Genomic DNA, 72,089 nt, shown 5'->3' with positions numbered 1-72,089 from the left:
CAACATATTGGCACTGGGAATATTTGGAATATTTAAAATACGGAATATGTAATAGGTTTCTAAACTTAGACTCTTTAATACACTTCATTTTTATATATTCAAGGTATTTCCTCTGGAGAGAAGCTATTTCTTTAGTTATATGTATCAAGGGACTTTGACTTCTCACAATAATTAATTGAAGCTCCTCATTTTTTTTTTTTTTTGCAATATCACCAACCAATCATCTTAAGATAAAGAAATTAAAATATTTTGAAGTGATCATTTTCCCACAAAATGATCTCACTTTCAGCTGACTAAATAAACCACACAATACTATGCAGTGTTATGGTCCAAGTCAACTATGAATTAATTGAACTAAGATGATATGGGATTATCAACATTTGCCTAGTCTATGGTTCTTATGATAACTTTAGGGTAATTAACTTCAAATTATTTCTAATTTCTTCAACTTTCACACTTACTGCTGGCCTCTAAATTACCATGATGTTTTTGTTTCTCTTTGGAAAAAGAAGTTAAAGTGAATCTTGTTTGTTAATCAAGAAGCAAATTATAAGAAATTATGAAAAGCAACATACGCACATTGACATAAATGCACCCAAAGCAAATAACATTAGAAAATATATTACATAAAATTGACTACTAAAAAGTAACCATCAAGGAGTATCCATTTGTAAATACAAGTAAGTACTCTATTTTAATTTTTTTTCATGTACTATTAATGTAGTCTTTGTTTTTCTCAGCCACCTCACTCCCTATAATTTATCCAAAAAATACTCTTTAATGTACACCCAGTTTTACCTAAAAGTTATACAATCTAATATTAAGAATAAATAAAGAGCATTCAATTATTTTTTTGGAATTTGAGGAAATTTATAATTTAACACAATTTCAATATAATTTTCTAAGTGGAAATTCTAAAATGTTACCATAATACACACTTCACAAAGAACTCAAGACACAAAAACCTAAACATTTTCTAAGAATTTACTGAGTACTTTAGATTAAATTGAAGAATGACTCAAGCCCTCAAATATTACTTATGGTGGGAATTGGGGTTCTTCATCTGTTATCAGTGAAAAGCATTAGAATTCCATGACTCAACACAAAATCTGCAGTGCAAAAATGCCATGTGTGTTACTTTTAGAAAAAGCTAAAAATATACGTAAAAAGAATATCCTGTAAAAATTTTGTATGATTATCTCTGAATGATGAGTTATGGATGACTTTGTTTTCTTCTTTGAATTTATCTGGTTTATTTAAATTTTGCATTATATTGATAGCCTATAGTTACAGTATATTTATAATAGACTACATTTCTATTATAATTTGTAAAAAACTACCTGTTGTTAAAATAAATAATAGAATTATCTTCCCAATTTTTCCGTTTTTTTTTTTTTTTGCAAAGCAAAACTTAATTTTACCATATGATCCAGCAATTATGCTCCTAGGAATTCATCCCATAGATCTGAAATGTATATGTCCATACAGAAATCTGCATGCAAATGTTAGTAGTAGCTTTAGTCGTGATCTCCCAAAACTAGAAGCAACAAAGATGTCCTTCAATAGGTGAATAAATGACCATGATACAAAATACAATGGATTATAATTCATAAATAAAAAGAAATGAGCTATCAAACTCCAAAAAGTCAATAATATAGTCAATAATAATGTAATATCTTTGTATGGTGATTTTTTTTTCTTTTATTTTGTATCTATACGATGATGAATGTTCACTAAATTTATTGTGATAACCATTTCATGATATATGTAAGTAAAATCATTATGCTGTACACCTTAAACTTATACAGTGCTGGATGTCAATTATATCTCAGTAAAACTAGTGGGGGAAAGACATGGGTGAAGCTTAAATTCATATTGCTAAGTTAAAGAAGTCAGTCTAAGAGGCTGCAAACTCCATGATTTCAATGATCTGTCAGATCAGTTGTTGCCAAGGTTTCAGGGTGAGGGGAATTGAATAGGTAAAGAACAGGGGATTTTTAGGGTGGTGAAACTATTCTGTATAACCGTGTAATGATAAATGTAGCATACTGAGTGTTTGTTAAAATCTCACAGAACTTTACAAAATAAAGATCAACCTTAATGTATGCACACTTTATTATTTTTTTTTTGTATGCACACTTTTTAAAAGTCATTTAGGAGGTCAGGGATCCCAGGATGGATTTCAGAATCTGTTAAAAAAATAAACTAAACATATTACAAATGTATGAAACAACCTCACTGAAGGGTGAGGGGGAGCAGGTGCTGACTTAAGTATCTTTGGAAATTAACAGAGTCTGTAAGATTGCATGCAAAGGAATTATACACAACACTGTACTTTAGTTGATAAAGTTGTTTCCCACAATGTACAGGTTAACAGTTCTGAAGCCATTGCACGTGTACCCTGGAACTGAACAAGTCAATGGATGAGAGATGGAGCTGGTGATTACAGGTAATGTAGGAGAGGACACTACAGTGATTCACATGGTAGTAGACTAGAGTTAAGACATCTGTATGGGGCTTCCCTGGTGGCGCAGTGGTTGAGAGTCTGCCTGCCGATGCAGGAGACACGGGTTCGTGCTCCGGTCCGGGAAGATCCCACATGCCGTGTAGTGGCTGGGCCCGTGAGCCATGGCCGCTGGGCCTGCGCGTCCGGAGCCTGTGCTCCGCAACGGGAGAGGCCACAACAGTGAGAGGCCTGCGTACCGCAAAAAAAGAAAAAAAAAAGACATCTGTATGAACACATGTTTAGCTTAATATAGATACATATGGTTATCTCTAGAAGTATTATAGATATAGGTATACACATGGGTCAGTATGCATACATTTTGCTCTATCAGCCAGAGGACCTAGAAGCAATAACACTAGTAGCATCACTAGCACCCAGATTTGGTTTCTATGTCATTCTTCAATCAAAGAAACCAGGGCTCCTTGGAGAAATGGCTGGTTATAGGACTGGAGCAGAAAATATACACAATGAGCCTGCAGAATCTTACTGTGCCAGAAAGTAAAGGAGTGATTTTTTTAAAAAACTGTCAAAGATGGAGGCATGTCAAAGGGACACAGAAACCAACTGAAAGAGCTCCCAATGCTCAAATCAAGATATATACAAATGATTGAATACATACATAAATTGGAGACAATAGGCAGACCTCATGTGTTTTGTTTTTTTTCAAAAAAAAATTGAAAATAATTGACTGTATACACTACTCCTGCTTCAATGATGTAGAGCAGGACTCTCCACTCCTGGGGTATGGGCCACACGTTATGACTTTCCTCCATGGAGCACAGTGTGGAAGGAGAGGGAAAATATTTCAATGGAGAAACCCGAGAAACATACCTCAGCCAGGTGATCAGAATTAACATCGACAGTGATATCGTGTATTAGTATGTGCCCTTGACACACAATGTGATGAAAATGATACTTTATCTCTGATCTTCACCCCAAAACACATAAACACAGTCCAGCCATGAGATAAACAGTGGATAAATCCCAACAGAAGGGCATTCTATAAAATACCTAGTCAGTACTCGTAAAACTGTCGAGGACATCAGAAACAAGGATAGTCAGAGAAACTGTCACAGTTGAGAGAAGCCAAAGGGGTATGACTACCAAATATAACGTGGTATCTTGGATGGGATTCTGGAACAGAAAAAAAAAAAATAGCACTTTATGTAAAAACGAGGATAATCTGAATAAAGTATGACCTTTAATTAACATTGCATCAATATTTGTTCTTAACTGTAACACATGTACCTATTAATGTAAGACGTTAATACAGAGGGAAATGTGTGTCAGTTATATTGGAATTCTATGTAACATCTTCACAATTTTTCTGTAAATCTACAATTATATTTTAAAAAATGTTTGGAGGAGCTTCAAGATGGCGGAAGAGTAAGACGTGGAGATCACCTTCCTCCCCACAGATACACCAGAAATACATCTACACATGGAACAACTCCTACAGAACACCTACTGAACGCTGGCAGAAGACTTCAGACCTCCCAAAACGCAAGAAACTCCCCACATACCTGGGTAGGGCAAAAGAAAAAAGAATAAACAGAGACAAAGAATAGGGACAGGATCTGCACCAGTGGGAGGGAGCTGTGAAGGAGGAAAGGTTTCCACACGCTAGGAAGCCCCTTCGCGGATGGAGACTGCAGGTGGCGGAGGGGGGAAGCTTCGGTACCTCGGAGGAGAGCACAGCCACAGGGTTGCGGAGGGCAAAGCGGAGAGATTCCCGCACAGAGGATTGGTGCCAACCGGCACTAACCAGCCCGAGAGGCTTGTCTGCTCACCCTCCGGTGTGGGTGGGGCTGGGAGCTGAGGCTCGGGCTTCGGTCGGAGTGCAGGGAGAGGACTGGGGTTGGCGGCGTGAACACAACCTGCAGGGTGTTAGTGCACCACAGCTCGCAGGGAGGGAGTCCGGGAAAAGTCTGGACCTGCCGAAGAGACAAGAGACTTTTTCTTGCCGCTTTGTTTCCTGGTGCGCGAGGAGAGGGGATTAAGAGCTCAGCTTAAAGGAGCTCCAGAGACGGGCGCGAGCTGCGGAGCACCCGCATGCACCCCAGAGACGGGCATGGGACTCTAAGGCTGCTGCTGCCACCACCAAGAAGCCTGTGTGCGAGCACAGGTCACTCTCCACACCTCCCTTCCGGGGAGCCTGTGCAGCCCACCACTGCCAGGGTCCTGAGATCCAGGGACAACTTTCCCGGGAGAACGCACGGTGCGCCTAAGGCTGGTGCAACGTCACACTGGCCTCTGCTGCTGCAGGCTCGCCCTGCACTCAATACCCCTCCTTCCCCCCGCCTGAGTGAGCCAGAGCCCCCGAATCAGCTTCTTCTTTAACCTCATCCTGTCTGAGCAAAGAACAGATGGTCTCCGGTGACCTACACACAGAGGTGGGTCCAAATCCAAAGCTGAAACCCGGGAGCTGTGTTAAAAAAGAAGAGAAAGGGAAACCTCTCTTAGCAGCCTCAGGAGCAGTGGATTAAATCTCCACAATCAACGTGATGTACCCTGCATCTGTGGAATACCTGAATAGACAACGAATCATCCCAAATTGAGGAGGTGGACTTAGGGAGCAATGATATATGTATATTTTTTTCCCTTTTTCTCTTTCTGTGAGTGTGTATGTGTATGCTTCTATGTGTGATTTTGTCTGTAAAGCTTTGCTTTTAGCATTCATCCTAGGGTTCTGTCTGTCCATTTTTTATTATTATTATTTAAAAGTTTTTTTTCTTCATAATTAATTTTTATTTTAATAACTTTATTTTATTTTACTTTATATTATTTTATCTTCTTTCTTTCTTTCTTTTTTTCTGCCTTTTATTCTGAGCCACGTGGAGGATAGGTTCTTGGTGCTCCAGCCAGGCATCAAAGTTGTGCCACTGAGGTGGGAGAACCAAGTTCAGGACACTGGTCCACCAGAGACCTCCCAGCTCCACGTAATATCAAATGGTGAAAATCTCCCAGAAACCTCCATATCAATGCCAAGACCCAGCTCCACTCAACAACCAGCAATCTACAGTGCTCGACACTTTATGCCAAAAAACTAGCAAGACAGGAACAGAACCCCATCCATTAGCACAGAGGCTGCCTAAAATCATAATAAGGCCACAGATACCCCAAAACACACCACCAGATGTGCACCTGCCCATCAGAAAGACAAGATCCAGCCTCATCCACCAGAACACAGGCACTAGTCCACTCCACCAGAAAGCCTACAGAACCCACTGAACCAACCTTAACCACTGGAGACAGACAACAAAATCAACGGAAACTACGAACCTGCAGCCTGTGAAAAGGAGACCCCCAAACACAGTAAGTTAACCAAAATGAGAAGACAAAGAAACACAGAGCAGTTGAAGAAGCAAGGCAAAAACCCACCAGATCTAATAAATGAAGATGAAATAGGCAGTCTACCTGAAAAATAATTCAGAATAATGATAGTAAAGATGATCAAAAATCTTGGAAATAGAATGGAGAAAATAAAAGAAACGTTTAACAAGGACCTAGAAGAACCAAAGAGCAAACAAACAGAGATGAACAACACAATAAATGAATTTGAAAATTCTCTAGAAGGGATCAATAGCAGAATAACTGAGGCAGAAGAACGGATAAGTGACCTGGAAGACAAAATAGTGGAAATAACTACTGCAGAGCAGAATAAACAAAAAAGTATGAAAATAATTGAGGACAGTCTCAGAGACCTCTGGGACAACATTAAACACACCAACATTTGAATTGTTGGGGTTCCAGAAGAAGAAGAGAAAAAGAAAGGGGCTGAGAAAATATTTGAAGATATTAGAGTTGAAAACTTCCCTAATATGGGAAAGGAAATAGTTAAACAAGACCAAGAAACACAGAGAGTCCAATACAGGATAAAACCAAGGAGAAACACACCAAGGCACATATTAACCAAACTATCAAAAATTAAATACAAAGAATAAATATTAAAAGCAGCAAGGGGAAAACAACAAGTAACACATAAGGGAATCCCCATAAGGTTAATAGCTGATCTTTCAGGAAAAACTCTGCAAGCTAGAAGGGAGTGGCAGGACATATTTGAATTGATGAAAGAGAAAAACCTACAACCAAGATTACCCTACCCATCAAGGATCTCATTCAGATTTGATGGAGAAATGAAAAGCTTTACACACAAGCAAAAGCTAAAAGAAAGGCTTCCCTGGTGGCACAGTTTTTGAGAGTCCACCTGCCAATGCAAGGGACACGTATTTGTTCCCTGGTCCAGAAAGATCCCACATGCCACAGAGCAGCTGGGCCCGTGAACCATGGCCGCTGAGCCTGAGCATCCGGAGCCTGTGCTCCACAATGGAAGAGACCACAACAGTGAGGGGCCTGTGTACCGCAAAAAAAAAAAAAAAAGCCAGAAGAATTCAGCATCACCAAACCAGCTTTACAACAAATGCTAAAGGAACTTCTCTAGGCAAGAAACACAAGAGAAGGAAAAGACCTACAATAATAAACTCCCCCAAATTAAGAAAATGGTAATAGGAACATACATATCAATAATTACTTTAAATTTAAATGGACTAAATTCTCCAACCAAAAGACATAGACTGGCTGAATGGATACATAACCAACACCCGTATATATGCTGTCTACAATAGACCCACTTCAGACCTAGGGACACATACAGACTGAAAGTGAGGGGATGGAAAAAGATATTCCATGCAAATGGATATCAAAAGAAAACTGGAGTAACAATTCTCATATCAGACAAAATAGACTTTAAAATAAAGACTATTCGAAGAGACAAAGAAGGACACTACATAATGATCAAGGGATCAATCCAAGAAGAAGACATAACAATTGTAAATATTTATGCACCCAACATAGGAGCACCTCAATACATGAGGCAAATACTAACAGCCATAAAAGGGGAAATCGACAGTAACACTATCATAGTAGGGGACATTAACACCCCACTTTCACCAATGGACAGAGCATCCAAATGAAAATAAATAAGGAAACACACGCTTTAAATGATACATTTAACAAGATGGACTTAATTGACATTTATAGGACATTCCATACAAAAACAACAGAATACACATTCTTCTCAAGTGCTCATGGAATATTCTCCAGGATACATTATATCTTGGGTCACAAATCAAGCCTTGGTAAATTTAAGAAAATTGAAATTGTATCAAGTATCTTTTCTAACCACAGTGCTATGAGACTAGATATCAATTACAGGAAAAAATTGAAAGAAATACAAACACATGGAAGCTAAACAGCACACTACTTAATAACCAAGAGATCACTGAAGAAATCAAAGAGGAAATCAAAAAATACCTAGAAACAAATGACAATGAAAACACAACAACCCAAAACCTATGGGATGCAGCAAAAGCAGTTCTAAGAGGGAAGTTTATAGCTATACAAGCCTACCTTAAGAAATAAGAAACATCTCAAATAAACCTAACCTTACACCTAAAGCAATTAGAGAAAGAAGAACAAAAAAAACCCAAAGTTAGCAGAAGGAACAAAATCATAAAGATAAGATCAAAAATAAATGAAAAAGAAACAAAGGCAATGATAGCAAAGATCAATAAAACTAAAAGCTGGTTATTTGAGAAGATAAACAAAATTGATAAACCATTAGCCAGACTTATCAAGAAAAAAAGGGAGAAGATTCAAATCAATAGAATTAGAAATGATAAAGGAGAAATAACAAGAGACACTGCAGAAACACAAAGGATCATGAGAGATTACTACATGCAACTATATGCCAATAAAATGGGCAACATGGAAGAAATGGACAAGTTCTTAGAAATGCACAACCTGCCAAGACTGAATCAGGAAGAAATAGAAAATATGAACAGACCAGTCACAAGCTTTGAAATTGAAACTGTGATAAAAAATCTTCCAACAGGGCTTCCCTGGTGGTGCAGTGGTTGAGAGTCCGCCTGCCACTGCAGGGGACACAGGTTTGTGCCCCAATTCGGGAGGATCCCACATGCCGCAGAGTGGCTGGGCCCATTATCCATGGCCGCAGGGCCTGCGCTTCCAGAGCCTGGGCTCCGCAGTAGGAGAGGCCACAACAGTGAGAGGCCGCGTACCGAAAAAAAAAAATCTTCCAACAAACAAAAGCCCAGGACCAGATGGCTTCACAGGCGAATTCTAACAAACATTTAGAGAAGAGCTAACACCTATCCTTCTCAAACTCTTCCAAAGTATAGCAGAGGGAGGAACTACAGGCCAATATCACCGATAAACATAGATGCAAAAATCCTCAACAAAGTACTAGCAAACAGAATCCAACAGCACAGTAAAAGGATCATACTCTATGATCAAGTGAGATTTATCCCAGGAATGCAGGATTCTTCAATATAGGCAAATCAATCAATGTGATACACCATATTAACAAGCTGAAGGATAATAATTATATGATCATCTCAATAGATACAGAGAAAGCTTTCAACAAAATTCAAAACCCACTTATTATAAAAACCCTGCAGAAAATAGGCATAGAGGGAACGTTCCTCAATACAATAAAGACCATATATGAAAAACCCACAGGCAATATCATCCTCAGTTCTGAAAAACTGAAACCGTTTCCACTAAGATCAGGAACAAGACAAGGTTGCCCACTCTCAACACTATTATTCAACATAGTTTTGGAAGTTTTAGCCACAGCAATCAGAGAAGAAAAAGAAATAAAAGGAATCCAAATTGGAAAAGAAGAAGTAAAGCTGTCACTCTTTGCAGATGACATGATACTATACATAGAGAATACTAAAGATGCTACCAGAAAACTACTAGAGCCAATCAATGAATTTGGTAAAGTAGCAGGATACAAAATTAATGCACAATAATCTCTTGCATTCCTATACACTAATGATGAAAAATGTGAAAGTGAAATTAAGAAAACACTCCCATTTACCATTGCAACAAAAAGAATAAAATATCTAGGAATAAACCTACGTAAGGAGACAAAAGACCTGTATGCAGAAAATTATAAGACACTGATGAAAGAAATTAAAGATGATACAAATAGATGGAGAGATATACCATGTTCTTGGATTGGAAGAATCAACATTGGGAAAATGACTCTACTACCCAAAGCAATCTACAGATTCAATGCAATCCCTATCAAACTACCACTGACATTTTTCACAGAACTAGAACAAAAAATTTCACAATTTGTACGGAAACACAAAAGACACAAAATATCCAAAGCAATCTTGAGAAAGAAAAATGGAGCTGGAGAAATCAGGCTCCCTGACTTCAGACTATACTAGAAAGCTACAGTAATCAAGATAGTATGGTACTGGCACAAAAACAGAACTATAGAACAATGGAACAGGATAGAAATCTCAGAGATAAGCCCACGCACATATGGTCACCTTATCTTTGATGAAAGAGGCAAGAATATACAGTGGAAAAAAGACAGCCTCTTCAATAAGTGTTGCTCAGAAAATTGGACAGCAAAATGTAAAAGAATGAAATTAGAACACTCCCTAACACCATACACAAAAATAAACTCAAAATGCATTAAAGACCTAAATGTAAGGCTAGACACTATCAAACTCTTAGAGGAAAACATAGGCAGAACACTCGATGACATAAATCACAGCAAGATCCTTTTTGACCCACCTCCTAGGGAAATGGAAATAAAAACAAAAATAAACAAATGGGACCTAATGAAACTTCAAAGATTTTGCACAGCAAAGGAAATCATAAACAAGACAAAAAGACAACCCTCAGAATGGGAGAAAATATTTGCAAATGAAGCAACTGACAAAGAATTAATCTCCAAAACATACCACCAACTCATGCAGCTCAATATCAAAAAAACAAACAACCCAATCCAAAAATGGGCAGAAGATCTAAATAGACATTTCTCCAAAGAAGATATACAGATTGCCAACAAACACATGAAGGAATGCTCAACATCATTATTCATTAGAGAACTGCAAATAAAAACTACAATGAGATCATCTCACACCGGTCAGAATGGCCATCATCAAAAAATCTACAAACAATAAATGCTGGAGAGGGTGTGAAGAAAAGGGAACCCTCTCGCACTGTTGGTGGAAATGTAAATTGATACAGCCACTATGGAGAACAGTATGGAGGTTCCTTAAAAAACTAAAAATAGAACTACCATATGACCCAGCAAGGCCACTACTGGGCATATACCCTGAGAAAACCATAATTCAAAAAGAGTCACGTACCAAAATATTCATTGCAGCTCTATTTACAATAGCTAGGACATGGAAGCAACTGAAGTGTCCATCAACAGATGAATGGATAAAGAAGATGTGGCACATATATACAACGGACTATTACTCCACCATAAAAAGGAATGAAACTGAGTTATTTGTAGTGAGGTGGATGGACCTAGAGACTGTCATACAGAGTGAAGTAAGTCAGAAAGGGAAGTGCAAATACCATATGCTAACAGATATATATGGAATCTAAAAAAAAAAAAAAAAGCAAATGGTTAGAAGAACCTAGGGGCAAGATGAGAATAAAGACGCAGACTTACTAGAGAATGGACTTGAGGACCCTGGGATGGGGAAGGGTAAGCTGGGACAAATGAGAGAGTGGCATGGACATATATACACTACCAAATGTAAAAGCGATAGCTAGCGGGAAGGAGTCACATAGCACAGGGAGATCAGCTTGGTGCTTTTGACCACCTAGAGGGGTGGGATATAGAGGGTGGGAGTGAGGGAGATGCAAGAGGGAAGAGATATGGGGACATATGTATATGTATAACTGATTCACTTTGTTATAAAGCAGAAACTGACACACCATTGTGAAGCAATTATACTCTAATAAAGATGTTAAAAAGTAAAAAATAAATTAAAATAAAATGTTTATTTGAACAATATTATTTCTAACACAACATTGTAAGTCAGCTACATTTTAATTAAAAATTGTAATATGTATTCCTATGAATAAAATTTCTTTCATAAAATTTTGTAAGCTTATGTTTAAGTTATGGTTTAAGGTTATTAATATAGAACACCAAATATTCACAATTATTTATTAAGGACTAATATAAAAGACACAGTGCTAGGTACTTGGTGAAAATATATGAATAACACACAAACTTACTTTCTCTGAACTTGCTTGCATTCCAGTGGAGATAGAAGTGAATATATTATTTAAGTGCTATGCTGGGCATGAAGAGCATTATAATTTAATTAAAATGAAAAGAAAGCCGTTATCCAATAGATGAATTAAAAAGGCATCCCAGAGAATGGATAATTAAAATACGTCTTGAAATATTAGTGTTCTTTCAACTGACAGAGTGCGAATGAAATGTGTTCTTGGCTTAGATGAGAGCATTCATTCTTCCATTCCTTCATTCTTTCAAAGAATATTTATTTAATAGACACTAAGTCAAGACCCAGTTTTGTAGATTCTGTAGCAAATATATTTTACCGCTATTCTAATCAATAGGTAGAGACTACTTTCATCCCGTCCTTGAATCTGTGCCAGTCCAGTGACTTGTTTTAACTAGGAAAAGGCAGGGAGTAATGCAATGTAGCTTCCAAGTCAGAGACTTAAGGAGATCATTTCTTCGAAGGCTGCCTTTTGGAACCCAGTCATTAAATGAGAAAGAAGCCCAAGCAACATGGCTTGTTCAGGTGGATGGAAACCCAGGTGCCCTGGCCAACAGCCTTCGGGAGTCCCCAGTGGATACGAGCAGCGGCCGCCTGCAGTGTGAGTCAGCCCTTTCATAATTTCAGCCTCAGACACCAACTATAGCCTGCACCTGACACTTAGTGGAACGAGAACCTCGGGAAGTCGGTGACAGCTGTGTGCACTTTTACATGAACGAATGTAAATAATCTACAGTCAACCCATAGAATTGTGAAAAATCATAAATATTTTACACCATTAACTTTGAGGGCTTTTGTTATTCATCAATATATAATTGAAACAGAAGATGGTACTTGTGAAGGTGGCTTTGGAATCAGGCAGAAGATCAATTTTAGAGCAGGCTGTGAAGGCTGAGAAGGCAGCGAGAAATTTGCCTACAAAATTACTATTTAAGTCTTCAGAAAAGAGATCCCAGCTTATACACAGTATAAATGATAGCTGAATATCCCATCAGTAAGATGGAAGCAAGAAAATGTATAAAATGAACTTGTGAATCTGATAAGGGAGATTTCCAAGAAGAATGAATACCAACTGGCTTCCTTTAACTGACTGTGAAAAACTACAAAACCAAAAGAAAAAAAGAAAGAAAGAAACTTTCAGTAAAAGTGGCTGATAATTTAGAGAATTTCCAACCTAGGACTTACTGAGTTGAAAAACAAAATGGTTCCCTCAGTTTCACCAGGGATCCAAAGTTTGGCCAGTAAGAAATGGCTCCAGGACAAAGACCAAATCTAGGGGGCTGCCAGTGTAAATATTAAGTCAAGGGTATGTTTGTCAGACCCTCTGTTGAAACTTTAGAAAGCTTTAGGACGTTACCCACCGTTCTTCCACTAAGCAAAAGGGCTTCTAAGAAATTGAGGGCAATGTCGCACAGTACTGTGAAGGGCTTCCCAAAGCTGAGAGGGGCCCATCTGTGAGAATTCATGGGTATTGTTTTAATATCATAGAGTGGATTATAATTTTATACCTAGAATTTAATCCACAGTATTAAAAGGAGGTATTTTACTTGTACTGAGAGTGGCAGAAACACTTCAAAGTGAAAAAGATGCCTTTGAGCCCCCAAACTTCTATGGTCAGGAAGCAGGCTTAGAAAATTACTCAGCTGCAAACACAGGCCATTTCTTATGGAACAGGAACACCAGGAACCCAGATGATGGAGCCAAAAGCCATGAGGAAGCATCTCTGTTAAACAGAACTGATTCCTAACCAAGGACCACTCTCTGTCCCAGGAACAGGGAGAATGTGCAGCATGGGCTTGGCTGGATTCAGAAGACTGTAGTCCAGTGAGTGTTATGAGGCTCTTGTCCTTCCCTTGTGTATTAGTAGGTGGATTAGGTCCCACCCGGATGGCCCCAATTTACCTCGATCTTGTCTTTTTAAAAGTCTTATCTCCAAATACAGTCAACGTATGAATTGGGGGAACACAATTTAGCCCTTAACACCTCCTTTTTGCACAGGAGTGTTCTGTTGCAGTTACCCTGTTTCTTTTGCCCCATTTCACACTGGGCATGAGGCATGGTAAGGTAGGTAGATCTCCACACCTGAAGAGACACACAAAGAACCTCATCTACAACTGAACCTGATTTAAATGATGAAATCCTTTATGTGTATCCTGTATCTTAATCCTGAGCATGATAAGAATTCATTCATATAGGATGAGAATTCAGGATGTTTTAAGAGGGGTACATGTACTTTACAGGTGGGAGAAATGTAAGTAATTTTGATCAGGGAGCTGACCCTGGGGATTAGAGATGCTGCAAATGCTTTCCCACTCCTATTGAAAGGTAGAGTCAATTTCCACTCCCCTTCATCCTGGCTGGCCCTGTGGCTTGTTGCAGCCCATACGGTGAGGCACAGGTGACCCCACTTAGCATCTGTGACATCTGCCTGTGGTGCTAAGGAGGCTCTGTCTGGACCCTAGTGGCTGGGCTGAGAGAAGCATAAGTCATGTGGAGAAGCCACGTGCAGGAGAATCAGGGTGTCCCAGCTGACGAACCTAGCTGAGCCCTCAGCTAAAAGCTGGCATCTACTGCCAGCCATGTGACTGAGCCACCTGGAACATGTCCACCCCAGTCAAACCTCCAGGTGATGGCAACTCCAGCCAACATTAAAGGGAGCAGAGGAACCACCTACCTGAGCTGCATCAACCCACACTTGAGGATAGTCAAGGTGGGCTTCAGCCTCTATGATTCTGGGTGGGTGTAATGTAACCATAAAGAACTGAAACTGTCCTCCTATATATTACCATATATCGTGGAAACTTTAAAAATCAAATAATCTAAAAAATTTTTATGAGCTATGAAATAACAAAGAGGTTTCCAGATACAGAAAAGTAGGTGTTCTGGTGAAACTACTTTAGATAAGGCCTCTGTGAATTTAGAGATAGATTTTGGTTTTGGACATATTAATTTTGGCATACCTTTTACATAACCAAGTGGAATTTCATATTAATTTTGACATACTTTTTACATAAACAAGTGGAATTTTTAATTAGTAGTTGGATAGGAAAGTCTAGAATTTAGTTCCAGTTGGAAATAAACATTTTGGAAACTGTCTAAAGAAGGTTTTTAAAGTCATATGATATTTATCACATGGAGAGAGAATTCCAAGAAAGAATGGAAGAGGAAGCTGCAAAGGGGTCAAGAAAGAAATTCCTGACACCAGGAAGACCGTCTACCTTTGCAGATAGAACGAGGTGCCTAGGGTGTGATCCGGCGGGGGCAGGGGTGACCCTTGTCAGAGCACCTAGGAACACAGTGATTCACCTCCCAGCAAGAGTGTCCCCCCGTGTGCCCACTCCACATGGCAGACTAGTGATGGATCTGGGGCAGACAGGTCCTGGGAGAACACTGCCACAGAGACAGCCCAGATTTCAGGCAGCTATGCAGCCACCTCAATTCCCGAAGCCCAGACGCCTCAACCTCTGGCCACCTCCATGCCACATCCTTGCACCAGATCTGGGACAGCATACAGCAGAGGAAGGAACACAGCCTTGGACTTCTTCTGAGTGGAACCACGAATGCCTACACAGGCGATGCATAGATCCTCTCTGACCACAGGGGCCTCACTTGCTTCAGCAATCACCTCCTTTGGGGCAGGGCACTTACTCAAGGGTAAAGGAGAACGATTTAATGCAACCTTCAGGGCTTGTACTCCAAAAGCTGGGGAACAGACCCCACCACTGACAGGGTGGCAACAACCACAAGTAGAGAGGAAGCCCCACCTGACACTCTGCACAGACTTTAGATACTCCAAAGCCAACAGCATCCGCTATTCAGGGGATAATGACCAGCACACTCATAATAAAGACCTGGTACCAAAATCATCCCTCGCAGCAAAGACATTGGACACACACAGTCTACACAGGGATGTTCCCACATAGAAACACCCTTTCAAGATCACAGTAGATAAATATCTGTCTATGAATTTAGGAGAAACAGTTAAGAAAAAAAAAAGAAAGAAAGAAAAGAGAGAAGAAAGAAAGAAAGAAAGAAAGAAAGAAAGAAAGAAAGAAGGAAAGAAAGAAAGTGCTTTGTCACTTTGCCCATGACGTGATGGGTCATCTTCATATTTTGTATAAGTTCTGTGTCTCAACATCTTTCCAAGAAAGAGATTAAACTTTGTGTGTTTGCATATATTAATGTGATATGATACCCTGTGATATAATAGTGCATCAAAATCTCATTTTCGAGAAAATCAAAATCTCATTTTTGAGAAAAATTTCCATTTCTCATTAGAGAGTAGAGAGAGGAGACCTAGTTTTCAATTATTTAATCTTTAAAATGCACTATATTTTAAGAAAGGTCCAATTATTTCTGAGAAAATGAGAACTTACACTCGCTCTTTAACTAATCTACAATTTCACAAGCAATTCTAGGCTCTTGAACAGAGACCCTCATCTTCCCAACCTCATCCTCACCTCACATCACTTGTACCTAGACTAAAGTTAACAACCTGCTCTTTCCTTTAGGTTGCCCACCCTGTGCTTTTCGTCTTGTCTATGTGATAAACCATCTCCTACAACTCCCTTCTGATAACACCCTGAACACTCTTCAGGCCCACATCAAATTTCATTTCCTGCTCAAACAGTCTCAAAGTAACTGAAAGGATTATTCTCTTTCTCTGCAACTACCTAGGACATTGAATTATGTGTTTCTTATATAAAAACAAGAACTAGTTACAAATTATAATAGAGGAAGGGATTCCAGTAATGATAGTAACAACAACAAATAAGTTACTGGGAGTATACATAGGAAATGTGAAGTGACACAATAAAAGTACTAAAATTCTCCTGTGGAATGGCCTGATTCCCCTAATGGGTAAAACAGTCCAGTAGTAGAACTGAGTGGGAAGGAGAGTGCAAAAGAATCAGATCAGGATAAAGAAGAAAATGGGACCCAAATACTCCTCCATGTTTGAAATGGGAGGTCTCATTTTAAGGTCAAACCAGTGAAGATTTTTAAGACTGTAGTTACATAATTAGATTTTCATTTATGGAAGAGCATTATTTTAAAAGACAGTAGAGCAGACTGAATGGTGATGAATATGAGATATGAAGAGAGACCTTCTAGAGGATTGTGAGGTATACTGGTGACACTTAACAAGCCCTAAAGTCATCGGTTCAAATTTCATAGGATTTTCTGAAACAGGATACACTCAGCAGGTGCAGGCTTGGTGTTGAAGATGATGAGATATGATCAGTGAAATTTAAAGTGACTGCCATTCACCTCTGTATGTATGAGGATACATAGTCCTAGACTCAGGAATGATGTTTGGTCTGGCCCATCATAGGCTTTCAGTAGCATAACTTGAATAACCAGATAAATGAGCCATTGGCATATATCTGTAATTGAGGTCACTTATGGGATAAATTCAGGGCACTTGTGTAATGTGGGATGAGAAGCCTTATGACAGAGGCATAAGGAGCTTGAACTTTAAGAATGAGATGAAAGGAGAGATCCCAAAAGAGAATGAGAGAGAATAGCTTTTGTTGTATCAGGCACACCTGGAAGACCAAATGCTTTAAAGTCTGAATGGCTCACAGTGGTGAGTGCCATAGAGAAGCCAGGCACAAAGACCTTTAAAATGTCATATTTATTTAAAGGCACTGAGGTAACAGATGCCTTTAGCAAAGCTTTCCAGTGATGTGAGAGGTGAAGAGTGACAGTCAATGATGCCAAGTATTGGTCAATGGCTGACATTGACAATGTAGTCCATAGGAGTTACATTGATTAAATTTTAAACTGGAGGATCTTATGCAGGTTTACTTGATGATGCGAGGGATTCAGCAGTGAAGGAAAGTACTGGAGTGATAGCAGTTGATCCCAGAGAAGCCAAGATTTTGAAGGACCAGAGGTCAGATGCTTGGCCTTAATCTGGAACCTGAATTTGTTGTTTCTTTCTCGACGTGTTTGAATTCCCATTCTGAGAATTTCTCAAATCATACACTATATCACTAATTTCATTTCCATGGTTTGAAATTTGTTATTCACACTTGCCTTATGAGACATAATTTCAAAAGTAAGCTGTTCTTCCTCAGTCCCAATTCCTCCTTCCCTTAAATTGCAGCATCTTTTCATAGACCACCACCTCCTAAAATGGGGCAACATCAACTTTTGTCAAAAGAAGTAAGATATAAGAGGATAAGTATTTATTACAGGGTTACGGAATTTTCCTACTATATTTGTGAAAGTCAAAGATATTAGTACTTCTTATTTCTATAAATCACCCTGCAATTTTATCAGCTAATTCACAAAGCAAAATTAAATGATAAAAGTGTAAATTATTTGATTCCGTAGATCCCTTCCTTGACATTCTGTGCACTGATAACTTATTTAGTATATAGAAGGCATACTCTGAAGGAAATAAAGACCATCTTGCTGGGAAGCAGCATGTAGAGTTGAGGACAACTCATGAAATTTACATTTAATAGACTAGGCTTAAGCCCTGGATCTTCCACTCATTAGTTGTTTATCTTTGCACAGATTGTTAACTTGATTGTCAGCTTTCTCACTGACAACTAGGTAGATTAATTCGCAAGTAGTTTGAGAGATTTAAATGGGATAATCTGGTGCTATCAAGCTCTGAAAAAGCATTGGAAATAGAACACAGTGATTATAAAATGGAATTTATGTACAGAAACAAAAATTAGTCAGAACATTTCCACATGAACCTGAGTCAGATAGCCAAAAGATCAGAATGTCACATGTATGTGAGATGGAAATTATGGACAAATATCACTATGGGGAGGTAACAGGATACAAGTCAATCATATATTTCACTATAAGAACATCAACAAAACTTCTTAGAGAAATTTTAGAAGTTAAAGTATAATTTGTTCTTTATGAATTGAAAGTTTTATAAAACAGTGTCTTTATCCCTAAAGCTTGTAGTATTGTCATCTAGTTCTCTTGCTAGGACTTGGCTCACAATTATTGCTGTGTTTTCTGAGTAAGTGCTGTAGATCTGACAGGAACCCCGTCTTCAGTTCAGCTGTGTTATAACTGTAGACAGTGTTGTCATTATGTAACAGGCAGAGCTCTTATCTTGGAACTGACAGTTTTCTCCCTACTCAGTTATTGCAAGCCAGAATTTCTCTGCTCTCTTTAGTCATTTATCTGTGAGTTACTTAATAATAAAGTTTATTGAATTATTAGTAACAACAGTGGATGATATGCATGTTAGCTTTGATGTTGCCCTGTCAGTTCTCATTGCCAACATCAGTAGAATTTGACAGTAGATTCAGTTCTATGCAGTTTCTTTCACAAAGTCATGCCTTCAGATATAATTAGGAACTTGGCAATAGTACCATGATAAATGTTCAGTATTCTGAAATGATCTTTTTTCCCCCACATCAATAAGCTTTATACTGCATCTAAAGGCAGTCATTCAAAATTGCTTAATGATGGTGATTGCAGCATTTTGCTGACTATTCTGCAGTCACTATAGCTGTAAGAGCTGACAATTAACTTCAAAGAAACTGAATTCATGTCAGTCTACACTAAGCATAATCCACAGGCTGTCCAAATTGCATATGGGCAATTCAGACCTGCAAATTACTTTGAATTTTGCTGTGTTGGCAGCAGTTCTAATAAACAAGGCATTCAAATACCAAATAAGAAAATCAGATTTGACAACATCTGGTGTTAATAACATATGCATAGAGGAAGGTATAGAGGATCCGAGAAAAAGCTGAAAAAAAAAAAGAGAAAGAAAGAAAGAAAAAAGAGAGTGAGAGAACCCTGACAGCAGCTTCTGTGTGTTCATGGCAGCAGGTGAGCCAGAGTGCCCATGACCAGTCCATATTAGCAGATCATGCCAACCTCCCTCTCATTTTCCCCTTCTATTCTGATAAAATACATGATGACAGGAATCATTAAATATATGACAACAGTCTATTTCAGAGGGCAATGTTGGAACTGTCTATGACACCTGCCTCACAACCCACTAGATACTAAAATAGAAGCAGATTTTTCACAGTTGGAAAGAAATCAGGAGATCATTGATGAAAGGCTCACTCCTATGCAGCCCTGATATATGTTTGTTCAGGAGTGCTCAAATATTCCTAGTTTCAGGGAACTCATTATACAGCAAGTAAAGTGATATATTTGGGGTTTCATAGACATAAATTTGAATCCTTGATCTACTTTTCTAGTAAATTACCTTGAGAGAGTTAAATAAATTATCTAATGCTCAATTTCCTCATTTTAGAATAGGGATGTAATCTCAAGCCAAAGACCATATTCATTATTTTTCAAAGATTATGTTGGGTTTTTTCTCTCTCTCTCTTTTTTTCTCAGCTGTCCAGAACCTTAATTCTGAGCCAATCTTGAATTACATACCATTAGTATATCAGTAGTTCATGTGTATTTTCTCCACTCACCTCCAGGACAAAGACAGGGGTGAAGGTCACTAAAAACCACCCCAATAGATACAGATATCAGTGACTGAGTAATCAATTTGTTATCTCTTAGTATTGTTACTCCAAGCTAGACCCAGAATCCACCAACCTCTAGGTTAGCTATAGCACCTGGAAAACTGCTTTGGCAGGGTACCTTTGATCTTAAGTAACAAGACACCAGTTTAAACCTAAAAGGATTAAGTTCTGACTCCTGCAGTTTTAGAGATATATGGGATTTGATACATCAGGTCAGTGACATCCCTGAGGGACTACCTCCTTTATGTCTTTCTGTTCTGCCTTCTAAAAGATCGGTTTCATTTTAAGATTAGTGACCTCACATGGCTACAAAGTGAATGCTAACAGTTCTTAGGATTATATGTTTGGCACTTGTACAAAAGCCCCGAGCTTTACTCCAGACCAAAATAAGGTATATGCTAACCCTGAAACATTCAGGACTTTCAGACTACATGCTGATGGTCTTAGATGGGTGTTGGGCACTCAGACCTAATACAGTCACTGTGACTTGGGGAAAGAGGGTTAGAAATGGGGTTAGTCCTGTACATTACACTGCTGCTAGTCAGATGGTATTGAATGAATGTAAGAAAGGCAATTACACTGTCCACCGTATCTGGATTGCCACTAAGACTTCCATGTTCTCCTAATGTCCCACTATGTTTCTGGATACTCAGTCCAATATCATATACTTACCTCAAGACTAATGATTTACGGTAAATCTTCTTTCATGTTTAGGTAGCCTAATACCTATATTTCTGCTATTGGCCTTCATCCTATCTGTGGAATATTTCACAAAATATCTTTATTATTAAATTTTAATTTTAAGAGCACCAAACCAAACCAAAGTGTATAGGTATAACAAACCAAAGTGAGTTATGAGACAGACCATCTTTGGGGATTTGCTGAAAGAAGACAAATAAAAATCAGTTACAATCCTGGTAACTCATAAGCCCCTCCTTCTCATTAAGGATGAAAAGAGATTGCAGGAGGGCTCTATGAGGAAGACTTTTCTACGATGATCTTTAGTTGTACTTCAAATCCCACCTCTTCCCCTCAAAAACGAGAGTAGTAAAGATATTTCTCACTATCCTAAGTCAAAGAGAAGGGCTCATAAAGACTTATCTAAGGAATTACTGTGTGCCTTACCCACGCAGCTTGAGGAAGAGTGGAAGACAAGCATGCACTTGTGTCAGCCCTCCCACCTCAAAGATCTAAGGGGTGAGAGTTGGACTCGCCAGCTCCTGCTGTCAGCAGTGAGGAAGCGACTGGCATGGGGGAGAGGGGGGACTGCGTTCTAAGATTTTGTAGTTACAAAACATGTTAGATTTTCCTGTGGCCACGCCCACTCAGTGCAAAAGGGTCAGTTGGCATAGGGATGGATGCAGACCTGCCCCATAGAGTAGGGCAGCTGTGCAGGTTTGCAGCGTAAATCCTCAGTGCTTCCACTTGGCCACAGCGACTGATGGGCTTTTGCAAATATGACTTGTCTGGGAGTCATTTAGCTCCACCACCTCTACTTTTTGGAACCAGACTGGGACCAGGGAGGCTTCTGCTGCCAGCTTTTAGACCCCACTTTGTTATTGTAAGCAGGTGTGGACCTTGCCTCCAAGAAGCACTATTTACTGGCTGTTCTGAAAGCAGTACCATGGTGTTGTCTCCTGGCAGCTTTTACAGGTCTTCCTTCTCAGTTCCCACTGCTTTTGACAGCTCTGAACATTTTGGGTTTAGAACAATAGTTGCCTAATTTCAACCATAATGACATTTATATTTTTGTTTCACATTATCATTATTGCTTTTACATACGTCCCAGGAAAAAAAGGTGGAAACTAACAGTTTTATGTCATTGACATTTTACCAGAATTCTCTCAAAGTTTTCTTAGCAGGGGAATTCGAGGCACATAAATCAATATAACTCTTTTCAGTTATTCTTTGTACTCTCTCCACAGATCATGCCACTCCTATACGATCAGTCTTCAGACTTATATCTTTTGTTATTCAGTGATTTCACTGGCTTTGAGGGGCAATCATATGTATTTTTTCCTAGATTGATGATTCTTGTGTATAGCAGCCCACTCTTGTTTTATAGATGTGGTATCCTCTTCATTCTATTTTTTTGGTTGTTGTTCTCTCTTTCTCTAGATATGAATTCTACTGATTTTATCCTTCTGTTTCCTCATTTAGTTCATTTTGTATGTGTTTACAGACATACCACATTTTATTGTGCTTCATTTTACTGTATTTCACAGATACTGTTTTTTTTACAAATCGGAGTTTTCTGTTGTCAGATAATGCTTAACATTTTTTAGCAATAAATTATTCTTAAATTAAGGTAAGTACTTGTGGGGTTTTTTAGACATAATGCAACTGCACACTTAATAGACTACAGTATTGTATAAACATAACTTTTATGTACACTCAGATATCAAAAAGTCCATGTGACTCATTTTATTGTGATATTCACTTGACTGCAGTGGTCTGGATCCAAACCCACAATATCTGTGAGGTATGGCTGTAATCTCTTCCCTAGTTTTCATACAACTTGTTCTTATCAACTAGCTGTGATTCTTTGATATCTGTTCACACTCACAAATGAAAGACTTGATGGATAAGTGTTAATAGCTTGTGTGAGTACCCCACTCATTAATATAAAAAACTTCCTCCTTTTCGTCAGTGGTGCTCATACTGTTTCAGGCCCTGTGTGATCTTCAGCCTTCTCGCTCATCTTTTCCGCTGGGTCTTTCCCCAGTCTCAAGGGTGGTTTCCTCACACATTAATCAGTACTTAGCTGAATAATACTCAAGTGGGCCCCTTCATAGGTCTCCAGAGAACCTTCTAAGCAGCTCTCTCTTTCTAGTACTGCTGTCTTATAAACTCTAGCAACTTGGCCTTCCTGGACTCTTAGCTCCATCTCCTCAGTGAAGGAAGTCTTTCAGCATCTCCAGCTTTCCCACTCAGGGGTTTTAGATGGAAGGAAAGCTACATGTATGTTCTCATTCAGTCTGGGTATTCTTCCATTTAGTCAAGTCACCTGATTCAAGTTTAAAAAATGTTAAGACATGAGAAATATGTATTACATTTACAACTAGATGTGAAGAATTCTCATATTATTAATAGCTTATACTTCCAGACTAATAAGAAAAGATTTTTGGACTTGACACCCTCCTCATTTGAGACAAACTCACGAGTCATAATATCAAACATATATTAGAAAATCATCTAAATAGTGGAAAGTGAATTGTCAATTTTTTTTCTTTTCAGTGTTTACATTATAATATAGATCAAATGAGTTTTTTCTTTAAAGTATTAACTTGCAGTGGGAAATAACATTTTAATTTCCTAAACTATATTTCAGGTTAAAGAAATTGCTGAGAGTCACTATATGGAATTAGCTATATTAAGAATAATAATTTTGTTTATTTTGTTTCGTGAACAGCCCAAACATTCAAATATGACTTATTAGATTATAAAAATTGTCCAAGACTAAAGATTTAGTGCGTATGCAGTAAGCCTCAGTTAAAGGGGATCTTTTTCGCTTGAGCCTCACTACAAAGTAAAATCCTGAGTTATTTTGTCTGACAAATATGCAGATACGTCCACCATGTGTATCACCTATAGTCCTTTTGCAAGAATAGAAAGAGGGACATATGAACAATCTAATTCGTATGTTATATTTGTTTCAAAAACGTATAGGAAGCTTAAATCAAACATTTGTTTATAAATAAATATCTAAGGAATATAACACAGTTTCCACACCACTTGATTTTTGTTTTAAGTTGTGGTATACATAATAGTCATTTTGACTTAAAAGTATGCGGTGAGGAGGTCGGCGGGAAGATGGCGGAAGAGTAAGACGTGGAGATCGCCTTCCTCCTCACGGATACACCAGAAATACATCTACGCGTGGAACAACTCCTACAGAACACCTACTGAAGGCTGGCAGAAGACCTCAGAGCTCCCAAAAGGCAAGAAACTCCCCACGTACCTGGGTAGGGCAAAAGAAAAAAGAAAAAACAGAGACAAAAGAATAAGGACGGCACCTGCACCAGTGGGAGGGAGCTGTGAAGGAGGAAAAGTTTCCACACACTAGGAAGCCCCTCCGCGGGCGGAGACTGCGGGAGGCGGAGGGGGGAGCTTCGGGACTGCGGAGTGGTGCACAGCGACGGGTGTGGAGGGCAAAGCGGGGAGATTCCTGCACAGACGATCGGTGCCGACCGGCACTCACCAACCCGAGAGGCTTGTCTGCTCACCCGCCGGGGCGGGCGGGGCTGCGAGCTGAGGCTCGGGTTTCGGTTTTGGACGGAGCGCAGGGAGAGGACTGGAGTTGGCGGCTTGAGCATAGCCTGAAGGGGTTGGTGCGCCACGACTAGCCGGGAGGGAGTTCGGGGAAAAGCCTGCACCGGCCGAAGAGGCAAGAGACTTTTTCTTCCCTCTTTGTTTCCTGGTGCGCGAGGAGAGGGGTTTAAGAGCGCTGCTTAAAGGATCTCCAGAGACGGGCGCGAGCCGCGGCTAAAAGCGCGAGCCCCAGAGACGGGCGCGAGCCGCGGCTGAAACCGCGGACCCCAGAGACGGGCGGGAGACGCTGGGGCTGCTGCTGCCGCCACCAGGGGGGCTGTGTGCGAGCACAGGTCACTCTCCGCGCCCCTCTTCCGCGGAGCCTGTGCAGGCCGCCACTGCCAGGCTCCCGGGATCCAGGGACAACTTCCCCGGGAGTACGCACGGCGGGTCTCAGGCTGGTGCAGCGTCACGCCGGCCTCTGCCGCAGCGTCACGCCGCCTCTGCCGCCACAGGCCCGCCCCGCACGCAGTGCCCCGCCTTCCCCCATCCCCCAACCCCCGGCCTGAGTGAGCCGGAGCTCCCGAATCAGCGGCTCCTTTAACCCCGTCCTGTCTGAGCAAAAAAACAGACGCCCTCCAGCGATCTGCACGCAGGGGCAGGGCCGGGTACAAAGCTGAGCTCCTGTGAGCTGTGAGAGCAGGGAGGAGAGGGGGAGGTCACTCCCGGCAGCCGCGGAGGCGGCGGATTGAAGCTCCACAATCAACTTGATGTGCCCTGCATTGTGGAATACCTGAATAGACAGGGAGTGATCCCAAATTGAAGAGGGGGAATTTAGGAGCGAGATCTGTGATTTTTTTCCCTTTTCCTCTTTTTGTGAATGTGTGCGTGTATGCTTCTGTGTGAGATCTTGTCTGTATACTCTTGCTTCCACCATTTGTCCTAGGGCTCTATCCGTCCATGGTTTTTTTTTTTTTTTTTTTTTTTTTTTAATTTTTTTTTAATAATTAATTTTAATTGTAATAACTTTATTGAACTTTACCTTCGTTCTTTCTTTCTTTCTTTCCTTCCCGCCTTTAGACAGCGAATCACCCCAGGTTGAGGGGGTGGTCTCTGGGAGCAGGATTTATGATTTTTCCCCCTTTGCCTCTCTTTGTGAACATGTATGTGTATGCTTCTGTGTAAGATTTTCTCTGTATAGCTTTGCTTCCAACATTTGTCCTAGGGCTCTATCCGTCCATGGTTTTTTTTAAAAAAAAATTTTTTTTTCTTAATAATTAATTTTAATTGTAATAACTTTATTGTACTTTACCTTTGTTCTTTCTTTCTTTCTTTCCTTCCTTCCTTCCCTCCTTTAGACAGCGAATCACCCCAGGTTGAGGAGGTGGTCTCTGGGAGCAGGATTTATGATTTTTCCCCCTTTGCCTCTCTTTGTGAACGTGTATGTGTATGCTTCTGTGTAAGATTTTCTCTGTATAGCTTTGCTTCCAACATTTGTCCTAGGGCTCTATCCGTCCATGGTTTTTTTTAAAAAAAAATTTTTTTTTCTTAATAATTAATTTTAATTGTAATAACTTTATTGTACTTTACCTTCGTTCTTTCTTTCTTTCTTTCCTTCCTTCCTTCCCTCCTTTAGACAGCGAATCACCCCAGGTTGAAGAGGTGGTCTCTGGGAGCAGGATTTATGATTTTTCCCCCTTTGCCTCTCTTTGTGAACGTGTATGTGTATGCTTCTGTGTAAGATTTTCTCTGTATAGCTTTGCTTCCAACATTTGTCCTAGGGCTCTATCCGTCCATGTTTTTTTTTTTTTAAAAATTTTTTTTTCTTAATAATTAATTTTAATTGTAATAACATTATTGCACTTTACCTTCGTTCTTTCTTTCTTTCCTTCCTTCCTTCCCTCCTTTAGACAGCGAATCACCCCAGGTTGAGGAGGTGGTCTCTGGGAGCAGGATTTATGATTTTTCCCCCTTTGCCTCTCTTTGTGAACACGTATGTGTATGCTTCTGTGTAAGATTTTCTCTGTATAGCTTTGTTTCCAACATTTGTCCTAGGGTTCTATCTGTTCTTTTTTTTTTTCTTTCTAAATATTTTTTAGTACAATAACTATATTATACTTTATTTTATTTTTACTGTATCTTCTTTCTTTCTGTCTTTTTTCCTTCTTTCCCTCCTTCCTTCCTCCCTTCCTCCCTCCCTCCCTCCCTCCTTTCTTTCCTTCTTTACTTCTTTCTTCCTTCCTTCCTTTCCTCCTTTCCTCCTTTCCTTCTTTCTTTCCTCAAACTTCTACTAATTCTCTCTACATTTTCTCCTTCTTTCCCTCCTTCCTTCCTTCCTTCCCCCCTCCCTCCCTTTCTTTCCTTCTTTGCTTCTTTCTTCCTTCCTTCCTTTCCTCCTTTCCTTCTTTCTTTCCTCATACTTCTACTAATTCTCTCTACATTTTCTCCTTCTTTCCCTCCTACCTTCCTTCCTTCCTCCCTCCCTCCCTCCTTTCTTTCCTTCTTTGCTTCTTTCTTCCTTCCTTCCTTTCCTCCTTTCCCTCTTTCTTTCCTCATACTTCTACTAATTCTCTCTACATTTTCTCCTTCTTTCCCTCCTTCCTTCCTTCCTTCCTCCCTCCCTCCCTCCTTTCTTTCCTTCTTTGCTTCTTTCTTCCTTCCTTCCTTTCCTCCTTTCCTTCTTTCTTTCCTCATACTTCTAATAATTCTCTCTACTTTTCCTCCCTTTTATTCTGAGCCGTGTGGATGAAAGGCTCTTGGTGCTCCAGCCCAGGAGGCAGGGCTCTGCCTCTGAGGTAGGAGAGCCAACTTCAGGACACTGATCAACAAGAGACCTCCCAGCTCCACATAATATTAAACGGTGGAAATCTCCCAGAGACCTCCATCTTAACACCAGCACCCACCTTCACTCAACGACCAGCAAGCCACAGTGCTGGACAACCTATGCCAAACAACTAGCAAAACAGGAACACAACCCCACCCATTAGCAGAGAGGCTGCCTAAAATCATAACAAGGCCACAGACACCCCAAAACACACCACCAGACGTGAACCTGCCCACTAGAGAGACAAGATCCAGCCTCATCCAGCACAACACAGGCACTAGTCCCCTCCACCAGGAAGCCTACACAGCCCGCTGAAACAACCTTAGCCACTGGAGACAGACATCAAAAACAATGGGAACTACGAACGTGCAGCCTGCAAAAAGGAGACCCCAAACACAGTAAGATAAGCAAAATGAGAAGACAGAAAAACACACAGCAGATGAAGGAGCAAGATAAAAACCCACCAGACCGAACAAATGAAGAGGAAATAGGCAATCTACCTGAAAAAGAATTCAGAATAATGATAGTAAGGATGATCCGAAATCTTGGAAGTAGAATGGACAAAATGCAAGAAACAGTTAACAAGGACCTACAAGAACTAAAGATGAAACAAGCAACGATGAACAACGCAATAAATGAAATTAAAAGTACTCTAGATACGATCAATAGCAGAATAACTGAGGCAGAAGAACGGATAAGTGACCTGGAAGATAAAGTAGTAGAAATAACTACTGCAGAGCAGAATAAAGAAAAAAGAATGAAAAGAACTGAGGACAGTCTCAGAGAGCTCTGGGACAACATTAAACGCACCAACATTCGAATTATAGGGGTTCCAGAAGAAGAAGAAAAAAAGAAAGGGACTGAGAAAATATTTGAAGAGATTATAGTTGAAAACTTCCCTAATATGGGAAAGGAAATAGTTAATCAAGTCCAGGAAGCACAGAGAGTCCCATACAGGATAAATACAAGGAGAAATACGCCAAGACACATACTAATCAAACTATCAAAAATTAAATACAAAGAAAGCATATTAAAAGCAGCAAGGGAAAAACAACAAATAACACACAAGGGAATCCCCATAAGGTTAACAGCTGATCTCTCAGCAGAAACCCTACAAGCCAGAAGGGAGTGGCAGGACATACTGAAAGTGATGAAGGAGAAAAACCTGCAACCAAGACTACTCTACCCAGCAAGGATCTCATTCAGATTTGATGGAGAAATTAAAACCTTTACAGACAAGCAAAAGCTGAGAGAGTTCAGCACCACCAAACCAGCTTTACAACAAATGCTAAAGGAACTTCTCTAGATAAGAAATGCAAAAGAAGGAAACGACCTATAATAACGAACCCAAAACAATATAGAAAATGGGAATAGGAACATACATATCGATAATTACCTTAAATGTAAATGGACTAAATGCTCCCACCAAAAGACACAGATTGGCTGAATGGATACAAAAACAAGACCCTTATATATGCTGTCTACAAGAGACCCACCTCAGACCTAGAGACACATACAGACTGAAAGTAAGGGGATGGAAAAAGATATTCCATGCAAATGGAAACCAAAAGAAAGCTGGAGTAGCAATTCTCATATCAGACAAAATAGACTTTAAAATAAGGACTATTAAAAGGGATAAAGAAGGACACTACATAATGATCAAGGGATCGATCCAAGAAGAAGATATAACAATTGTAAATATTTATGCACCCAACATAGGAGCACCTCAATACGTAAGGCAAATACTAACAGCCATAAAAGGGGAAATTGACAGTAACACATTCATAGTAGGGGACTTTAACACCCCACTTTCACCCATGGACAGATCATCCAAAATGAAAATAAATAAGGAAACACAAGCTTTAAATGATACATTAAACAAGATGGACTTAATTGATATTTATAGGACACTCCATCCAAAAACAACAGAATACACATTTTTCTCAAGTGCTCATGGAACATTCTCCAGGATAGATCATATCTTGGGTCACAAATCAAGCCTTGGTAAATTTAAGAAAATTGAAATTGTATCAAGTATCTTTTCTGACCACAACGCCATGAGACTAGATATCAATTACAGGAAAAGATCTGTAAAATATACAAACACATGGAGGCTAAACAATACACTACTTAATAATGAAGTGATCACTGAAGAAATCAAAGAGGAAATAAAAAAATACCTAGAAACAAATGACAATGGAGACACAACGACCCAAAACCTATGGGATGCAGCAAAAGCAGTTCTAAGGGGGAAGTTTATAGCAATACAAGCCCACCTTAAGAAGCAGGAAACATCTCGAATAAACAACCTAACCTTGCACCTCAAGCAATTAGAGAAAGAAGAACAAAAAAGCCCCAAAGCTAGCAGAAGGAAAGAAATCATAAAAATCAGATCAGAAATAAATGAAAAAGAAATGAAGGAAACGATAGCAAAGATCAATAAAACTAAAAGCTGGTTCTTTGAGAAGATAAACAAAATAGATAAACCACTAGCCAGACTCATCAAGAATAAAAGGGAGAAGACTCAAATCAATAGAATTAGAAATGAGAAAGGAGAAATAACAACTGACACTGCAGAAATAAAAAAAATCATGAGAGATTACTACAAGCAACTCTATGCCAATAAAATGGACAATCTGGAAGAAATGGACAAATTCTTAGAAATACACAACGTGCCAAGACTGAATCAGGAAGAAATAGAAAATATGAACAGACCAATCACAAGCACTGAAATTGAAACTGTGATTAAAAATCTTCCAACAAACAAAAGCCCAGGACCAGATGGCTTCACAGGTGAATTCTATCAAACGTTTAGAGAAGAGCTAACACCTATCCTTCTCAAACTCTTCCAAAATATAGCAGAGGGAGGAACACTCCCAAATTCCTTCTATGAGGCCACCATCACCTTGATACCAAAACCAGACAAGGATGTCACAAAGAAAGAAAACTACAGGCCAATATCACTGATGAACATAGATGCAAAAATCCTCAACAAAATACTAGCAAACAGAATCCAACAGCACATTAAAAGGATCATACACCATGATCAAGTGGGGTTTATTCCAGGAATGCAGGGATTCTTCAATATACGCAAATCTATCAATGTGATAAACCAGATTAACAAATTGAAGGAGAAAAACCATATGATCATCTCAATAGATGCAGAGAAAGCTTTCGACAAAATTCAACACCCATTTATGATAAAAACCCTCCAGAAAGTAGGCATAGAGGGAACTTTCCTAAACATAATAAAAGCCATATATGACAAGCCCACAGCAAACATCATCCTCAATGGTGAAAAACTGAAAGCATTTCCACTAAGATCAGGAACAAGACAACGTTGCCCACTCTCACCACTCTTATTCAACATAGTTTTGGAAGTTTTAGCCACAGCAATCAGAGAAGGAAAGGAAATAAAAGGAATCCACATCGGAAAAGAAGAAGTAAAGCTGTCACTGTTTGCAGATGACATGATACTATACATAGAGAATCCTAAAGATGCTACCAGAAAACTACTAGAGCTAATCAATGAATTTGGTAAAGTAGCAGGATACAAAATTAATGCACAGAAATCTCTGGCATTCCTATATACTAATGATGAAAAATCTGAAAGTGAAATCAAGAAAACACTCCCATTTACCATTGCAACAAAAAGAATAAAATATCTAGGAATAAACCTACCTAAGGATACGAAAGACCTGTATGCAGAAAATTATAAGACACTGATGAAAGAAATTAAAGATGATACAAATAGATGGAGAGATATACCATGTTCTTGGATGGGAAGAATCAACATTGTGAAAATGACTCTACTACCCAAAGCAATCTACAGATTCAATGCAATCCCTATCAAACTACCACTGGCATTTTTCACAGAACTAGAACAAAAAATTTCGCAATTTGTATGGAAACACAAAAGACTCTGAATAGCCAAAGCAATCTTGAGAACGAAAAAAGGAGCTGGAGGAATTAGGCTCCCTGACTTCAGACTATACTACAAAGCAACAGTAATTAAGACAGTATGGTACTGGCACAAAAACAGAAAGATAGATCAGTGGAACAGGATAGAAAGCCCAGAGATAAACCCACGCACATATGGACACCTTATCTTTGATAAAGGAGGCAGGAATGTACAGTGGAGAAAGGACAGCCTCTTCAATAAATGGTGCTGGGAAAACTGGACAGGTACATGTAAAAGTATGAGATTAGATCACTCCCTAACACCATACACAAAAATAAGCTCAAAATGGATTAAAGACCTAAATGTAAGGCCAGAAACTATCAAACTCTTAGAGGAAAACATAGGAAGAACACTCTATGACATAAATCACAGCAAGATCCTTTCTGACCCACCTCCTAGAGTAATGGAAATAAAAACAAAAATAAACAAATGGGACCTAATGAAACTTCAAAGCTTTTGCACAGCAAAGGAAACCATAATCAAGACCAAAAGACAACCCTCAGAATGGGAGAAAACATTTGCAAATGAAGCAACTGACAAAGGATTAATCTCCAAAATTTACAAGCAGCTCATGCAGCTCAATAACAAAAAAACAAACAACCCCATCCAAAAATGGGCAGAAGACCTAAACAGACATTTCTCCAAAGAAGATATACAGAATGCCAACAAACACATGAAAGAATGCTCAACATCATTAATCATTAGAGAAATGCAAATCAAAACTACAATGAGATATCATCTCACACCAGTCAGAATGGCCATCATCAAAAAATCTAGAAACAATAAATGCTGGAGAGGGTGTGGAGAAAAGGGGACACTCTTGCACTGCTGGTGGGAATGTGAATTGGTTCAGCCACTATGGAGAACAGTATGGAGGTTCCTTAAAAAACTACAAATAGAATTACCATATGACCCAGCAATCCCACTACTGGGCATATACCCTGAGAAAACCAAAATTCAAAAAGAGTCATGTACCAAAATGTTCATTGCAGCTCTATTTACAATAGCCCGGAGATGGAAAGAACCTAAGCACCCATCATCGGACGAATGGATAAAGAAGATGTGGCACATATACACAATGGAATATTACTCAGCCTTAAAAAGAAATGAAATTGAGTTATTTGTAATGAGATGGATAGACCTAGAGTCTGTCATACAGAGTGAAGTAAGTCAGAAAGACAAAGACAAATACCGTATGCTAACACATATATATGGAATTTAAGGGGAAAAAATGTCATGAAGAACCTAGGGATAAGACAGGAATAGAGGCGCAGACCTACTGGAGAACGGACTTGAGGATATGGGGAGGGGGAAGGGTGAGTTTTGACAGGGCGAGAGTCATGGACATATACACACTAACAAACGTAGTAAGGTAGATAGCTAGGGGGAAGCAGCCACAAGGCACAGGGATATTAGCTCGGGGCTTTGGGACAGCCTGGAGGGGTGGGGGGGGGAGAGTGGGAGGGAGCGAGATGCAAGAGGGAAGACACATGGGAGCACATGTATATGTATGGCTGATTCACTTTGTTATAAATCAGAAACTAACACACCATTGTAAAGCAATTATACCCCAATAAAGATGTTAAAAAATAAATAAATAAAAAAAAAAAAAAAAAAAAAAAAAAAAAAAAAGTATGCGGTGACATTTGTACTGATATTTGTCCTGAAAATGGGAAGAGGGCATAACCTCGGGGCGGGGGTGGGGGGAGGAAATGTACAAATCCTCCTTCTGAGCATTTTAAAGATGTCCATCTTCAGTATGTGAAAAAACAGAATCTCATTCCTTCTTCAAGAAATGCTTCTTCCTTAGAATTACCCAACTCTCTCTGTTTAGAGTTGGTATGAGATCCCTTCCATAACAAGGTAGAACTGTGTTCAACAGAAACTAACGCATTTACATCTTTGGAAGTGAATGTTTCTAACTATCGAGTTCATATTTTGTGTGTCCCACAGTTATGTGTGATTACATGAGCTCTCATCACTGGTGGTCTTTGTGGGCTCCAAGCCAAGTTTCTTCAGTGATAATATCTTTCTGAGCTCTTTCTCCTTTTTTCTACTACTTTATCTCTTTTTTTTTTCACTCTCCAAGATTAACATATGGGTATTCAAATATGCCAGCTCCATAAATTTGGAAGTTTCTTTCAAATTACCTATGCTTTATTCAACCTTACTAATAACCATAAAACTAAAGGAAGTGCTCCACCTAGGGAATGGGATGTATTTAATAAGTATATCAATAGAGTAGAAAATGATTCTTCATGAAGAGACATTGACAGGTAGAATAAGAGGCAAACCTGCATGATATACACAAATAATTATCTGTGACAGTAAATTACAAAACTCAGAAGTTGACTGTAGCTGTTTTCAGTTGTTAACTTTTTTCTAACAACTTAGTTTAAGAACATTTATGTATTATGGTAGAACTATCTGAGCTTATGTTGATGGATCCTACTGAGTCTTACAGGTACAATACAAAATTGACATGCTGACAGAGATAGTTAACAGAATTGGATTCCTGCCCAGAAAATTATTACCTTTAGGACAACTGTGGCTGTGACAGAGAAAAAAATCACAACCCCTAAGAAATAACCAATATCACAAGCTTTGAAGTTAAATTGGTCCGAAGTTGAGGCCATCCTTCATGAGTGATCTTGTACCTGAACCCCTGAGAGATTTATTGCCTACAGAAAAACAAAGATTATTGTGATGATATGACTTTATAATTTTAACATCTTAATTTCTCTCTGCGATAGAATATTTGTTAATATTACTTGTTAAGTATTTATTATTAGTTATTTTAGGTACTTAAAATATATGTAAATCAGGTTTCTCTGTGTGTATTAAAGAGAGCGTTTGTAAGGATATTGAAGATTTCTTTTTAATGCCTGACAAAATGGAACTTGGCAGGGCAGACAAGCTAAAGTAATAGATTGTTGTGCTGATATAATAAACAGAGGTACACAGAATGACCCATGGAACACAGGAGGGGCTCAAAAACAGCTGTGTCTTCAGAGATGGCTATTGTGGTGAAATCAAAGTTCAGCTGAGTATTGAAGGACAAGTAGAAATACTGAGAGGGGAAAACAATTCAATGTGGTGGACAGAGAGAATATGGACATTCCTCTACTTTTTGTAACATTCACACACCAGCCACATAGATATTTGGTGTAAAATGCAATAACATATATTTCCAGACCACTGCAATAGAGCAAATACCACAATAAAGACAGTAACACAAATTTTTAGTTTCCCAGTGCATACAAGATATGTTTACATTATACTACAGTCTATTAAGTGTGCAATAGCATTATGTCTTTAAAAATTTATGTAACTTAATTAAAAAATACTTTTTTGCTAAAAAATATTAACCATCATTTAAGCCTTCAGAGAGTTATAATCTTTTTGCAATGATGACATCAAAGATCGCCACTCACAGATCACTACACAAAATATAAAATTAGTGGAAAAGTTTGAAATATTGTAAGAATTACCAAAATGTGAAACAGAGACGTGAAGTAAACAAATGCTGTTGGAAATAGGCCTCCAAAAGACTTTTTCAACATGGGATTGCCACAAAACTGCAATTCATTAAAAAACAGATACCTGGGAAAGGCAAAAAATGTAAGGCACAATAAATCAAGGTATACCATATTTTCTTTGTCACTCACTCATTGATGGACACTTAGAATGTTTCCATGTCTTGACTATTATAAATAACGCTGCAATGACCATAGGAATGCATTTATCTTTTCAAGTTAGTGTTTTTGTTTTGGTCAGATGAATACCAGGAGTAGAACTGCTAGATCATATGGTAGCTCTATGTTTAATTATTTGAGAAATCTCCATACTTTTTTCCATAGTGGCTGCACAAAATTATTAATATATTCCCACCAATGGTGTACAAGGTCTCCCTTTTCTCCACATCCTCACCAACACTTGTTATTTTTTGTCTTTTTGGTAATAACATTTAACGGGTGTGAGGTGATATCTCATCGTGGTTTCAGATTTGCATTTCCCTGATGATTAGTGATGTTGAACACCTTTTCAAGTACCTGATGACCATCCACTGTTTTGGGACGCAATGTTCTATAGGTATCTATTAAGTCCATCTTCTCTACTGTATTGTTCAAGGATAATATTTCCTTATTGATTTTCTGTCTAGATGATCTCTCCATTGATGTAAGTGAGGTATTAAAGTTCCCTACTGTTACTGTATGACTGTCAATTTCTCCCTTTAAGCCTGTTAATATTTGCTTTATATATTTAGGTGCTGCCATGTTAGGTACTTATATGTTTAGAAATGATATATCTTCTTTTTTGATTGACTTTTCCACCATCATATAATGTCCTTCTTTGTTTTGTTGTTGTTGTTGTTACAGTCTCTGTTTTAAAGTCTGTTTTGTCTGATATTAGTATAGCTACCCCAGCTTTCTTTTTGTTTCCACTTGTAAGGAATCTTTTTTCCATCCTCTCACTTTCAGTCTGTGTGTGCCTTTAGCTCTGAAGCAGGTCTCTTGTAGGCAGCATACAGATGGGTATTGTTGTTGTTTTCTTTTTAATCCAGTCAGCCACCCTATGTCTTTTGGTTGGCATATTTAGTCCAGTGACATTTAAAGTGATTATTGATAAGTATGCACTTATTACTTGTTTTCTGTTTGTTTTGTAGTTCTTCTCTGTTCTTTTCTTCTTTTAGTCTCATCCCTTGTGGTTTGGTGATTTTCTTTAGTGTTATGTTTGGATTCCTTTTTCCTTTTGTGTGTATTGTAGGTTTTTGGTTTTTAGACACCATAAGGTTTATAGATACAGATATTGATGCTGATTGGTTTTAAACTGATAGTCATTTAAGTTCAAGTACATTTGAAAAGCTCTACATTTTTTACTCCCCTCCCCATGGTATGTGTTTTTGATGTCATATTTTACATATTTATCCCTTAATGATTTATTGTAATTATAGTTGATTTTACAATTTTAACCTTTGTGCTGGCTTTTCTAAGTGGTTGATCCACTGCCTTCGTTATATATTTATTTTTACCAGTGAGATAGTTTTTCTAAATATATTATTTCATATTATGGCCTTTTCTTTTTCACTTAAAGGACACCCTTTAACATTTCATGTAAGGCCAGTTTAATGGTCTTGAATTCTTTTAGCTTTTGCTTACTTGGGAAACTCTTTTTCTCTCCTTCAATTTGAATGATAATCTTGCCAGGTAGAATACCCTTGTTTGTAGGATTTTTTTTTTTTCCTTTCAGCACTTAAATATGTTATACCATTCCCTTCTAGTCTGCAAAATTCTGCTAAAAATCAGCTGATAGCCTTATGAGGGTTCCCTTGTATGTGACTCTTTGTTTTTCTCTTGCTGACTTTAAAGTTCTCTCTTTAACGTTTGCCATTTTAGTTATCATATGATTTGGTTCATCTTATTTGGGACTCTCTGTGTTTCCTGGAACTGAAAATCTGTTTTCTTCTTCAAGTTAGGGACATTTTCAGCCAGTATATCATCAAATGCATTTTCTGCCCATTTCTCTCTCTCTTCTTCTTCTGGGACCCTTATTATGTGAATGCTAGTAGACTTAATGTTGTTCCAGAGGTCACTTAAACTATCCTCATTTTTTAAAATTCTTTTTGCTTTTGCTGCTCTGATTGGGTGATTTCCACTGTTCTGTTTTTCCAGGCTGCTTATACATTCTTCCATGTCATCTAATCTGCTGTTGATTCTCTCCAGTGTATTTTTCACTTCAGTTATTGTATTCTTCATCTGTGATTAGTTCTTTTTTATATCTTCTAGTTTGATGGTGTTGTTGTTGAAGTTATCACTGTGTTGCTCTATTCCTTGCCCTAGTTCAATGAGCATTTATACGACAATTGCTTTGAACTCTTTATCAGGTAAATTACTTACCTCTATTTAATTACAGCTTTTTTTCTGGAGTTTTATCTTGTTCTCTCATTTGGAGCATATTTCTCTGCCTTCTCATTTTGTTTGATTTTCTTGGTTTGTCTGTATGAAATTAAATAAAGCAGTTACCTATCCCAGTCTTGAAGGTATGTCCATATATGGGAGCATTTCTATGCCTCTGCCTGTGCCCAGTGGCCTTGTTGGGAGAGCTGGATCTGAAGTGAGCACAGGTCATGGCTTTTTTGGGGGCATGTCAGGGCTGTTGCCTTGGCAGAGATGGACTAGAGCTGGGGATGCTAGAGGTGGAGACTGGTGGAGGCTAGGCTTCTTCCAGGGTGTGCTGGTGTCCTCTGCCTTGGTGGGGGTAGATGGTGATAAGTGGGCTATGGCTGAATTCTGGTGTGAACCAAGGCTTCTCCCAGGCCATGCTGGTGATCGTGATGTTGATGAGGGGTATGGTCAGCATTGGAGGGTCTGGAGCCATAATATGACATAAGACATGGCTTCTCCTGCAGTGTGATGGCAGCCACCACCTTGATGAGAAGCAGGGCTGGAGCTGGAAGGGTTGGAGCTGGAGCCCACTGCAGGCTGAGAGGCTCCCTGGGATGGTCTTCAGAGTCCAGCCAGAGTATAAAACACTTTTCAATCTGCTGTCTCTGTTCTGGGACCAGGAGTGAGCAGGTCTGTGTGCATGACCTTTAACAGCAGAGCCTTAGCTTCCTACAGACCTCCAGCAATCCCACTGGATCATCTTCCTGGTGCCAGTCTCCAGGGCTGGAGTGCCCAACATAGGGCTCTAACTCCTTGCTCCTTAGGGAGTATTCCCGAGCTTGTGATCTCTTCCTCCTCTTTTATGTCACCCACCCTGGGTGTGAGTCTCAGCTAGATTGCTTCTCTTCCCCTCAAACCAGTCTGGGTGTGGCTTTTTTTTCACACCCTTAGTTGTAGAAGAGCCGTTCTGCTGGTCTTCAGGCTCTTCACAGAGAGTGCTCTATATGTAGTTGTGGTTTTTGTGTTTGTAGGGGAGGTAAGCTGAGGGTCTTCCTACTCCACTATCTTTATCAGAAAAGCTATTATTTCTTGATAAGGGCTTGAATTACTGTCTAGTGTCTTTTCATTTCAACTTGAAAGACTCCATTTATTATTTCTTGACACCCAGTTTTCTAGAGACATATTCTCTCAGTTATTGTTGTTGTTTTTAATCAGAGAACGTCTTAATTTCTGCTTCACTTTTTAAGCAAGATTTTGCTGCATATTGAATGTGTGGTTGATGATCATTTTCCTTCTGCACTTTAAATATGCCATCCAATTGTTTCTGCTCTCTATATTTTCTTATGAGAAAGCAGATGTTAATCTTATTGAAGATCCCTTTTATATGATGATTCTTGTCTCTCTTGTCACTTACAAGATTCTCTATTTGATCTTGTTTTTTTACAGTTTGATTATGTGTTTAGGTGTGAATATCTTTGAATTTGTTCTATCTGGAGGGTTTTTTTTTTTTTTTTAGCATTTCTGTATGTGTAGACTCAGTTTTCACCATATGTGGAAAGTTTGGTCACTACTTTCTCAAGTATTCTTTCTCTATCTCCTCTTCTTCTGGAACTCCCAAATTTTGTACATGGGTATGTTCAATGGTATCTCACAGATTTCTGAGACTTTTTGGATTTTTCTTCATTTTTTTTTTCTTTCTTATCCTCAGACTGGATAATAATAACTTATTTTCAAGTTCACTAAATCTTCTGTATTCAAGTCTCCTGTTGACTCATTGTGTTAAGCATTTATTTCATTTATTGTACTTTTTAACTCTAGAATATCTATTTGGTTTATTTTTATAATTTGTATCTCTGTATTGATATTCTCTATTTGTTGTGACATTGTTCAGATATTTCCTTTAGTTCTTTAGTTATGCATTCCATTAGTCAGTTTAAAATAGCTAATCTAAAATTTTGTCTAGTCAGGTCAATGTCTGGGTTACTTAAGGACAGTTTCCATTGACTCATTTTTTCCCTGGGTATTGGCCATACTTTCCTATTTCATTCCTTTTTTTTTTTCTTGAATACTGGACACTTCTCGTAATATAATGTGACAACTCTGGAAATCAGATCCCTCCCTACCCAGAGTTTATCATTGTTATTTTTTGTTCTTTGTTTGTTTGTTTTGTTTTTAGTGACTTTCCAAAACTAATTTGGCAAAGTCCGTATTTTTTGTCATGTGAGGCCACTGAAATCTCTGTTCAGTTAGGTCAGTGGTCAGCTCATGACTGGATATTGATTTTCTTAAAACAGTAAGAGTCCCAACCCTTCATGTGGATGTGTGTGTTATGGGGCATGCTATCAATGCTCTGGTGGTCAGTTTACATCCTGCCTTATTCTCCATTTCCTACTTGACACAAGCCTCAAAATCAGCCAGAGGAGAGAGGTTAGAACCTTCTCAGACCTTTATTCAACATGCATTGGCCCTGCACAGGAATGTGAGCCTCTAGATTCCCAGAAATGTGTTAGAGCTTTTCAAAGCTCTTTATGGTTATCTCATGTATTGATTTTCCTTTTAAGTCTTCCAATCAGTTTCTTGTTAGCCTGAGCTACATTACTGCCAAGGCAGATGCAGTGTTAAACCAGTTGACACTGATTTTTCCTAACAAACATTCCAGGAAAAAGGGATTGAGCAAACTCTGAGTCACTTGCCGTAAAAACAAGCTCTGTGTGTGGAGTTTTCAGGGAACTGCCAGACAAGTACAATAATAGCAATTATTGGGGTTGTTGAAAAAGCACCAAATCCATTCTTCTCTCTCCAGTAGATGCTTGGTTGCTGGTTTTCATGGCCACCATCATTATAAGACTGTTAATTTTTAGAGCTTCCTCGGAGCTAGAGATAGCAGAAGGGAAAAGGGGCAATTTAATAGGCCACAAAGTTCAGGCTTATGGACATCCAGCTACTTTTCTTGAGTAAACACAACTCAGATTATTGCAAGTTTTCACAATTTTCAGAATTCAGTAAGACTTGTTTTTGAAAATTTTTACCACTGTTCTCATTGCTTTTATGGAGGAGTAAATTTGGGGCAGGTTCTAACCCCATCATTCTGGAAGTGCTCTCTTATATGTTGCTTTTAAATTTCAGTACTGGTTAAAAAATCTTTATTGAAGCCAAAGACCTAAGCCTCTAATAACCTCAGTGTAAAAATATCCTTTAAATCCAACATTAATGCCAAAATTTATTTATTCAGCTGAAGTTTTTGGCAAGATTCTAAGCAATATAATGATATAAAATACTTTATGATAAAACTGATGACAAAGATAATTAAAATTAAATAAGTTTAGTTCAAAAAACCCCAAAAGAGGAAAAAATCAAAATAAAGGTAATAATGAGTAATAATAATAAAGGTAAAAGGAGAAATTAACAAAAGAAGAAAAAGAACTATAGAGGTAATGAAAAAATTAAATTATATACATATTATACACATAGATAGAGAGATTGATTTTTATTTTAAGGAATTGGCTCACACAATTGTGGGGGCTGGTGGTAAGTCTGAAATCTGTAGGGCAAACTGGTAGGTTAGAGATAGTTAAGAGCTGATGTTTCAGTCCTGAGTCCAAAGGCTGGAAACTGAGGCAGAATTTCTATGTCACAGTCTGGAAGCAGAATTGTTTCTTCTCTCAGAAACCTCAGTCTTTGCTCTTAAAGCCTTCAACTAATTGAATGAGGCCCAACTAAATTATGGAAGATAATCTGCTTCACTTAAAGTCAACTGATTTTAAATGTTAACCACATCTAAACACTACCTTTACAGCAATGTCTAGACTAACGTTTGACCAAACAACTGGTCACTGTAGTCTAGCCAAGTTGAGACAGAATTCATCATCCACTCACACATGAAAAAGAGTCAGAATGGGACTCAAGGCTGCTTCTTCCAGTGACTTCAGACCCATTTCTCTCCAGTTCTCTTTGTTCTACTTACCCACGTTTTGGCTTTATCTTCAGACAAGCAATTAGATATCACAGCATTCTCAGGCCTCACATTCACGCAGGACACATCCCAGAAGAAGCAAAAAATAGCTTCCAATAACTCACCTAAGAAAAGAAAATAAAAAGAATGTTCTCAAATCCCTTTGCAAGGATCAGTTGGTATCACATTGGGCAAACTGTGTTCACACACTCTTTTGAGAATTAATTACTATCTAGGAAGATAGAATTGCCCCTAACCTTGTGAGGTCTGTCCCTGCAATGAGGTAGGGTCAGGATCTCTGAGTCCTGTGCTACGGAAAGGCATAGATAACTGAACAACTTGGAGTTCTTTTGGAAATGCTGAAAAGGGGTGGATACAAAGTAGCCAGCAGCAATGTCCCGCACCATCTACAAACCAACAGCTGGTATTAAGGACAATAGAAAATACAACAACAGCAACAACAGCAGCAGCAGCAAAATTCATCTGGAGGACACACTGCAGACAATAATCATTCAATAAGAATGGAGACACCTAAATAAACACTATGAGAAATAAAAATGGGGCATGACCTGTCGCGGAGCAACTAAGTCCGTGCGCCATAACTACTGATCCTACGCTCTACAGCCTGAGAGCCACATCTAGTGAGCTCACATGACACAACTACTGAAGCCCATGCACCTAGAGACTGTGCTCCACAACAAGAGAAGCCACTGCAACAAGAAGCCCGCGCACCGCAATGAAGAGTAGCCCCCAGTCGCTGCAACTAGAGAAAGCCCGCATGCAGCATTGAACACCCAACATGACAAAAATAAATAAATTAATTAATTAATTAAATTTAAAAAAGAAAGAAAGACATTTAAAAAATAAATGGGGCATGACCATAGCTAGAATACTTTTTAATTTTAAAGACTACTTTGAACAAATTATGCAACATCTTATTTTGAATTTATTATTTATTATGAAAGGAATGAGTTTAGAAAAGTTATACATTACAAATATATATTTTAAAATGCGTAGAAAGGCTAAGTAAAACAACAAAATGAAGAAATTAAATTATGAGTCACCTCTACTCTTTAACCAAAGGATTTAGTTACAGAAAGTTTTACCAACAAGTTCTACCAACCTCAAGGAAGAAATAATCCCGACTAATTGCAAAATGATTCAAAGAATATGAAAGACAATAAAACTATCCATTTCATTGTATAAGTGTAGTGTAACTTTTATACCAAAATAAGACAAGTAAGGGAAAAAATAGAAAATTATGGCCCAATATAATATATGAGCATAGATGCAAAATTTTTAAGATAGCAAATTAAGGCTAGCCAAAAACCATTACTAGGCAAATTTTGTTCCAGGTGTGCAAAAATACTTCAACATTATAAATCTATTAATGTAAATCACCACATTAATGGATTTATGTAGAAAAAGACCATAATCAGAAGGATGCAAGAAAATATGTAAAAAAATATAATTAACAAACATTAATTTTAAAAATTCTGACACATTTAATACATACTAGTGATAAAATATTCTGAGCAGACAAAAACAACTTTAAAATAAATATCATTTTATAAATCCTATAGTAAATTTCGCACTCAGTATTTGATTTTAGAAGTATTCCAATGAAACTCAGGTGGAAATAAATCATAACCATTATAGCACTTATTATTCCATTGTCAAATAGAACTAGAGCCAGACTCTAGTTAAAGTACTAAAAATAAATGTTATTTAGAAACTATTAGAATAGGGAGAAAAGAGACCTCCTTATAGAACTGGGGCTCAGTTTTGAATACAGTAAAGACATCTGGGTTTTACCAGCCAGGGAGAAGTTTTGGGGTTGAAGGGAGGGGTTCACTGGATGAAAATTACTAAGAGATGATATCAAGGGTGGGGGGATTCTTGCGGCTGGATTCTTTCTGAGGGCAGGCCAGCATCACCAGGTATCAAGACTGGAGATTGAGGAATTTGAGTAGATAGCAAGAGTGAGCACACAACAAGGGTGGGGGAGGGTCTCTCTCAACTGACACCAGGATTCTTGCTAAAACTGGGCCATGCAGATCTGTCTAGGATGTGGCCAATGTCAAGGCCTTGTCAAGAACAGCCTGACTGAAGTTTGGTCAAGAAGAGTGTCTTCTCCAAGCCAAACAATGAAACAAGGAAAAAAAAAGCTAATTTTTCCTTGTTTTAAAATTATACTTTTTTCTACCCAGAAAATGCAACAGGATCAATAGACAAATTGTAGAGCAGGCAGATTTGCTGTATAAATGAAAACATTGGAAAACCAACAGCATTCTAACAGCAGTAGCTGCTTAGAAAAATAAACATACCAATAGAAGTCTTAACTTTCATATCAAAAAATTTATTTATATTTGAAAAAAAATTTTGGAAAAAATTATTAAAATCACTGTTGAAGGGTTTCCCTGGTGGCACAGTGTTTGAGAATCTGCCTGCCAATGCAGGAGACACGGGTTCGAGCCCTGGTCTGGGAAGGTCTCACATGCCGCGGAGCAACTGGGCACGTGAGCCACAACTACTGAGCCTGTGTGTCTGGAGCCTGTGCTCCGCAACAACAGAGGCCACAACAGTGAGAGGCCCACGCACCACGATGAAGAATGGCCCCCACTCGCCGCAATTAGAGAAAGCCCTCGCACAGAAATGAAGACCCAACACAAATAAATTAATTAATTAATTAATTAAAAAAAAAAAAAACTGTTGAAGTATATAAAAGATGACCTGAAGAAATGAGACAGTCCACTTTTATGGATAAGAAATGCAATTCTGATAAAATTATTAATAATAATAATTAATGCCAACATTTATGGAACACCCTCCATGTGCCAGGTCCCTTTTCCAAATACTTTACAAAATGAATTTATTTAATTCCTACGACATCATTCTGAAGACTGTTCATGATTATGTTCATTTTAAAGTTGGAAGAACAATGCAGGCAGAGGTTACCCAATTACTCACTGTCACACTGACAGTAAAAAATGAAGTTAGGATGCAAATTTTCCAATTCTAATCTAACAGTTTAATGCAAATCCAATTGAAAGTCCAAAAGAGCAAAACATTTCTGAATTTTTGTCAAAGGCTTATTTTCAGAATACCCAGAAATTTTTACTTTATTAATTCATTTAATCCTTAAAATATACCTATGAAGAATGCACTATTCAGATGAGGAAACTGGGACTTCCCTGGTAGTCCAGTGGTTAAGACTCTGCACTCTCAATGCAGCGGACACAGGTTCAATCCCTGATAGTGAAACTAAGATCCCACATACCGCATGGTGCAGCCTTAAAAAATAAAGTAAAATAAGAGGAAACTGGGACAGAGAAAGTTGAAGTCACATGGCTATGGTAGGTCACAAAGCAAGCTGGTGGTAAAGCAGGGATACAAGATAATCCAATTACGCTAATGGTCAAGAAAGTGTAGGGAATCTCTAAGGCACTTTCCCTCAATGAGTTTGCTGCTTTGTGACAGAATTATCTCCTCTTGAATTTCATAGAAAGTGTCTGTTTGTTCTATTATCCACACTCAATTCTGATAGGGTGGGTGACAAGAGCAGGGCCTTCTCTCAGCCTGCCACCCAACTTAATCCTCTGTACCAAACAATACTTCCTCCCGTGATCAACCAGACAGGAGAAAGATGTTCTGGTTCCTCGTCTGCTCCCTTTATACTCTTTATTGAATAAAGTAATGTACACTGATTTTTCAATGACATAGCATTTTGAAACAGAAATAAATTTTGTCTTTCTATTTTATGACAAATATAAATGTCTTATTTCTTAATTGAAAAATAATCCTACAGACTGGTACAAATATTTCCACTGGATGACATTTTCTAAAAAGACACATATATGGAAAAAAAAAATGAGTAGCAACATTAATGTCTTCAAAGAGAATTTCTAAACAGAAATAGTTAGTATATTGACTGAAATATGCAATATTAAAAGAGTAGAGAAACCTATTTAGGAAATTTATGCAAATAAGACTTGGAAAAATGAAAACTTATCATTAAGTTTTGCTGCACAGAAAGTCTAAATTGGATGTCAATTTTATCAGACCTGACACATCCTCCTATTTTAGCCAATATTTTGTAATGACTGTTTTAATATTGAAGTTTAAATAGAATTTATTAATAATAAACTATCTATACATATAAGTTCTAAAATAATTTATAGTATCCTATTATAATGTAAGGGTCTTTCAGGAAGTACTTTACAGGAAGAAGAGTGTATTTCAAAACTAGAAGATACAATGGATAGTCAGATGTTTATATCTATTTATAATGAGTAAGTTTCAATTTAAGGGAAGTAAAATGACTATACCCCATTTTCTGCAAAATTTAAAGAGAAATGAAGGAGGAAATGCAGATTTTAAATTAGACACTAGAATAAAAATTAGTTTAAGAATAAATAAAAATAAGCTATTTATTTTTATGTATGGTAAGAGGTAAATAACCCTACTTTAAGGAAGGAAATCAAGCAGCAATAATTTACTCTTAAAGGAAAGTAAAGAGATGTACTTGCATATCACCTGTACCATATTTGAAGTGTAATACCAACCTAAATTTTTTTACCACATTGTAGGATATGATTGTAACAAAATATGACAGGAATTGACCTGTCACATATAGACAGATATATTTGATCTTGAAGATAATATTTTAAATAGGTGATAGAGAAGAGATAGTATACAATTTAATATTAAACTTTAGTGGGTAATATCTGAGTAAGCCTGAAGAACAGCAGGTAACCCTAAGATAAATAAAAAATAGTAGTATTCAATTTTCAAAACATAGATTTTTTTCATTCTGCTTCAACAAATATAAAAATATATATGTTAGAAATAACATGATTTTGATTTAATAGTTATTAATAAAATTATTGAGATTCTTGTATTCATTGATGTTAACTCAATGATGTTTAGTCTAAAGATCTTACAATGATTCTCAAATTGGATTTTATTGTTTCTGCATTAACTGCACAACTGCACTAAAATCTTTTTCAACCGAATATGTAACTAAGAAATGCCATAATAAGTAATTTAGTTTCCATGTAAAGAATTTGAAAAGAATGTGATCTGTCTTCATTTAATTTGAAATATGCTCCTAATTACATACTCATTTAGAATTAGTGTGTCTTTTTGATAAACCAATCCTTTTATCTTTATGAAATTCCCCTCTTTACTTAGAATTCCTCATTTTTGATATTGCCACACCAGCTTTCTTACACTTGAAGTTTGCAGGATATATGTAGTTTAATCATTTCACTTTCACTTTCAATCTGTGTTGTTATATTTCAAGTGTCTCTCTTTCAAATGGAATTACTTGAGTCTTTCTTCTTAAAAAGAATAATCAAGATTGACAATCTCTGTCTTTTAAATGGAATGCTTTGTCCAATTTTATTTAGTGCAATTATGCCTGTGGTTGAATTTAACTTTACCATCTTGCGGTTTGTTTTTAATTTGTTCCATCTTTTATTTATTTTCTCCTTCTTTACTGCCTACTTTTAGTCAACAAAGTGCTTACTTTTAGCATTCTTTTTTTACACACTTTACTGTTTTTTAGCTGTACTTCTTTGGGTTTTGTTTTTTTTTTTTCTGTACATGAGTCTCTCACTGTTGTGGCCTCTCCTGTTGCAGAGCACAGGCGCTGGACGTGCAGGCCCAGTGGCCATGGCTTACGGGCCCAGCCACTCTGTGGCATGTGGGATCTTCCCGGACCGGGGCACGAACCCGTGTCCCCTGCATCGGCAGGTGGACTCTCAACCACTGCGCCACCAGAGAAGCCCCTTTGGGGTTTTTTGATGTGTTTTAAAGTAAGTGCTCTAGAAATTGGAATACACACCCTTAAATTATCACAATCTGCCTTAAATTAATTTTATATGACCATGTATAATGTGAAAACCTTGCAATATTAAATTCCATTTATATCCCCTCCCATTCTTTGTGCTACTATTCTTATATGGTTTACTTCCAAATATTTAATATGCCCCGTAATACATGTTTATAATTTTTTGCTTTAAAATATCAATTGTCACCTTCTATTGAACAATGCTTGTATTAAAGGAGATATACAAGTTAAAATGATTGAATTTCTAACAAAACTGATAATGGAAAATTAATATATCAGAATCTATAAAATTTATTAAAAGCATTGATCTCAGGAAATTTGATACCACTATACACTTTTATAAGTAAAAATTAAAGAATGCATATAAATGAATTAAGGTCCCAGCTTGCAAACCTAGAAAAGGAACACCAAAGTAAACCTAAAGATGGCACAAGAGGGGAAATAATAAAAGAATGAATTAAAGTAACAAAGAATAAAAAGAGTAGTCCTAATGAATAAATCAAAATCCTGGTTTGTGAAAAAGTTACAAAATATATAAGCCACTAGCTAACTTGCTTAATTAAAAAAAAATTACTAAAACATAAAAATACAAAATAAGAAATAAACAAGTATAATTAACCATTGATATGGAAGAAAATTTTTCTTAAATCTTAAGTTATTTTGAAGACCTCTATATACACAAACTTGCACATCACAATCAAATGGATAATTTCCTAGAGAAATACAGACTAAGACAATTAGCCTATACGACACAAAATACTTAAATAAGTAAATTCTATGGGTGATATAGAAAATTTTGCTAAAACATTAAAAATGCTTTCACAGGGAATTTCTACCAAATCTCCAAAGATCAAGTAGTCTTGATACTCTGTAGCAGAGCCTTTGTTTTTGTGCTACTCAACTGAAGTAGTTACAGCAGAGAGAGCGAAGGAGAGAGAATTTCTAAAAACTTACAAACACACATACACACACATAAGCACACACAGACACACATATGTATGTAATGGATTGAATATTGGCTCTAAAATCATATACCTATGTCCTAACCGCTGGTACCTGCCTTTTAACTATATTTGGAAATAGGGTCTTTGTAAATGTAACTAAGTTAAGAGTGAGTCAAATCTAATGACATGTATCCTTAAAAATTACAGATTTGAGACATAAAAACACACAGAGAAAAAAAGCCAGGTGAAAGTGGAAGAAGAGATTAGAGAGCTGTCAAAAGCCAAGGAAAGCCAAGGATAGCCACAGCCACCAGAAGGCATGGGACGATTCTCCCTGAGAACTTCCAGAAGGAACCAACCTTATTAACAACTTGACTTTGGACTTCTGGTCCAGAACTGTGGAAGAATTTGTTATGGCTGTCCTAGGAAATTCATACAGATTTTGATACTGGGAAGAAAGGTGCCGCTGTACAAAATCCTAAAAATGTAGAAGAAATTTGGAAGTAATTAGAAGTAGAAACTGGAAGAATGATGAGGTGGATGAAAGAAAAAGCCTAGAGTGTCCTGAAGATATGGCTGGTAGAAATCTGAACATTAAAGGTGATTACAGGGAGGGCTCAGTTAGAAGTAAAAACACAACAGAGAAAGCTTCTATTTTCTTAAAGAATAAATACATTGTTCTGAACACCATGTTGGTAGAAATATGAGCATTAATACAATTGCTTCTTTTGAGGTCTCAGAAGGAAATGAGGACTATGTTATTAGAAACTGGAGAAGAGGTGACCCTTGTTACGAAGTGGCAGAGAATTAGCTGAATTGTGTTCTCTTCTTGAGTGGAAAGCTGAACTTGTCAGAGATAAATGTGGATGTTTAACTGAGGATGTTTCCAAGCCAAGTGTTGAAGATGCAGCATGGCTTCTCCTTCCTGTTCATGGTGAAATGTGAGAGGAAAGAGAAAGACAGAGGAAGGAGCTGATAAAACAGAACCAAAACTTGATGATTTTGTAAATTACCAGCCTATTTAGATTGCAAAGGATGCTAAAATTGATGTGTTTCTTCTCAGCCCTGCAGGGTTCCCAGACTCATCTATGACAGGCCCACTCTTCTGCCAGCCCAATAACCAGAAGGTGCCGTGGCTGCCTGTTCACACATGAAAGATTTGTACTTCTCTAATTTTTTCAACCAAACCTTTCTTGCACCCACCTCTATTCAATAACTTCATAGTAAAATATGATTTTATTTCATCTATTATCATTTTTCTCGTTTCATTAGGCATGATGGTCATTAACATCATTCTACATTCCAACTGGATGAGATCTTACCGTTAATTTTTAACTATGAAAAAAGTCATTAATATTCTAATATAATAAACATTATATCGTCAAATAATTTCATATAGGGTCCCATCTTCCTTCTATATAAGTAAGATGTTAAAATTCTTCCTCATCATTATTGCAGTTTATGAAATAATCTGTCATTCAAAAGACTGATGTTAAATTAATTGAAGGTATTCATATCAATATTCCATGATTTGTCAGGTATTTTACTAAGATTTTTAATAAATAAATGTTGTCAGTAATAATAAAATAATTAACAAAATACTTGATGCAATCTCTAAAAGTGCTGTAAACTCAGGTTTTGGACCAATTATAACTGTTGTTCCCTCTGTTATAGAAGCAATGACATTGTTAAAAGGAACTTTTTTCTCATGGAATATTTTTTAAGGTCTGTGTATACTGGTAATCACTTTATATTCATCAAATAATTGTGTTAAAATAGCATTTCATCCATGACTTTCTTCATTCCTTAAGTAACTTATATATACTACTAGTTAAATTTCATTTGTCATACAGGATGATTTCAGTGACTTATAATAAAAATTTCTTGGATGTTAATCTGTTACAGTTATTTCTGAAATGTTTTGACATCTCATTGATTCTTTTTAAAACAGTATCACTGCTCAGTTGGATAAAAGATATTACTTCACTTGGATTTTTTTATCAGCTTATTAATAACCCCTCTCACACTTAGTAAGATTAATTTTCCTCCAATATTCCATGGCTTATCAGAGTTACTACTTCTTGCTATTTCTTACCTAAAATTGAAGCTTTTGTCCTGCTAATCAGAAGGCATTTAAACATTTTAAAGATAATATTCCATCGTTTTCCTGTGCATGTCAGAAATAAGATATACCTTTCCCAAATTTATCAGTACATGTTGGCAAAATATTTATTTAATCTTCACAGTTAACTTGCTTCATTTAAAAAAATGTTTTGGCAAAGTAGGAACTGTGCACAAAGATATAAAAATAAATTATTCAATTGAATGTCAATGCTTAACTTTGATTATATGAAAGAAGTTTTAAAGTATACTGATACATATACATAGAACGATCACAAATGTTACAACAAAAAATGATGACCAATACAGGTGTGTTGAGTTAATGGCTCAAATACTTACCTGACATAATTTTCTAAATTAGTAAATTCTTGGAAACATCCCAAACAAAAATATAATTCTCCAGTAATCAATGTATATGCATACCTGAGCAATTCAGTGGATAATAAATATCAAAATATAATTTGTTGATATCTAAATGGATACTTAGTCTAGGAACAGATAATAAACAGCAATTTTTCACCTATATGAATGTCTGTTAGCTATTTTATAGTCATGTTGGATGCATGTAAATTCATCATGGGCAAGACTTTATCTAGCATCATGTGTCACCTAGAACCCCATATCTATGCCCACTAAATGCATTTGCACCTTTCAGTCACTGGGACACTAGAATATAAAATAATTTTACAAATTTTACTGTAGGGAGAATATAGCCATTTGGAGAATCACTGACCTAAATGAATTTATAAAAAACAAATATCAAAAGTCAAATTTTTTCAATGTAAAAACAAAAGAACTAGAAATTAATAATCAAGAAACATACTGTTAGGTATTGTCTAGGACTAATATGATGTTGAGGGAAACCAATCCATTTTCCCTGCTGTGCTTCTATCACGGATATGTGGAACACCTTGATGAAACATAGTATTAAAAGGACATACCTGAACTCAAAAATAAAGTTATCTCCAGACTCTAAAAATGAAGGTGGAATTTAAATCCAGAGAATAAAAATAAAGCTTCTTTTATGGCAGCACACACACACAAGCACACACACACCCATGGTCATTGTTACAGGTTGAATTATGTCCCCCAAATTCCTATATTGAAGCCATAACTTCCAGTACCTCAGAATAGGGCCTTATTTGAAAATAGGATCATTGCCAATGTAATCAGTTAAGACGAGGCAACACTGGAGTAGGGTGGGATCCTAACCCAGTATGTCTGGTGTCATTATAAAAAAAGGGAATTTGGAAATGCTGTCACAAGCCAAAGGAAGTCTGAGGAGACAGGAGAGAAACTGGAACAGAAATTTCTCCAGGAAACATGGCTCTGCAGACACTTCAGCCACAGACTTCCAGCCTCCAGAACGGTGAGACAATAAATTCCTGGTTTTTAAACCACTAAGTTTTTGGCACTTCGTTATGACAGCCTTAACAAATTAGTATAATCATGGAAACTAAAAAAAAAAAAAAAAAGGAATGAGATTTTTTGTTCTTGTTTTTGTAAAACGTTAGATAAATCTGGCAAAGTATAATTTAAGTATGTATATATCATACAAATAAACTGCAGAGAAATAATGACTTATTAAATATGAAAAAGATATTAAGAGAAAAGGAAATAGAGTGGGAAAGAGAGGCACTGGATATCTATTAGGAAATAAACTGAGAAAAGAGGGGGCAGAAATACTTTAGTTAATAATTGATAATGGCAAACAACTTCCCAAAGTTGAAGACAATTTCTCATACTAAATCTCCAGTAGAATAAAGAGCAAGCTTATCAATACCTAGACACAATACAGTAAAAGTTCTTAGCATCAAACACCAAGAAATTATCAATACAATCAGAAAGAGAAAATAAATATTACCCTCAGAAGAATAAGAATAATATTTACAAAAGACTCTGCTTAGCAATGATAGATTTTAATGTGTTAAAAGTGCTGAAGAAAAATAATAAAAATGCTAGAATTCTATATCCAAATGAACCACATTCAAGAGAAAAGGTGAAACAAAGATATTTTAAAAAGAGACAATTTATTTCTCACAAATCATTAATTTTAAAAATCCCTAAAGAATAATGTAACTCAAGAAACATGATATGGATCCCCAAAATTTTGAGAAATAAGATGCAAAAGGCAAACAAAGAAATTATTAAACAGCATCATTTGAATGACTATAGATTTGAGAACAAGATCAGAAGTTACTAAAAGTAATATACAATACAGCCAAGATTGGAAGGAAGGTAGATGCAACGTGGAGTCCAGAATTGTAGAAGATTAAAAAAAAAAAAAAAAGCCAGAAAGGCTGCAAATATAGTCTTAGCTGAAAAACATTGGTTTGAGGCCTCCCTACGGACATAATACCTATAAGGAAAAGCCAGCAAATACATCTCTGAGTCTGGTAGAAGCATCTCAAGCTTTCTGCTAAGATTGCAGGTTGAAAACAATGAAAAAATTTGAAGACAATTATTCTGGCTGTAGATTACATGTTACCAAGTGAAAGAATAAGAAGAGAATATAAAAACTACTAAACCAGGAAAAGGAGAAGTGAGGAAGCCATATAAATATCTACCTAATCCAATGGAAGCAAAAAGTAAAGCAGAAACTGAGCAAGTGAAAAAGGTGATATAATGGGAAATGTCAAGTATGTAAGTGACTACAATAAAAGTAAATATATAAAACTAGCAAGAGGCAAAATCCCAGCTAGAAAAACCGTAACTCAGCTAGATAGTACTTATAACAGACAACTTTACACATACAAAAACACAGAAATGTTTAAATAATGGATCAACAAAAGGAACAGCAGACTAATATTTACCTAATATCTGGAGATGATAACACAATCTTTGCCCTAGCAATATTCCTGAAATAGAGCTACCTTGAAGTTCTGATATGAACCCTATGAGATCATTTTGCTTAACTTTCAAAAATCCCATTGTAATCTGTTATTTAATATTTTCTATCAATACTCACAACAGAAAAATCTTTGGCATGTTTGAGGATCAAGGTTACTATACTCATTTCAAAGTAATTTGGAAAATTTTCTTCTTTTTCTCTGCTTACCCAACCTTTACAGATTTGGTAGAGTTCCCTGTGAAAGTGACTGGGTCATGCTGGCTTTATGAGGGACCTCTTTAACCATTTTCTCTATTTCCTCTGTGCTAATTGAAATCTGTTTCCCATGGACTATATTTTTATAAATTGTGTATTATTCAGAAAATCATACATTGTGCAAAAAAGTCTCAATTTTTAAAACTATTGTTAGTTTTTATAACTATGTCCCCTTGTCATTTCAAATTTAGTGTATTTATGCACTCTCATTATTATTGACTTTTTCTCAAACCAGCTTTTGTATTTATTAGTTCCACTATTTTTAAATTCTATTTCATAATGTTTCTAATCGTTTTTTTCTTTATCATTTTTTTCCTTATGCTTTCTTTTGCTTTATTTTGTTATTTTCTTACTTTAGAGTTTGGTTCTCAATTTGTTTTTATTTTTAATCTTTATGCATTTGATTTTACACCATACAATTTAATATGTCATGTTTATTAATGTTATTTCCTAAAAAAAACTACAATTTGGGATTATATTAAAATTATCTAAAGAGATTTTGATAGCTTTCTTTTAATTTCTAAGAAAAAGACATTTTATTTAAATTAATTATGGTAATAGATTGTAGTCAGAGAATGCTTTATGGATTATTTCTCTCTGTTGTAATTTATTAAGGTTTTCTTGGCTGTCTAAACTATGGAAAATTTCATGTAAACCTGAAAATAACAGCTATTCTCTGCTATTTGTGTTACTATTTGGATACATAACTATAAAATCTGTGGTGTTAGCTAAGTTCTTTGTAGTCTGACTATGCGAACTGTTTTGTTTTGCATCTTCCTTGTATAGATCTTTTGGTGTATGGGAATCGAGTCAAGGGGAAAACATGAGTTTCTGCAGGTTCATTACAACCTTCCTGGCAGTCTGAAGCTCAGTTTGGTCACATATACAAAATCTTTGGTTCCCATTTTCTTTCCTTGATGAACTTAAATCTGCTACTCTATTATCTCTATGGCTGTCAAAAAGTCTGATGGCAATTTACTTTCTTTTCCTTTTTAAATAGAATGATCAAATGTTCCTTCAGCTAAGATATTCCTGGTTTACAGCATGTGTCCCATGGCAATCATTACTAGCATCCCTTCTACTCGCAAAAGTCTGGATGATAAATTACTGGGTCTCTCTTACTGAAGCAACTTAGTCTTTTTCTCTGGATTCTTGGAGGATTTTTTTAAATCTCTTTTTATTTAGAATTTTAAAGTTTTACCAAAATACATTTCAGCATTGGCCCCTCAAAGGGGATTTTCCCAAGGATGCAGTGTGCTATTTCAATACAGAATTCCTAGTTGGCTTTATTTCAGGAGAGTTTTCTTGAATTATAGTTTTTGCCCTTCTGTACATTCTGTTGCTTTGGTTTCCTTCTTTGTGTCCTGTCACAAATACGCTGTCTTGCATAGCTATCACTTTCTGTCAAGCCATTTTTACCCATAATTTATTTCTCTTATGGCATTATTCCTGGTGTTAATTCTCCCTTATGCTCCTTCTAATTTGATCTTCTTTGTACAAATGATTTTTATTTCATTTAGCAATTCTTCCTCTGTCTGTCACCTCTCTTTTTAAATCTCCCTCTTCTCCAATCATTTTATTTCTGAGTACATATTTGAATTCTAATGTGTGCTCTGCTTTCATAAATTTTATAGCTCTTGTAATTTATTTTAGCTCCCTTTGGATTATTAGGTACAGACTAACCGCTTTGGGGTCTTGTCTTTCTGGCTGCATCATCATTTTGTAGTCCTACTCTCTTTACTCTTCATACATTTTTCATAAAATGTTTGTGGAATCTGACTGTAATCTTTTTCCCTCCTTCATGTGTATGGGAGGCGACAACGTTTCCTCTGTTCTTCAAAGGAAAGGTGTTTCTAGCTTCGCCCCTGTGGAGCTCTAGGGTTCTGGAGCTCACACTTATTGTTAGAAGACAGTTTTCAAAAATACGGCTTCAAATTTTGTGAAATATTCAAGCATGTTTACCCCTCCACCTTCTGTCTGAATCCGTTTTCTCCGTTGCCTCTACTACCTCTGTCCCTCTTACTGTGAATTCTGCTCACAGAAATGTCACCTCTTTGTGGGGCTTTTCCTTAGAGGGATTTGGGTTGATTAATTTAGAGCTTCTAAGACCCAGGCAGCTCCAGCATGGACTGTTTCTATAGAACCCTTCATTCACCTGCAAATTTGGTGGCCAGTGCTGCTGCCCAGCTCACCCTTCCCTCTCTCTCTGGTGGAACTTAACCCTGACAGTTGTGTTCTCTGACTCACAGGACGTGAGAAGACGTGTCCCTCCGTTCACCTCCCTGTGGAAGTGACTCTGGTGCTGTCTCAGGTGTATCACCAGCCTCCTGTGTTTTGGGAAACACAGGGCTACTTTGTCACCACATATGGTCCTCGATGGAGTCCTGGGTTCTTTGGCTTTCCTTTCCTGTAGACAGTGAAGTTGTCCTGCCCAGTGCAGCGTGGAGGTAGGAGGGCACAGGAGGGTTGTTAAAACTATGCTGTTGCTGCCACCCCTTGTCCATCAACTCCTCTTGTCATTTTTGTCATTTTTAAGAGAAGTTATCCTTGTCTTTATTTCCATACTGTAAGCTCATTTTTAAAGTTATTTTCTGTGTCTATTGTTTTTCTTTCTTAAGGTGCAATTTCTCTTGATTTAGATTTTGTATATAAATAAATAAATAACAAATTATATACACATAATTTATATATATGTGTGATTTTGCTTATAAAATTTTAATTTTGGTATAACTTTAGTGGAGCTTCTCTTTTCCTCTTGTTTTGCTCATCCTTTCTCCCGGGGTTTCAGGACTCCCAATAAAGCACCAGATGTTATAATGGCAGCACAGAGCTCTCACCTACTGGACGGGCTTAATTTCCAATGTGGGGCTGTCTAGTTCGTTCCTGTCTCTTCACATCTTTCAGAATGGCAATTCCTCACCAAGGACTGTGCCAAAGGACAGCCACACTCCTGTCCAGCCTTCCTTCATGGGTGGAGGTCCTGCTCTGGCCTCTTTCTTACACAGGGTTTCTGGTCTTAACCCCCTCCTCCTTTTGAAGCCATTTTCTTCCAACAGTTGAATTCTCACTGTAATTGTTGTGTCAGTCCCAGTGTCCAGGTAGCCTATAGCCCCAGCCCCAGTCTTACTGGTAACATCTGGTCATTGTCTTCATCCTAAAGATATAGTTGGTTCCTGAGCACAGCTGTATCTAATAGTTAATTTATTGCTCATTAGGGAGCGAGGGTGGGTGATGGGAATGGTTGCTAGGAATGTTCTTTCTGGGTAAAATCATTGGGCTATTTTCATTAGAAAATGATATCAAAAAGTCATTAGAAAATGATTCATGGTTTTAGCAAATCACTTTAATTAAAACTATTGAAATATCAGTGTACTACATAGCAATTAGTCACAGGTTACCCGAAGACAAATGGGAACAATAAATAATCCTCAGAGAATAAAAATCTCAATACATAGAGTAGATGTATTCAGAAATCTCTTCAAAATGTATGCCAAAAAACTGCAAACTATAAATGGGTACGTGTTTCCCACAGAACAAAAGTGGCATTTACTACACAAAGAAGGTTTCCACTAAAGTCCTTGATATCTTTATAAATTACAATTGGCAATTTTATTAGGAAAGCATGAGATGAAGCACGGTGGCCTGTCCCAACTGGTAAAACTTGGGTCAGTTTGTTTACTGTGATGAAAATGAAGGGTGAACAAACACTTCCAGAAAGTTTCTACTGAGCTAAACTTAATAGAGGGTTACAGAGTCAGGGTAGCAATAACCAAGGGGTTCTTCTGGTCAGCAAGATGGGGTGTCCTGTCAGTCAATCTCCCTGGGTCACGCACTCTTTATCCTGCACTAAAGATCAACCAGTTCATGAGAACCGCTACGGCTATGCAACCTGTTCATGCCACTGGGCAACATTATGTAGTTTTTCATGTACTGTTGAAATAATTCAAGAAAATATGTAAACATATATATTTGTGACTGTGTATGGACAAATCAGGTTGTGTTCACATCTGATTGTTAGTGAAACCCCTCTTTATCAACTTAAACTTTGGGCCCTGAATCCTCAAAAGATTAACAATGTAATTATATAACAGTGGTCCTAAATCTTTATTTTTGCTTTACCAGCACTAACAAGCATGAAGGAGAGGCCCTGCGTACATCAGCTTAAAGCGGCATAATACAGCAGCGATCCTCGAAGATGGATCACGCTTCCTTTGTCCACTGCAAATTATAGACGGTCCTCAATTTATGATGGTTCAATTTACGATTTTTCAATTTCATGATGGTGTGAAAGAAGTACTCATTCAGTAGAAACCACACTTCAAATTTTGAATTTGATCTTTCCCCAGGTTAGAGATATTTGGTAGATACTCTCCTGTGAGACTGAGCATGACACAGCCCCCAGTCAGCCACACCATCAGGAGGGTAAATAGCTGATACGCTTATAACCATTCTGTACCCAGACAGTACAGTACAGTATTCAATAAATTACAGAAGATATTCAACACTTTATCATAAAATAGGCTTGTGTTAGGTGCTTTTGCCCAACAGTAGACTAATGTAATGGTTCTGAGCATGTTTAAGGTAGGTTAGGCTAAGCTGTGATTCTTGGTATATTAGAGGTGTATTAAATGCATCCTCGACTAAAAATACTTTGAATTTATGATGGCTCTATTGGGATGTAACCTCATCTCAAGTCAAGGAATATCTGTACTAATAAAGCATACTGAGAGGAAAATATTCCACAGAATGGAATTAACAGATACAAACTACTATATATAAAATAGATAAGCAACAAGGATAAACTGTATAACACAGAAAATTATACCCATTATCTTGTAATAACCTGTAATGGAATATATCTACAAAAATACTGAATCATGATGCTGCACGCCTGAAACTAAGACGACATTGTAAGTCAACTATACTTCAATAAACATATATATTATGTATTTTATATTGGAGATGGGTGTGTCTAGTAATACAGTAAATGGGTACGTTTTAAACATTTGTGTACGTGTTCCAAATATGTGGAATAATGTATTTCTTGATAAAACAATTTTTCTTTAAATCCTTAAAATGACACTCAAGGAAGAGATATTCCCATAGTAAATTATAATGAGTGCTACATAACCAAAAGTGTATAAATACATGATAAAGTATTTTATAAATGTTGCCTAAAATATATGAAAGATGGTCTATTATGTATTTTAAAGTTACAGAACTTTTTCCACTGCATCTATCCATTAATATTTAAAGAATGTAAATTAGACATCTATTTACTTTCTTATCTATAGTGATATACTTTAATTACAATTTCATGGCTCTAAATTTCACTTACTTCTCAAACCTTCTAAGCGAATAGGTAGAAAAGGGAGAGTAGAAAGCATTTAGGTGGTGAATGATAATAACACAGTAGATGTTCAAAATGATTGATGACTCAGATTAAGGACTGATTCATCTTTCTGAGATCAATGAGCAAATTATTTTTTAAAGGTAGTTGTTCAAGGACTATGCTATCTCTGTTTAAAGTGACATATTTTCATTAGAAGCATTATTAGATAATTGAAACTTAAGGAGATAATATAATTTTTAAAGAAAAAAAGTACTCAAATTTAATACTTCTCATTTCACAGGGAACTCTGCTAAGTGTCAGTCTTCAAAGACTGTGAAGTAATAATGACCTATTTAAGCAGAAATGTTACAAACAAAATTTATAGTTCATAATTTGAGAATTCTTTAGCTTCAATGGAGTATTGAAAGAGAAAAAGATTGCATAGCACATTTAAATGATAGATTTTAATGATATATTTATTTCACTCATATTACATATTTGGAGATTACCATGGCTATATCAGTTTCTCTCAGTCTGTAAGAAGATAAATTCTTAACAGCAGAGTGTCTCCCTATTTTTAAAAGTTTCTATGAAGACTTCCAATTCCAGTAATGCCAGACTAAGTGATTCAGACAAATTGTCTCACCGAGGACAACTAGGACACTTGGGCGTGATATTTATTTGTATGTGTCAACTTGAGTGCGCCATGGGGTGGCCAGATGTTTGGTCAAACATTATTTCTGGATATGTCTGTGAAAGTATTTCTGGATGAAGTTAAACTTTAAGTCAGTAATTTTGGTAAAGCAGATGGTGGGCCTCATCCAAACCAGTGGAGACCTGAATAGAATAAAATGCTGAGTAAGAAATAATTCTCTCTCTGCCTTTTTCTTGAGCTGGGACATCAGTCCTCTCCTCCATTCAGACTCAGACTTGGACTGGAATTTACACCATTAAATCTCCTGAGTCCCCAGGTTGATGACTGCAGATCTGGGACTTCTCAGCCTCCATAATATATATACTGGGCAAATAAAAATAAAATATACACAGAATCACTAAATGCGTCATCAGATGGTTAACAAAATAGAGAAGAATTACTGGGTCAAGATGCAGAGCTAGGAAAATTTAGAATTTTTTTCTTTTTTTACAGTTAACCAGAAACAAGTTTATTCAAGAGATAAATTCAATACAGGCTAGACAGCTTACTCCACCATATTGCAGTGAGACACACAAAGGCCTAAGGCCAGAGCTACACATCTAAGAACAAGACAGGCATGGCGGCTGCTGTTGGACACATGCAAACAGTCTTTGAAAACTGAAGATAAACTACTCTGATGATCGTCATTGCCCACCACAGATGCCAGAAGATCAACATCTGGAAACACTATTTCTCCATGGGGGCACTTGAGGGGCTGTGTAGTTTATATTTCAGCATGAAGCGCCAGGAATGTGAATGTTGAATTCTGGGATCTGACAACAGGAGGGGATAGGTTTGTATATTTTGAGGTGAATTGCCAAAAGTTTGAACAGTATGATAAGGAAGAGTTAAAAATCAAGCAATCTTTTGCCTAGATAAAATCCCAGCTTCAGGTCATCTGATAAATGCAATAAACTTCAATTGATACTTGAAATTGAAATAAGGTTTTACCTGATGTGTTGTTCCCCGTGAACCTAGAAAAATTACGGAATTTCTAAAAGCAGATAGCATCAACCTAGATCTTAAGTTACTTCTACAAACAATTTCTAAAAGCAAGTTGTATAAATTGGTCCATAATTAAAAATAACCAGCACACAAAGAGAAATAAGTGACAATCAACAGAAAAGATCTACGTTCGAACAAAAAAATAAAAGTTCTACACCAACGAAGTCTCTAGATACTGAAATTACAAGGACTAGAATTTAAGATAATTAGACTATGTTCAGTAATTATCCCTATATTTTTATGTTAAAATTATTATTGTTAAATTCAAGTACAGAACTTTTTAAAATAATTAATTTATTAAAAAAAAAAGTCAGGAGGGACTTCCCTGGTGGTGCCAATGGTTCCCAGTGGTTAAAAATCCACCTGCCAATGCAGGGGGCACAGGTTCAAGCCCTTGTCCAGGAGGATCCCACATGCCGTGGAGCAACAAAGCCCATGCGCCACAACTACTGAGCCTGTGCTCTAGAGCATATGAGCCACAACTACTGAGCCTGTATGCCAGAACTACTGAAGCTTGCACTCCTAGAGCCTGTGCTCTGCAATAAGAGAAACCATCGCAATGATAAGCCCATGTATCACAACGAAGATTAGTCCCCACCCGCCGCAACTAGAGAAAGTCCGCATGCAGCAATGAAGACCCAACGCAGCCAAAACTAACTAAATAAATAAATAGAAAAATATTGTTTAAAAAAAAACAAAAGGAAAAAAAAGAAATAGAAAAAAAAAGAAAAAACAGGAGATCAGGTGAGTCTATTAAAAAATTATAACAAAAATTTGCAATAATTTAAATTACAATTTCAGATGGTAACAACAAATTAGAAGAGTTAAATAAAGATTAATAACTTAAAATATTTGAAAGAAGCTATTCAGAATAGTTGATTGGGGAAAAAAGATAGATGATAGATATTAAAAGGATAAAAAAAGGGAATATGATGAGAAAAACTGACATATATTTAATTGAACTCCTAGTAGGAGCCCCACAAAAGGAGAAAAAAGAAAATGGGTGAAGAGGCAGTATATGGAACTGATCAGAAGGTACCAGTCTGTAGATTCAAGAAGCTCTAAGGCCCAAGGATCATTAAAAATGCATAAAAACATATCTAGGAACATTTATAGTATAAGACATAAATTACTGAGAAAAAACTCTTAAAAGAAGCCAAAAGTAAAACAGATTATCTTAAAAGGGACAAGCATTAACTGACTCTCAACAGAACTAATACAGGCCAAACAGTTTAAAGTGGTGAGAAAATAACCACCAGCCTAGAAATAGATGCCCAGGAAAAAAGCTTCAAGAATGAAAGTGAAATATAGACATTTTCAGGGAGAAAATAAAAATAAACACTGAGGGAAATTGTAAACAGCCCATTCACATTAGTGAATATACAGAGAGATATTTTTTAAGGCAGAGAAATATAATTCCAGATAAAAGGCAAGAAATTCAGGAATAAATGAAGGATAATCAAAATAATAAAATACATTATTGTGATTGGAGACAAATACATTAATACCTAAATTTTGGTTTATTAAATACATTAAAATGCTTTAAAATATCTTATTAGGAAATAACTGTATGTATATATGTATATACATGTGTTTGTGTGTATGTATGCATATTTATCAAACTATATCTGTAGTTATTTCTATTTTTTATATAAAACTGTTTATTTATATATATATATATATATATTTTTTTTTTTTTCCAAAATGAAAATAGATTTAGCAAGAAACATCCCTCACTTGAGAGAGGAGGATGTGGTAACCATTTCCCCGAGCCTCCGGGGCAGAGCTAAGAGGAAGAGAAAACCTCTAGGGTCCCTCTCTGCTTCCTGAGAGAGGGGATTTCCCCATGTTACCCCATGGCCCAGGCCCCCTCACAATCTTCCAGGGAGGGGCCTTCACCGTGGCAGGGGATCAGCATGTGGGGGGAGTCAGGTTTATATACTGCAGAGACAGAGAGACAGAGAAAGTGAGAACAGCACAGAGACAGAAAGTACAGAGAAAGATGTTAAATTTAAAATAAAGTATCTAAATATTTATAGTGAATGTAAAGTAGACACAAAATTCCAATGAAAAGATGATTGTTAGATGGAATAAAAAAGCAAAACAAATTACTCTATGCTATGTTAATGAAACATACCTAAATCATAACAATGCAGAAAGCTTGAATGTCAAAGAATGCAAGAAGATATATATGACTTAAACTTCAACCACAAGGAAGTACCTATATTAATTTCAGAAAAAAATAAACAAATTAAGCAGAAGACATAGCAGATATTAAGAATTTAAAAAGGCTCTCATTCATCAGAATTAATTCAGCAGAAATATTTTGCAATTCTAAATTAATATGCACCTAAAAACATGACCTCAAAATACATAAAGTATAAAAATTGACAAATACAAGCAGGTAAAGACAAATCCCCAATCATATTGAGGTATTTATTTTTCCTTTTTTAGTACCTGATAAAATAAACAATAGAAAATACTGCTGAAATATATAAGATTTAAGCAACACAGTCAATGTCACCTAATAAACATTTATAGAGTAATGAACCCCAAAATATATACATTCTGTTCAAACACATGTAAAGTCTTTGAATATTTATTAGGTCATAAATTGAAATGATTGAAACTATAAGTAGTACCTCCTTCCTTGACCACAATTTATTTAAATTAGAAATAAATAACCAGAGGAAATATATATGTTTCAAAAATAAAATGTATATAGACTCTAAATAACCCTTAGATCAAAGAAAATTGAAATGAATAATAAGAGAAATGCCATACATCAAAACTAAGAAATATTTAGAGGGTAATTTTAACTTTATATGCATATATTAGAACAGAAAAGAGGCTGAAAAAATCTCAAAATATTAGGGAAAAAAATAAAATAAAATTCAAAGGGAGTAGAGTGATAAATAAACCATTATCTGAAATGAATAAGGGTACATCACTTCAGATCATGCTATAAAACAATAAAATGGCAGGCTTCCCTGGTGGCACAGTGGTAGAGAGTCTGCCTGCTGATGCAGGGGACATGGGTTTGTGCCCTGGTCTGGGAAGATCCCACATGCCATGGAGCGGCTGGGCCCCTGAACCATGGCTGCTGAGCCTGTGCGTCCAGAGCCTGTGCTCTGCAACGGGAGAGGCCACAACAGTGAGAGACCTGCATATCGCAAAAAACAAAACAAAACAAACAAACAAAAACAATAAAATCATAAGATGGATAAATGTATGCCTTTATCCCACTGAATTAAAATATATATGAAATATACAAATCTCTTGAAAAAGATATCTTATCAAGACTGATGTGAAAACTTAGCAAACTTTATTTAGCTTATTTATTTAGCTTATTTAGCTTTTCATTTGAATTAGCAGTCACACACACACACACACACACACACAATCTCTAGTTTTCAGTGGCTTCCCTGGTAAGTTCTACCAAACATTCAAGGACAAAATGTTTTCAACTTGCACAATGACGTCTAACAATAGAGGAGTAAGTGAACACTCTCCAATTCATATTATCTTCATTTTGCTTCACAGTTTTCATATAAATGTTTAAAAAAGAAAGTCCACTCTTACTAAATGCAAAAATTTTAAACACATGTTAACAAAGGACATTTAATTATCTATTAAAAGATAATATAATATGAACAAGTTCCACTTATACTTGGTAAGAAAAGTTGGATTAAAAGTAGTAAATTAAAAAAACAAAAAGCCTGATAACAAACTTGGGTGCAGGTTGTGCAATTAATAGGTGGAGCTGAGCTGATATGCAGCTGCTGTGCACCTATATGGCTTCACTTGTTTATCAACTGTGTCCATTCTTATTCACATGGTGCCTCTGCTGTGCCAGTTGTTTACTATTTTGATTATTACCTCTGGAGGAGAATGATCCAATAAAGAGAAGGTGCACCTAAAATGGATAGTAAATCAAATCAAATAGTAGTAAATCAAATACTCTGTACATAAATTAAATAAAAAGAGCAATCTCATGATTGCATAAGATGCAGAAAATTTATTTGATAAAAATGTATGTCCATTCACGACACAACTTTTTAGCAATTTGAGAATAGGTAAGAACTTTCTTAATCTGATAAAGTGTATATATAGAAAAACCCAAAATGTTGAAAGCTTTATATTAGAGACACAGAACAAAATGTGGATATTTGACTGCAAAAAAACTCCACATTGTGTTTGAGGGTTTTGCCAGTGCAATAAACAAGAGAGAATGAATGAATAAATGAATGCATGGGTGAGTGACTGACTATTGAAAGGGATGAAATTAAGCAATCATGTCTCATAGATGATATGATGGCTTGTATGAAAAAAACATGAAATTCCTAATGATGCACATTGGGTGAACTAACAACATCATTTACAGGTAAATTAATAGAATTAGTGAGTTTAGCAAAACTACTATATACAGGGACAATTTATGAATCATAGATATACAGTTGCAACAAAATTTAAAACTGAGAATTTAAGAAACATATCATTTTCAATAGTTTCAAAACATCAAAAGCATTCTATTAAAATTTTTAAAGTTGGATGCAAAATATGAAGAAAACTACCAAATAACACTGAAACAACAGAAACTAACACAGCATTGTGAAGCATTTATACTCCAATAAAGATGTATATTTAAGAAAAGGGAGGAAAAAAAAAGAATTAAAGAAGACCCAATAAAATGAAAAGTGAACCACATTCATGCATTGGAAGTTTCAGTATTATAACAGGACAGTTTTCTTCATATTGACCCATAGATTCAATGTATTCTCACCCAACAGCTCTGATGAGCTGATTCCAAAATGTGTGTGGAAATACTGAGGACCAAGGAGAGCTAAGGTACTTTTGATGGAAAACTAAGGTAAGAGGACTCAGTCTTCCCAATATGAAATCTTATTACAAAGCTACAGAAATTAAAATAGCTGGTAGAACAAGGAGAAACAAATGAACCAATAGAACAGAACTGAGGATCTCCAAATAGATTCATACATATATGAATACAAAAAATTGGCACTGCAGAGCATTGGAGGAAGGAGTTTCTTTTTTTATTTTCACGTTTTATTGAGGTATAAGTGACACATAACATAGTATAAGTTGAAATTGCTCAAAATAATGATTTGATATACGTGTGTGAAATGATTACTACAATAAGTTTAGCTAACATCCATCACCTCACATAGTGACATTTATTTTCTTGTGATGAGAACTTTTATGATCTACTCTCTTAGCAACCTTCAAATACACAACACAGTCTTGTTAACTACAGTCATCACACTGTGCATACCAAAACTTATAACTAGAAGTTTGTACTCTTCGACCACCTTCAGCCATTTCCTATGCCCCCCCACCCCTGACCCAGCCTCTTGTAACCACCAATCTGTTCTCTATTCCTACAAGTCCTTTCCTTTCTAAGTGAGATCATCCAGTATTCTGTCTTTCTCTGTCTGTCTTATTTTACTTAGCGTAATGCTCAATGCTTTCCAGATTCATCCATGTTGCTGCAAATGGCAGAATGTCCTATTTTATGGCTGAATTTTATATACATATGTATATACAAATTCACATTTTCTTTATTCATTCATCCATCAATAGACATCTAGGTTGTTTCCATCCTTGTCTTGCCTATTGAAAATAATGCTGGAATGAACCTAAAGCGACATTTCCTTTTAAAAGATATCCAAATGGCCAACAGGTACATGAAGAGGTGCTCAACACCACTGATCATTAGGGAATTGCAAATCATAACTACAATGAGCTATCACCTCACACCTGTTAGAATGGCTATTATCAAAAAGACAAGAGATAAATGTTGGTGAGAATGTGGAGAAAAGGGAACACTTTTACACTGCTGGTGGAAATGTAAATTGGTGCAGCCACTATGGAAACTAGTATGGAGGTTCCTCAAAAAATTTAAAAGAAAACTGCCATATGATCTAGTAATTTTACTCTTGGGTATATATCCAAAGGAAATGAGATCACTATTTCATAGAGGTATCTGTACCCACATGTTTATTTAGCCAAGACAGACGGGATTATTTTCATTAAATGGTACTGTGACGTTGGAAAGCTATATGTAAAAATAAATATAATATTACCTCTGTTATATACCTTAAGCAAACATCAATTCCAAGCTGGTTATAGCTAGCTACATATGTCAAAAAATAATAAAGCTTGGGCTTCCCTGGTGGCGCAGTGGTTGAGAGTCTGCCTGCCAATGCAGGGGACACGGGTTCAAGCCCTGGTCTGGGAAGATCCCACGTGCCACGGAGCAGCTGGGCCCGTGAGCTACAAATACTGAGCTCTGCGCGTCTGGAGCCTGTGCTCCGCAGCAAGAGAGGCCGCGAGTGAGAGGCCTGCGCGTCTGGAGCCTGTGCTCCGCAGCAAGAGAGGCCGCGACAGTGAGAGGCCCGCGCACCGCGATGAAGAGTGGCCCCCGCTTGCCACAACTAGAGAAAGCCCTCGCACAGAAACGAAGACCCAACACAGCCAAAAATAAATAAATGAATAAATAAATTTATAAAAAAAAAAAAAAAAAAAAAAAAAAAAAAAAAAAAAAAAAAATAATAAAGCTTAACAAGTGACATAGATAAACAGTTTTTGATCTATCAGTAGGTAAATAGTTTTATATAACACAAAAAACAGTAAGTATAAGTTTTAAAATTAATACATTTAGCTACATCATTAAGAACTCTTTGTCAAAGAACACTATTAGGAATATGAAAAAGAAGTCATAGAGCAGGAGAAGATATTTGCAATGCAAAAAGCAAATGTCAAGTAGGTAATAACAGAATGTGTAAAGACTTGTAAATACATAAGAAATCAAACAGCCTAATTGAAAAATGTGTAAGAGACTTCAACAATCACTTAACAAAAGAGAACATACAAAAAGACCTATAAATCTCATTTCTAGTCAGGGATATGCAAAGTAAAGTTTCAATGAGATATCACTGGTGAATACTCACCAGAATTGGCTCAAATTAGCATGTAGTGGCATGAAATTGACTAGTAATGGCATGATTTAGCAAGACTGTGTGAGAAGAGAAACTTTGCCACTGCTAGCAGGATTATAAATTGGTACAACTACTTTGGAAAACCATTTGACAGTACTTAATATGTTAACATATACATTTCCAATGACCCAACAAATCTACAGGTATATATCCGACAGAAATGAAGTCAAGTATGTGCCAAGAGACCTTACAAAATGTTCATGAGAGTTTACACAAATGTCCATTAATAGTAAAGTGTATAAATAAAACGTGGTATTTTCATTCAGTGTAATGCAGACAACACACACAACAACATGAAGAAACTTTACAGATTTTTAGAGCTAGTACCTGCATTGTACGATTCCTGTCATAAAGTCCCTCAAACGGGAAAAACCAAATTACAGTGCTTAGGAATTAGAAATGGGTACCATAACATTTATGCTATTGGTAACCTTTAGGGAAGTTGGAAGGAATGGTGATCTTGAGGGTCCATGTGGGCAGCTTCTTCAGGTCTGACAATGTGCTATCATTTAACCTAGTAACAGATTACACCAATGTTCCTCTTATAATGATTAATGCTGTCATACATTTATGGTTAACAGACTTTTCAGTGCCTAAATTACATTTCATAATTAAAAGGTTAAAACATAAGAACAAAAAAGCAAATATTCCACAGGGCTCCGAGGACACATCCTTAGTTAAGGGATCACTATCACATGAATTTCCTGGGCCATAGGTTTGCTGGCATTTTGTGTCTTAACAACAATCCTATTACACCTCTCCTGTTGTGTGACAGTCTTATTCTTCTGCTTGTTTGATGGGTTAGGTAAGAGAATGGCATTGACCCAGTTACATGGTTGAACACTGATTACTTTCAATCAAATCAAAGTAATACTCTTAGAATCTGAATTAATCTAATCAGGAGTAAGCCATTCAAAACACAGAATTTGTATGGCTAAAAGAGTCAAATCAGAAATTGGAATCTGATCCAATTAAACTGAACTGTGAGGGAGATTTGTTGAGAATTTTGTGAAATAGCATTCCTTGATCATCTGAAAAACCTACCAGAAGTCATGAACTTGAAGCCTGGAACTGTCACCACATATTTTCCTACCACGTGTGAGAATCCAGCCTCAGGAGAAAAAAATATCTGTCACACGTGATGAGGAAAAGAAACTGGGTCTTTGCCAAGGTGAAGGTACAAAATCAAAGCAAACCCAAAGCTTTCCCTATCTATGGACTTTACAGTTTTATGAGTGATGCAATTGAATTCAAGTATTTTTGTTATTGTTGTTTAAAACTGTTTGCACTTGTTTCCTTTTGATTACTTGTAACATTAAAAGCCCTAATTGACAAATAGGAGTGACAAAATTGCATGGAATTAAGATACTATCATCTGATGTGATTGAAAGAATAAATAGAAGACTATTTTGAGTTAAATATGTATCTATGAGAAAGAAAATCACTTTGACATTTAAATCTATTTCAGGCCCAGCTGTGAATAGAATTGGAGCAGAGCGTAAAATGTGACCTGGGGTAAGGGCATAACCTCTTTTGGTTTAATTTTTTCATCTAGGAAATGAGGTTAAGATTAGAAACCTACATCATTGGGTTTTCAGATAGTAGCATTATAGTTCAGCAGTTCGGATCATGAACAAAGAAGCTGAATAACTTTGGATCCTAGTTCCAGCTGTAAAATGTAGGTAATGATAACATTGAGGTCATAAGGTTTTTACAAAAATTAAAGGAGGTATTTTATGCAAAGCATTTTGTAAAGTATTGAGCATTTACTATGTCTACCAAAATTTCACTACTATTATTCATAGTACTGCCACCTATATAAAATGGAGAAATTTGGCTTATATATATCCCAAAGCTCTTTCTACCTCAAATTGTGTAATCAGCAATTTATGAAACCAGACATTTGGAAAAACAAGGAAATTCAAGGTGAAGTTCAGTATCCTATGTGAGTTTGTCAAATGGTTGTATCTACCAGAACAACAAAACTAACAAAGAAATCCTTCTGTCGTCTGCATCTTTATTATCAGGTTGATCCATATGAAATTGTCATTTCTATCAGTTGAAATGGTAAAATAGATTGCTGACCTACACTTTTAGGTTTAGAAGGCAGCTTACTAACTTAAGACTGACTGAGGAGAAATCACTGGCAACCCACAGTGATAAAGTTAAGCTACTCATTCTATAAACTGAGGTGATCCAACCAAAGCATCACTGCCCTGAAGCCCTCCGTTAAGGTTCCTCGACACGCATTGAAGTGGGTTTGAATTCACTACAGCAAAAATCCTACTGTAACACCATGATTTAAATTAGACAATAATAAGGGTCATTTCCTCCACCTGTTTATTTTTATTTTTATAATAACTAGAATGTAATGTTTATTGTTTTTTACTGTTATGTGAAGTCATATAAAATTTGAAGTGAGAAAGGAGTTCTTAACCCTTAAAGTTTTAATTTAAATAGAAGCAAAAAATAAGATGAGAAAAGTATATTCTCCAGGACTAATGAACAAGCTTCTTTCCTATTTTGCTTCATAATTTTGTGCTGTATCTGATTTATCTATTTACCTATTCTGAACAATTTGATTCAATTTCCCAATTTTCAGATTATCAGTTACACCACACATTTAATGAAATGATAGATATTGACTTCTATAATGTGTTTCCTAAGCCTCATCTGGTCAACAAAACATGGACTTAATTCATGAGAGTCTATGCTTTTCCAAATAAACGCAGGTGAGAAAAGGCTGCAACACAGGTCTCCAAAGTCCCAACAGCATCTTAAATTTTGGCAATAGCAATCCATGAAATTTGTTTTTATGCTCATGGACTTCCCTGTGATATTTGCTACAATGTTTATTTTTGCTTTGATTTTAAATTATGCAAAAATAAAGCGCTAAAAATATGTATAACAATAATAAAATTTAAACACTGATCATTAACAAATAAATAAATACAGCCCATATAATTCCTTTTAACAAGTGTGACTGTTGGGTAATAATAGACTATTCTCGAAAACCCTTCTTAGTCCTAACTCCGCTCATATTTATGGAAGAGGAATAAGGTATTTCATCATCCTCACAATACAATTATTTTATGTTCAAATCAACATGCTTGTTTATATACCTACAACATACCAAACTGTAAATGTTTAAATTGCATGGAAAATGCTTAAAAGAATGACTGGAGCTTTCACTTTTCGACCAATCAATATAGAGTCATTTATACACAAGACAGAAGAAAAGAAATTCTTTAGTGAATTTAAGATACAGAACACAGAAAATGTAATGATCCAAGGCCCAAGAGATGGGATCATTTCTTTGTAGTTAAAGAATAGTCTCTTCGGAAATAGAACATGCAGGCCTCATCAGGTGTGTTTCTTGAAGCATTCTACTCATGTAAGGAGCCTTAGCAGAAAATACTGTTCATTGAGTGGACTGCATTTTTCTATTCCTGTCTACAGTCCGTGCTTTCTCTCAGAGATAATGTGTTCCAGTAGGAGCTGAGAAAGGAGCCGTAAATTCCTCTCCACATGGATGATTACCCCTACTTATCAGTTTTTATTGATTCTTCACAATTCATTGATAAATTTAATATAAAATGAGGTCCAAATAAATGCTAAATAGGCATGAAGCTACACAGAAAAACACAGCTATCTATATTTACTAGGATTTCACCTGAAATGCATGTAACAAACAATGGCAATGGAGTGAGTTTTACAGGTTTGAAGACTAGTAATGTTCTGTCTTATGGAGTATTTTATGGAGTATTTTTCTGATTTTCAACATCAGTCATATTCTTTTCCTGTGGAAGTTTAGAATGTGAATTTTTTTGTTTTGTTTTTTTAAATGTTAATGCAGTCAAATCTCTTATTTCCTTTCTTTAATTTTTTTAATGTATTTATTTATTTTTAGCTGTGTTGGGTCTTCCTTTCTGGGCGTGGGCTTTCTCTAGTTGCAGTGAGCAGGGGCTACGTTTGTTGTAGCGCACAGGCTTCTCACTGCGGTGGCTTCTCTTGTTGTGGACCACAGGCTCTAGGTGTGCGGGCTTCAGTAGTTGGGGCTCGTGGGCTCTAGAGCGCAGGTTCAGTAGTTGTGGAACACGGACTTAGTTGCTCCATGGCATGTGGGATCTTCCTGGACCAGGGATCGAACCTGTGTCCCCTGCATTGGTAGGTGGATTCTTAACCTCTGTGCCACAAGGGAAGTCCCTTTATTTCCTTTTTTGTTTCAGCCTTTGGGATCACGCTTAGAAAGCCATCCATAAATACACTGCCTCCTCGTACTTTGCCTCACATGAAATATTTCATCCTCCTGGATTTATTTTGATTAATAGTGAGGCAAATACCTAATTTTCTTTTAAAAAGCATTAGTCCATTGTACATAATCATTTATTGAATTTATATATCATTTTTCACTGACTTCATGTAATAAAGGTTATCAGAGACTCAATCCACCCATTGACGACATGTTTATTCTTGGTGTAATCATTGTCAGACACAGTGCTAAGTTCAGGGAACACAAGGTAATGGGCAGATCTCCTTTTGTGAGCCTGGCCATGTCGAGGGGATTCACGTCAGCCAACTACCATACAGAGAGACATTGCAGGAGAGCATATTAAGATGGAACCTGACCTAGAGAGGGCGTGAGGTACACTCTGGTGGATTAAGTTCAATAAGCAAAGAAGGATGTTGCTGGTGAAAGTTTCCAGGCACAGGGACTCACCCATGGAGATGCCCTGTGCTGGGAGGGAGATGGTCTAATGAAGCTATAGGAGGTAAGCTGGTGCGGCTTCAGCGGGAGAGGGAGGGGCAGGTGGTGCAGGCGAGGCTGGAGGTGGACAGGCGTCAGATCACAACAGCCTGTGGGACAACCACTGAAGAGCGTTAATCGTGGGTTAAGTGTCCAATGATTTCTTGAGGAAAGGAGATTCTAGTAGCCATGTCAAGGGCAGGAGGGGCAGGGTGGACAGAGGCTAGGCATGACATGGTGACATGTTGGACTTGGATGATGACATTGAAATATACATTACTCGATGGATTCCAGGATGCTGTAGAATATATAG

This window comes from Phocoena sinus, chromosome 9 (genome assembly GCF_008692025.1).
Source record: "Phocoena sinus isolate mPhoSin1 chromosome 9, mPhoSin1.pri, whole genome shotgun sequence".
In the NCBI taxonomy this organism is placed as follows: domain Eukaryota; kingdom Metazoa; phylum Chordata; class Mammalia; order Artiodactyla; family Phocoenidae; genus Phocoena; species Phocoena sinus.
This window is presented reverse-complemented; position numbering follows the sequence as displayed.